This window comes from Martes martes (assembly GCF_963455335.1).
Source record: "Martes martes genome assembly, chromosome: 9".
In the NCBI taxonomy this organism is placed as follows: Eukaryota; Metazoa; Chordata; class Mammalia; order Carnivora; family Mustelidae; genus Martes; species Martes martes.
Window position 1 is genome coordinate 128,855,131 of NC_137896.1, and position 72,089 is coordinate 128,927,219.

Below are 72,089 nucleotides of genomic sequence, written 5' to 3' on the forward strand. Positions count from 1 at the left end.
AAGGACCTTCTGGGTCTTAGGACAGGTTCATATTTGTGTTTCCTGGTAGCCGTTCCATAAATTTTTATTAGTGACTGCAAGTTTCCCCAAAAAGGGAAAGGGGCAAATGAAAACATTCACTTTATTGGGTGCTATTTTTGACGAAAGGCCAGGATCCGTCTTTTTATTCAGTAACACACGGAAGGATCTTTCAAGAAAATGCAGCGCTGACATACATTAGCTCGCTCTGCCGTTAAACGTGCTAGAATGTATTTTAAAAAACAGTTTAGAACTAAATTTATATCCATTTGTGTCTTCTAGTCTTTTCGAGGCCTTTTAGTGATAGACAAGTGCGGACTGCATTTATTCACGTGGGAGCAGAATTATCTTTGATTACCAAGTGCTCTCTGCTTGCAAGGAGGCTATAATAAGCTGCTGCTGGGACCAGTGGGGCAGGTGTGCTCTTGTGAAATCAAAAATGGGAAAGGCCTGGGTGAAAGGAACTTTTTTACAAACACTATAAAAATTGGGTTGGCTTCCATCTCCATGGGTAGCCATGGCTTTAAATTTGAGCTTCAAAGCTGTAGAGAGAAAAAGGTTTAGGTTACTTTTATGGACACTCCTAGCTTGGCATGCCTCAAGGGACAGCTCCACACTTACCTGGATGTCTTCCATCAACCCCCCTGCCCCCACGTGAGGGATTTTTAAATCTTTAGCCCTGCCCGTGGCAATGGCACAGACAAACACGGGAGAGTGTTCTGATCTGGCTTATCAGCCTTTTTATCCGTATCTTGGCTTTCTTCCTCCCATATAGACAGAAATGCAACACTGAGACTTTGGTAGGTTGTGCCTGTTTTGTTTTTAAATTCCTTTTTCTTTTTCACGGAGTAATACATCTTCACTATAGATACGTTTTTAAACACACATATATTCAATTTTTTGAGTTTTATAGTTTTGTTTTATTTTTGCAAAAAAAAGTTTCAGTTGTTTATTCATTCAGTGTTCATTTAGGTCCCACTCTGTGCCGTGTTCTGAATACATACAGGGGGTACAGTACAGAATGGGATGGGTGTGGTCCCTGCTTTTTTGGTCCTTTTATTCTTTTTTTTAATTGTGTTATGTTAGTCACCATACAGTACATCATTAGTTTTTGATGCAGTGTTCCATGATTCATTGTTTGTGTACAATACCCAGTGCTCCATGCAATCCGTGCCCTCCTTAATAGCCATCACCAGACTCACCCATCCCCCACCTCCCTCCCTTCTAAAACCTTCAGTTTGTTTCCTGGAGCCTATAGTTTTTCATGGTTCATCTCCTACTCTGATTTCTCCCCCTCCATTTTTCCCTTGTCCTAATGTCCTCCATGCTATTCCTTATGTTCCGCATATAAGTGAAACCATAAGATAATTGACTTTCTCTGTTTGAGTTACTTCACTGAGCATAATCTCCTCCAGTCCCATCCATGCTGATGCAAAAGTTGGGTATTCATCCTTTCTGATGGCTGTGTAATATTCCATTGTGCATATGGACCACATCATCTTTATCCAGTCATCTGTTGAAGGGCATCTTGGCTCTTTCCACATTTTGGCTTTTGAGGGCATTGCTGTTATGAGCACAGGGGCGTATATGGTCCTTTTTTTCACTACTTCTATATCTTTGTGGTAAATATCCAGTAGTGCAAATGCTGGGTCATAGGGAAGCTCTGTTTTTAATTTTTTGAGGAACCTCCACACTGTTTTCCAAAGTGGCTGTACTAATTTGCATTCCTACCAACAGTGTAAGAGGGTTCCCCTTTCTCCACATCTTCTCCAACAATTATTGTTTCTTGCCTTGTTGATTTTTGCCATTCTAACTGGTATTAGGTGGTATCTCAGTGTGGTTTTGATTCCAATTTCCCTGATGGCTAATGATGATGTACATTTTTTCATGCAAACACACATATATTCAAAAAGTAGAAGTTAAAAGCTACTGGTAATACCTTAGACCTAGAATAACTACCGTTAACATTTTAGAGTATCTCCTTATATCCTTCTATATTTTTTCTTACATATACATATTACAATGTTTATTTAAGAAATGAGATCATGCTACACAAATTTTTACACCCAATTTTCTCATTCTAAATACATAAGATACAAAAATAACTGAAGTAAATTAATACAGTTTATAATATAATACAACTTTTACATGAATGCGTGTTATTTCATTATAAGGATGGACCTCAATTTATTTTAACGAACTCCTATTTTTGGATATTTGGTTTCCAGTCTTGCCCTATTGTGAATGGTGCTAGGAGATATCCTAGTAGCTAAATTTTGCCCTCATTTATACTTGTCTCCTTAAAATAATCTACTCAAGTGGAATTTCTGGGTCAAAGGCTCAATGGTGTTGGCGTGCTTTGTAAAACTGTCTTTAAGAATGAAGGTTTTTGTTTTTGTTTTAAGAATGAAGGTTACTCTTACTTATACTCCAAATATGAGTGTATGAGGGCACTTATTTCCAATTGACATTACCAGCTCTAGTCAATGTTGCTTTGGTCAGTTTAGTGTCATTTAAAATCCCTGGGGCTCGATATCCACCCCAGCATGTTGGGTAGAATAGAGCATCCACCAAAGGGATGTGATGGATTCAAGGAAATAGGAGAGACAGACACGAGCTGCATAGGAGAAACTCAGGAATGTGTTCACAGTGGCTTGAAATTCATGATGAGACCCCACATCATAGAAGTAGCTTTTCATTAGAACTGTGGAAGTTGCAGGATAAGGATGAGCTTATTTATAAACCAAAACCATTCTCTGCATCCTTGGGGACGTCCCTCATCTGGTGGGGAGAAAGTTCCCTCTAATAATTCTTTTTTAAAAAAGATTTAGGGCACGTATTGCATGGAGCACTGGGTGTGATGCAAAAACAATGAATTCTGTTATGCTGAAAAGAAATTAAAAAAAAAAAAGATTTATTTACTTATTTGAGAGAGAGTGAGCATGCACATGTGGGTGATCATGCAGTGGAGGGGCAGAGAGGGAGAGAGAAAATCTTAAGCAGACTCTTTACTCAGTGTGGAGTCTGGCATGGGGGTTCCATCTCATGACCCCCGAGATCATGACCTGAGGCAACACTAGGAGTCAGATGCTTAAGCAACAGCCACCGCCCCATGGAGTGCCTCAAGAACTCCTAAAATCAACTGAACGTAGGTAGTGCGAGCCAGGGGGGCTTGAGGGCTGTGCAGGGAATCCAAATGGGTGCATAATGCAAAAGTCAACATCATCATTGGCCAAAGCTCGGGAATACTAAAAAGTAGAAAGAAAAAAAAGATGTCCCCCAGAGCTCTTTTCTCTGAACTGCATCCTGGCCTTGGGCCACTGACCTGTGTGGAGCATTGTTTCTTCCCCGGGCTTGGCGAGCCGTGGAACTGACTGATGAAACGTGGCAGCCACGTGGAGAGAGACCGGGGCCCCGCCATTTGCTGGCTAACCGAATTTGAGCTGTTCTCTCAGCTGATTTCCAGGATACCTTGTCGGGGTGTGTGAGGATCAGATGAGACAATGTGACCACCACTGAGCGCGGAGTCTGGGTCTAGGAACCATCCTTACCTGGCGGCTCTTGCTCTTTCTTGTTCTCTGCCCCCCCCCCCCCATCCTCAGCTTACACAGAGGCTACTGGGAGCGTCTACAGGTGACTCACTGGGTCACAGGGGGCAACACACATTGCCCCGCCCTCATCACCTTCCACACTGTCCCCTGGAGCAGAGAACCACGGGAGAACGTTCTTTCCTGTTTTCTTAAACAGAAGCATTTTGCTTTATTTTCTTGCTCATGCTTTGTCTTGTGCTCATGGGTCACATGGTCTCCTACATCTTTTTTTCTCTCTCTCTCTCTGCATGTTGGTGTCCAGAAAGCTTAGGGATGAATTTGTGGTCAGTCTCTACCGAATGTGTGAGGACTCACGGAATGCCTTCTACCCACCAGCCACCCCGCTGGCTACGTCTTATCTTTCTCATATTTATTCCTCACTTGCTTATGTTTTTTCCAAATTTAATTTTATCTTGTATGTGTGTTGTAAACAACTTTAAATTGTTCTTAGAACAAGGCAGGGTAAAACTAAAGAAATAAAAATGAAGGAGAAAATAAAGTGTAAGCATGGTACAGTCACTCAGAGGTAAATCTTATTTATATATTGCTATAATGTTCCCCCTTCTCACTGTCTGTCTCCAACTCTCCACCTGTCCATCCGTCTGTCTACCTTACCTGCAGGCATACCGTGTGCAGTTCTCATGTAGTAGTAATCACATTTCCTTTCATCTTAAAAACTTTTTCATAAAATGACTTCTAGTGGCCATCCAGCCTTCTATCGTATAGATAAGCCATTATTTATTTAACTATTTTTCTATGGTTAAAAATTCAGGTTTTGTTTTCCTTTGCTGCATAAAATTTATCTCTGTGACCATGATCACGGTCATTCCTTATCCATCCGTGGAACGCTTTCCTTTTGTTTGTCACAGAGCACTTTCATATACATTATTGGCAAGAATCTTCCCCCTATTAAATGAAATTAAAGCCTGTAATCATTCGCGCTCCCCCAGCAGTGCGGGCAGGCAGGAGAATGGTATTCCCTGCGTCAGCTTTCCACGAGTCAAACACGTCTATAAAACATGGAAAGAAAATCTCTTCTCCCTTCGGGCCAGTGAAAAGCTTCACTAGAGAAGTCTGTGAGGAATAAAGTGAGGTTGGGGATGAGTCCCTGCCGCCCCCTTCCCTTTCCCCAAACTCCCCAAGGCTGTCTCTGACCCACCCTCCAGGGAGGGGAGAGAATCCTCATTGGGCACCGCTCCTGGGAGCCTGGCCCTCATACACGTCAGCAAACCTTCCTGAGAGACCTGGTTCCTCGTTACTTGGTTTTCAGCAAAAATACTAGATTCTGACATCCCCAGATATTTCCAAGGTTTTGAGTTGGATTTTTTTTTTTTTTTTCCACTCAGTTGGGCAAAACCTGAAGGGCATTTTTAAATAGAGCTTCGAGCTTTCACCAGAGACTAGGAGCAGCATTTTAAATTCCTCTGCCTGCGAACTCCGGGCCTGTAGCTTCCATGCTTGGCGGCCAAGGCTGAAGCCTTCTGTCCGGGTCTGCGGGGATGGCAGCCTGTTCTATGTCCAGCTCTGAGCATTTTGTTTCCCACTGCTGTTGGAGTCCAGCTTGGACCACCTTCAAAAACCACTGCTTCGTCTTCCCAGATCCTCTTGGTTTAGGTGATATCTGTGTTAGCAACCACAGCCCCTACTTGTGATATTTTGCTAGAAGCAGGTCTGGGTCGACCCCAGACTGGAACACTGACCAGCTGGGTCATCTTGGACGCCCACGGTGACTCTGGTTTTCCTCTCTCTAATAAGGAAAATGCTCCTTCCTCGCCGTGTTGTTGTACAGACTGAAGCGTGTGTGATTAAATGAGATACAGCTTGTGATCGTGCTTCGCACTTGACCAACCCCCATCCCATGACGATTACTGGATTTCCATTCAAGTGTTTGACCTGGGTGGGCGCCCCTGGATGGAGTCATGAGCACAAGCAGTTACCAAATGCTCAGCACGTGGCCGTTACCATCCTCAGGTCCTTCTCGACACGCTGGCCAGCAAGGTGGGTGCTGTGATTGTGCCCAAGTCTCTTGAGAAGTTAAGTGACCTGTCTAGGTCTAGAGTCAAAAGAAACAAGGCCTAAAGCCTAACAGATGGTTAAAGGCGTGTTTCTCTTTAAAGATTAACTGAAGATGAGAGTGCAGCTGTCACGGTAGCCCTGGCCTCCTGGTGCATCCCACTGCCAACACCCCCCACCCTTTCCCTCCCTGCCAGGCACAGTCCCACCCTGGATCTCATTCCTACATCCCCAGCTTTGTTGACTCCTGAGCTGGTGGGAACAGGGCATCTGTGATCACACTGTGCGACCAGGAGGTTGACTCCTCAGTAAAACCAGAGGAGTCATCCCTCATGTTCCAAGGAAGGGAGACTGTGACCAAGGCGGTGGGCCGTCTGATCTGGGTCATATTCCATACAGGAAAATCCCATGTGGATCCTTCCAGAAGGGACTGTCAGATTTTTTACTGAACTTCAAACTGTGGCGTTGCGGGGCTAACTCTTCTGCTATGGAGCCCTTCACCTTAGGTCGCAGCACGTGGTCATGGAGCATTTTCACTGCCTTGTCCCTGGAGGTCAGCGTGGTTAGTTTACGAGGGAGGCCTTTCCCACCATCTGTGGCTCTCTCTTCCTTTCTCTTCGCTTGGCTGAGCTCCTGCACTGGGCTAAGGTTTGAAAATCAAAACTCAAAAGACAAGTCTCCTCCATTTCCCTGTTGCGTAGGAAATGGGATTGTGCGTTAGAATCTGGGTCTCCTGCCGGCCAGCCAGGATGTGTTCCCCATGCAACCTGCTCTTCCCAAACGGTCGCCAGGGCGAAGTTCAGCACTGAGTCCCAGCACTGCTCATGCAGGATGGGCCTGGGAGAGCCTCTCGCAGGGCCAGTGGGCTGCAGGGCCGGACCTTCCGCCTCCCTAGGGAATGGCCAGATCAAAGCACTGGCATCTGATCAAACGCTTCTGAGCTCGTAGCTAAGGCGGTCAGCAGCTAGTAGTACTAAAGTTACTTCTTGCAGAAAGAGGAGTGGCTAAAGGCCACTGTGTCTGGATAGTGCCTTTAAAGCAGGACAAATCTCCTATAAACATAATTAATCCATTCATCCATTAATTAATTTGTTCGTTCTGTAACAGGTATGTCCCCTACATGGTAATGGAGCACACCTGCTGGGCCCACTCTATTTCTAGAATTACAAATGTTCACCTTCTTCCCCTCTCCATACTCACGCTCCCATCAACAGTGAGTAAAAGCCTGACCATCAGTAGTCCTCCCATATAGTGTCTTTTAGTAGGTCTTGGGCGGGGGGTGGGGGTGGGGGAGGGGAAGCTGGGGATCCATCTCCTCTTGGCAAATAACCACTGGTGGCTGCGAAGGAAGTGACCTTGGTGAGTTGTATCCAAGCGCAGTAACTGCTCCAGGTCCGCTCCTGTAATGGTCACAGACCTAGGACATCACCGTGTTCTGCTACAACGAGTCTTCAGTTCACAGCGACCCCACTCCCCAGTGTTGCGCTTAGGGGAGAAGTGGCGGCCATACTGGCAAGGACCTTTGATTTAAAGGTCACTCAGCAGATTTGGGTTGAGACAGGCCGGTGGTGACGCTGCTGCTTATTCCCATGGGGGTTAGGGTTGCTGGAAGATGGGAAGGGGTGGTGAGCAGGGGTCTCCAGCGGAAGGTGCGTGCTACCAGGAGGAAGGTGCCGAAGGCTGAGCCAGGTCAGGGTGCTGGTGCACACTGGTCTGTCGTGCCATCAAGTCAGAATACAAACATTTCTAGCACTACAAGTTAACTTGTAGTTTCCAAACATAGCTGCCTTCCCAATGTTGGAGCTAAGACATGTTCAGGCATCTATACTTCAGGAACCCTGGTCTTTCCCCTAGTTCCCCTTCCTGGGGAAGGGCTTTTTTTTTTTTTTTTCCTTTCTAAAATGTTAAAGCACAAAGGGTCCCATCAGATATTCTTTCTCAAGAGGATGAGTACAATGATCACCCTCCTGAGTGGGTCACCCCGCGGGTTCCACAGTGACTCTCGTTCCTGCCAATATTGTGACATGCTTTGTCATGACCTCATACAAAGGAAAAAAAAAAAAAGGAACACTATTCTCACAGATGATCTGCCATCATCCATCTCTCCATTCATTTGTGTGGTGAATCCCAAAGACCAGGAGGTTGTAAGTAAACCATGCATCTCCTAGTCCTAGGCCCAGTGATGAACTTGATTTTCTCGCACTTTTCACATTCCTGAGGATCTACTTGGTTTTCAGCCTTTGGACTTTGTCTATATCTGTTACTGGCTGGAGCGCAGCCCTCACACACACACAGTTCATGGCTGAAGTGAGTCTCTCTGGCTTGATGCTGGGCACCAGGGGACACAGGTCCTGCTTGATTCCTTTACACTTTGCATTCCTAATCTCTCTGGGCAGCTCCTCTGCACAGCCTGGGTCTGGAACTTCACTCTGGGGCCAGCCAGGCATCGCTTAGCATTCCAGAAGGGGCATTCCTTACTGTGACTTGTCCTGTTACAAATTGTTCAGAGCCCAGTAAACCCTGGGCAGCACAATTTTGACTTAATTTCTTTCTTAAGCGTGCCTTTATATCATCTGTTCACCAGGGGTGGGGTTGGGATTTAGTGTAACTTGTTGATAGACTGTGAGATATAAGTAAATTACATTTGAGTAAATCTGAAAAACAAGGGATCTCCCTCTTTCTCGTCCTTACCCTCAATGGCCCTGTGTCAAAAATGCCCTTGATCCCAAATGGCTCGATAAACTAGGAATGTTAAAATAGAAATAATTTCTCTCAATACAAATGAATCCTTTCAGTGACTAATTTGAAAGAACACTAATCTACCATGAGAGCTTTTTCGAGACCCGTCTTTGTCACCAACTAGCCTGTGAGATCTGCTGCAGTCATTAACCTCTGGGGCCCTCTTGTCCACTCTTTGTAAACAGAGGGCACTTAATGAATATTGTGTAATCCTAAAAGGATGGCACGTCATTAACGATATAACATGAACAAACAGTGAGGCCTTCGATTACACATAATATTGTTTTTACTATATGAATAAACCTTGATATTTAGAAAGGAACAGAATTATGTTACTCTCTGTATAGCCATTTGAAGTTAATTAGTCAGTGAATCTTAATTACCTACATTAGTTGAGCCTGGTAAAGTAAAACGAAACAGTTTCCGCACATTGTCTTCCAATCTGCCATTAACAGCAGAAACCGAGAATGAAATATTCATACCCTTGGTCAGCGACCACTGACTCCTGTTTTAATTCACGACCACGTTTTCATCCCAGCCTAACACAGTTCCCAGCTCTGCGAGAAGCCTCCATATTCTCTCCTGAAAAAGTGAGAGAAGCAGAGAACCGTGTACTCCCCGGCTCCCACACAGCAAGTGAAATGGTAATTCTTCAAAGCCTTTGCTCAGGCTGTAGGCTAGCTGATCCCATGACAGTCCTCTCCCTTAACGATTAAGTTGCTCATCAGCCAATATCTCAAACTGAAGTTGTGGTCAGAGTAGTGAAGTATCTTGGAGTAAGTCCTTCCTCGCTATGAGAGCATGTCTCTGGGGGTCTGGACGTGGGTGTGACGATTCAGAGCCCCCTCCTCCTCCACCTAGAGCAAAGGGACTTAGAGAGGCGCCTACTTGTCTCGTCACATGGCCCATTTTGCTGCTAGGAAAACAGTCTCACAGGGGTCAGATGTTTTACCAAAGTCATGCAGCAGCTGATAGCAAACCTAGCAGGAGAATCTGGGCTTCTGACTCCCAGTCCATTACCAAAAAGTGGACACTCGGTTTGATGAAGTAGAATTTAAAATAGCTGAGAGTGGGAAGGAAAGAATTTCAAAAGATGAACTAAAAAAAAAAAAAACACAAAAAACACAAAAACAACTCCCCCATGGGCTGTAAACCCTTTGATGCAGGCAAAGCACTGGAAATGGGTCTTGGTTAAGCTTCCTTTTGCGGCTGTGAAGACTTTGGCTTCTCCTTTGTACCTGGGAACATGGTGCATTATTCATGCAAACAGAATCTATTTGTTCTGAGAGTTTGCAGAGAAGAAAAAAAAAAGTTAATGGCAAAATTAAGGGAACAAGTGATCTTGGCTGAGCTTTGGCACAGAAACCTTCAACAACCATGTAGAGTTAGATGTGGAAACCCTGGGCAAGGAGCCTGAATGAAGACGTTAATGAGAGCACATCTATCGATGCATCTGGAATGTTCCGGACTGTTCCTTATGTGCAGTGCTACGGTGGTGCTGGTGTCCCTGCCTTTCAAGTTTTCAGGTATTTAAGTACTAGACACCTCAGTCAAAATGATGTGGAACCTATTTGTTCTTAAGGTGTGTTTTAAATGTGCAAAATGGGGGAGCCTGGGTGGCTCAGTCAGTCAAGCATTGGCCTTCGGGCTCAGGTCCTGATCCCCAGCTCCTGGGATGGGACCCTGCGTCGGGCTCCATGCTCAGCAGGGAGTCTGCTTCTGCATTTCCCTCTGCTGCTCCCCCTGCTTGTGCGCTCTATCAAATCAATAAATAAAATCTTAGATAAATAAATGTGCAAAATAAATACGATTTGCATGCTGTGAGATGTTAGAATGGTTTGATGAGGGAGGTTAGAGGAGTTTATAAAGTGGAACTATCTGAGAATGGAAACTATCGTGGTAGCACCACTCAGGAGTTAATAGGCACTTGCTTAAACTCCGTGCCGGGCAGCATCCGCTCTGCAACACGCGGAGCAGAATTTCTCAGGGAGTAGCTGGTTGCCCGAGGCTCCGGACAAATGCAGATGTACAGGCCCGGTTCCAGGGCTGTTGGAGCCAATTCTCTGGGGATGTGGCTGAACATTTGCATGGCTAACCTGCTTCCTGGGGGCTCCTGATCCCGGAGATGGCTATATGGGAGGGAAATTCTTTCTTCGTTGCTTTATCTGAAGCTACTCCTTTTGGTGTAGAGAACGTAATAGGAGCTTTTGAAAAATTAGGCTGGAAAGGTGGTTTGGGGCCAGTTTGTGACTGGCCTGATTTTCCAAGCCAGGCAGTTTAGGCTTTACCCCCCAGGAATTAGGTAATGGGCCGCCATCTTGGAGCAGGGTAGACCAGTAGACTTTTTGTTAGAAAAATAACTCCTGTCCCAGTGAGGAGTTCAGACAGCAGTGAGAAGACCAGTTAAGTCATTCAGAATTAGTCCTTAGTGACTATTTCTCATCAGTTTGTGTTGCTGCAAAATCATCTAAGAGGAAAGGGAATTTACGATATTCTGTGTGCAGTATAAGCTTCCCCTCTTCATGAAGAGAAAGGCTTGGAGGCGGCTCCTTTCTCTCTCTGCTGGTCGGCTCCTTTCCCCCAGTGCAGAAGCGGCAGCCTGATTCGTGCAGTTATGACCTTGTTTAGTCCAGGGCTTCTCAAAATTTGGTGTGCAGCAGACCCACCTAGAGGGCATGTGAAACTGAAGACTGTTGCCCCCCTCCGTCCCCACCCCCTGCTGGAATTTCTGATTCAGTGGGTCTGGGTTGGAGCCAATAAGCTTGAACTTCTAGCAGGTTCCCAGGTGATGCCGATGTTGTTCCACCAGGAACCCTTGTTGGAGAGCCACTCCTCTGTCTGGCAGGCTCAGGAAACAGTAAGTTTTGTTTTTCTGCTGAGTTTTTAAATAAAATAAACTCCTACAGTAGAAAAGGGGAGTGGTAGGGGTTGGGGTGGTTGGGTTTTGCTCAGGGCTGGAGGGCTCCGTGGGCTGTGGGGGCAGAAGCTCTGCCCCAGAACCAGCTCATGGTCTTTGAACTGGGCTCCCCAGGCTTGGGGCTGTGCTTGAGGACGGGGAGCACTGCACACCCTGTGGCTCTTCTTCGTTCCCGGGGCCTAAGGGACGATTCTCCGTGAAGTCCAGCTTGTCTGAGGAGGAGCTGGCTCTTCCCGGCTTGGGCTGGGGAAAGGAACAGGGGGCTCGGATCGTCCTGTTGGCTCCTACCGTGACCCCTGGGCTCTGCATTCTGTTGCTGTCCCGATGTCTCCCAGGTTGAGAAGTCAGTGAGTTGTTCTTTCCTTTTTTTTTTTTTTTTTTTTGAATGAATTCAAGTCATTTGCACTGGCTTTATTCTCAGCGTGGGGAGGCCCCTGGTCTAGCTGTTCAGTCTCAGACCACCTGTGTAAGCCAAGGTGCAGCTGCCTGGGCTGCCTCACTTAGGTGGGGATAGACCAGGGGCATGTCTGTGGCAGATCAGCGAGTAGGAACCTCTAGTTTCTATTTCTCTCTTGATACTTCTATTCACGGGCTTGCAAGAGGGGCTGGTGTAGGATTTAGGCATCAAACATCTCATGCTCTGCGCCATTTACAAAGAAGGCTGCCTTCTGGAGCACCGGAGTGCTCGCTCGCGCGGGTTCGCAGGCCGAGCTTTGACCTAGACGGTGACAGTGCGTGATATTGAAATGACAGGCTGACGTGGTATTTCTGGGACTTCAAGTTACCAAATGCAGCGGAATCATGCATTCAGGACATTAATGTTCGCTCTTCGGTCTTTAGATTGTCAGCACTGGGGCTTTGACAGAGCGTGCTAGATCTCCTGTCCCCAATTCTGTCTTGGTTTCATTTTGGATTTCATTCAGGGAAAGCGTTGGATTCATTCAGTTTGCAGAGTCATTCCTCTCCACAGGGTCTCAGGTTAGTTCTAGACTGTTCCCTTTGTAAGCCCTGAGCGCGGGTGTGGGTTTTAGAGACCAAGGCTGAGATCGATTACGGAGAAATGGTGCATTTTTAAATCAATGAACGGATAAAAAGGAGTACGATTTCCTCCTTTATCAGCAGCAACGTGTCATCTTGGTGGATGGAGACAGAAAAGTCTGTGGCATGGAGAGAGCATTAAAACCTCCCTTGTCCAGAACAGACTGTTTTTAGGAATGGAGTTTGGTTACTTATGTTGGAATAGCATTAGTTCTTAAAAAAACCAAGTTTTTATTGTCATCAGGGAGGAGCAGGAGAAAAGTGAAGGAGAAACTGCAGGAAGATGTGCCCATTGAAATGGAAGGGCAGGAAAAGCACTTCCTTAACCCAGAGTCCGAGGACTCCGGGAACACAGCTGTGAATGGGAGAAGGACGTGCGCCCAGGTTTAACCACTTCTAAAGGAGGAACTGGAAAGGAAGGGGTGATTTGTCAGTCACTACATCAGAGACTGGATTTCTCCCCTAAACGTTTAGCCATGTGAAACCGAATATTCTGCACAGACCAGATTGTTTCCCAGAGCAGGACTGCAGCATTATGGAGAGACTTCCTAGCAGGGTGCCAATGGGGTGGGTCAGTCCTAAGAGTAAATGGGGGCCACCCTAAAACCTGGGATGGCACAGGAGGGGCTTATCTGGTCTCTGTTCAGATTGCTAAGGGAGTAACAACACAGCATATTTATTTAGTTTTCAAGATAACACAGAAGCTCATGCAAACAGATATGACCTGTGCTGTGAGGGGAGCCTGGCGAGGACGTGGACGGAGACAGGGACTGAGGACACATAACAGAGTTTCAGCTGCAGAGGGCACCATGACTGACATTAGGCCTGGAGTCGCTGCAGACCGCTGGGGAGCGATCTTCTGGGTGGCGGGCACATTCGTTTTCCTCAGGCCTAGAACTGACTAGTCAGGCAGGTGACAGTGCCAGATAAAATCTAGAAGGGAGTGTGCTTGGCCCGAGAGCAAAGCTAAACGAAGGAGAACACAGTGATCCAGCAAACAAGGCTACCTCCACAGTTTAGAAGAAAGAGAATCAACTTAGAAAGTAGGTTATCGTTTCTTTAAACTTCACTTGGCCCGCTGAGAAGGAGGGGGAGAAAAACAGAGGAGCCAGAGCACTCAGAGACTTACCCTTATGTGATGGACAAGCGAGGAAAGAAAGAAATTTTGCTGCTAGGAAAACAGAACAGGTGAGTCAAAGCCTGGAAAATTCAAAAGCGGTGGGGGTGGGGGGTGCGAAGATGCGCAGGGAGAACATTGGCTCTAAGGGCATATCGATTCTTTCCGGCCCCCAGACGTGCCTGTGCACTGGGAAGTTCATGAATTTGCTGAGGGTGATGTTAAGCTGAGACAAGTGTAGAGAAGCAGCAGACTTCCCCTAAGAGATCAGCTTCCCAAGCCCCTTGAAACTCAAGAGCAAGAGGTGGAGGGAGTAGCCACCAATGCACGGGAATAAAATATTCTTTAGCCTCTGGCTGGGGGAGCACAGCAGTGCAGAGCAAGCCAGGCCCCGAAGGGGCTTTGGGGAGCTGCCGGTTACAAACATCACCAGTGCCGGTGAAACGTCACAAGAGACGGTTGTCAACAGAGTCTACACAGTTCGGTGTTGAGGCCAGGCACCTACAGTTTGAAAGAGATGGAATTTCACAGGGCCAGAGCCTAAGAGCGAGTGTCTAACCGTGATTGTGTAAGTCTTAAGAAGTTGGGTTAGTTCCAGAAAGGGGAAGTTATGTGATGGCATTTTTTTCCCTCCAAGAAATCAGAGGGTCACAGTGAACCTGTCCATCCACAGAAGATCTCTCCTTACTGAGTTTAGATCGGGACCCTTGGGACGAAGAGCAGCATCGGGGCAGAACCGAAACCCCAGATCTTTCCTCCCTTTTCCCAGCACGAGGCCTCTGTTGGCGTTTGTGGCTGGAGATAGCCCGTGAGGCTGGGCTGCTCTCTGAACCGGCTGCTGGAATCTGGCCCCTGGTTGTGTGTGTGCCAGCTGCTCTAAGGCTGGGGGGTTTGTCGTGTGCTCTCTAAATTTTGTTGGTGTGAGTGTGGTGCTGTGGTATTCTTGTGTGTCCTTCTGATGGGCTAGACAAATCGCCCTCACGAGAACCTTGGAGCTGCACTACGTCCGTTTGGGAGGCGCTCGAAGTCATACCCATTCCAGCAGTGGGTGGGTCTGGATGCAGCTTCTTCCCAAGAACCTGAACTGCCTCTGAGTGACATGCATCCGGCTGAGGGAGAATAGACAAGGGAAGTGGGGGACCTATTAATCTCTGCAGTATTGTAAGAAATTACAAATGCAAGGCTTTAAAACAACACGGATTTATTATCTCACAGTTCTGTCCATGAAAAATGAATTCTAAAGTAATGCATTAACTTCACTGGGCTGAAATGGAGGTCTTGGCAGGTGTGTGTTTCTTTCTTGAAGTTCTAGGACAAAGTCTGTTCCCTTACCTGTTGCAGCTTCAAGAGGCTTCCCCCATTCCTTGGCTCATGGCCCCTTTCTTCCACCATCAAAACCAGGTACGGGACACGGAGTCCTTGCCACACGCTGTGCCCTCTCTGGTTCTGACCTCCTCTTCTGCCTCCCTCTTCCCCTTTTAGGGACCCATATTATTATACTGGACCCACCCAGATAATCCAGGATAATTTCCCCCATTTTTTTTTAAAGATTTTATTTATTTGACAGAGATCACAAGTAGGCAGAGAGGCAGGCAGAGAGAGAGAGGAAGGGAAGCAGGCTCCCCGCGGAGCAGAGAGCCCGATGCGGGGCTCGATCCCAGGACCCTGGATCATGACCTGAGCCGAAGGCAGAGGCTTTAGCCCACTGAGCCACCCAGGTGCCCCTATTTCCCCCATTTTAAAGTAAACTGATCACCATCCTTAATTTTATCCATGACTTGAGTACTTCTTTGCCATGTAAGGTAAAGTAGTCACAAATTCCAGGGATTAGGATGTGGACATGTTAGTAGTATGTGTGGGATATTTTGCCCAACACAGGGAGCAAGGAACTTTGGAGTTAGTCCTCTAAAGTTTAATTGACAAGGCAGAGATTATTTTCTTATTTTGCTTCCTCTCTTGGAATGCCATAACCAGAAGCTTCCATATTCAAGGTTGGGCATTTCTGTGCAACTGTTCATTGTGTATCTTGTTAGGTAATGTTTGGATGATATTGCTGGGCACCCAAGGAGATGAGGCATAGGATAGGTAATGTTTTTGTGGCCTAGGATGCAGCATGTCTGTGACACTAATTTCATGAATGTCCTATTTTGACTCTTTTCAGGGGCTTCTAGGGCCAAGACATAGCCTGCCCAGGTCATTGAAAGAGTTGTAAGTCTACACTCATAGGCAGAAGGAGGACCTCTCAGTGTACTGATGATCTTCTCCCCATTAGCATGAAGTGTGTGTGGGTGTTGGGGGGGTATCCTCTTTGTCCTTAGGCTTGAGTAGTAGTAGTTTCCAAATTAACTTTATTAAGAAACCCTACATGGGTGGTTCTTACCAACTTTTAAGATGAACAAAGCTGATACATTGATTCCCATTGACTATCAGTTCTTTGAAATTACTTTCAAAGGTTAAACCCAGTGGGACAGAGGGAGAGTCCTTGGTCCCCAAATCTCCAGCATATCTAGGAGGGGAAAAGAAATCTTTACAGGCAGAAGCATAACGATGATGTTACAACACTTCTCTCATCCGACCAAAGCTGTGACCTAAATTAATATCCACAGCTTTGTAAACACATATGCATTTTTATGGAGTCTTAACCCACAATGCTGTGATCTTCATCATTATCATCTTCATTAGAAGCAGATGGCAGCAAAGTGTTGCCTACACATTTAGATAATATTTAAATAATTCCTGGAAAAACAGCCAGGCAGCCTAATCAATTCTTAGAGGAGCTAGGATGGGAGCTGGAGGGGCAGGGGATATGTTTAGTAAACAGTTGCTCTGAGAAATTAATTGTGGGCAAAAGAGATGGGAAGCCTTTGAAATTGAAAAATGGAGCCCTTTATGCTACAGTCTCATCAATATCATTGGGATACATTTTTGAAATCTCATTTATTTGCCATTTTTCTATTACAAAAACTTAGGGCTGATTATAGATCTGGAAAATACAGAAAAGCAAACACACACACAAATGTATTCCAATTCCTAGCGACTCGGGAAAAATACGCTGTTGAGAATTGCAGCGAACATGCTTTTATTAGATACAGTCCAACCAACCCTTGCACTCAGATGCCTGTCCTGGAACCTTTCCTCCATGGACCTTCTGGGCCCTGGGGAATTAGCTCACAGGAATTCCTGCATCAGTGTTTTTCCCAGAGACAGGCTGCACACACTAGCCAAGCTTTGTTTCCTGCTGCCCCCCTTTCAAAATTTGCGAATCTCAGTATCCTGAAACATTAGTTATAATTTTGTTGCATTCCTTGGGACAGGCAGCCTTGAAGGTAGAAGCATTGTGTGCTCTGAAGATACACTATGGAGGAAAGCTCAACTCTGTTGATCTGCTGAGTATTTCTATCATTTTTCTGAATTCGTATTTTTCAAGGTTTTTTTTTTTATAAAATAGATGTTTTGAACTCTTTCCATGAGTTATTTATTTACGTGTGTGTGTGTGTGTGTGTGTGTGTGTGTGTGTGTATTTGTGTGTATTTTAATTTGACAGAGATCACAAGTAGGTGGAGAGGTAGGCAGAGCGAGAGGGGGAAACAGGCTCCCGGCTGACCAAAGAGCCTGATGCGGGGCTCGATCCCAGGATGCTGCGATCATGACCTGAGCCGAAGGTAGAGGCTTTAACCCCCTGAACCACCCAGGCGCCTCGACAACTCAATTTTGAAAGATATTTCAAAGAAAGTATTCTGAAATGAAATATATTTTAAAACCTTTTTGTCCATTTAATAGCCAGTTTTTTTTTTCCAGTTTGCTTTTTTACTGGTTGTCTAGGTATTTTAATCTCTGTTCAACAGTTTTAAAAATTCACCACAGCAAACTGTGCCTATTACTAGAATTATTTTCCTAGACAAATAAAAATATTTTGTCTAGTGATCATTTTCAAGTGCTGTTTGATTTTTTTTTTCTTTCTTTTTTTTAAAAAAATTTTGTGGTATAGAGGAATCAAGGTTTATATCCTATTTACTAGGTAGGAAACCTACCAGGATGTTTCCTAATTTTATTTCCCTTTCTTGTTGAATTTATTTCTGACTTTTAACACATGTAAGCCCCTGAGTTACACTGGTAGGTGGTGACTATGGGGACTCAAAGCCACGCAGCTAGTGACTGGCAGACCGGAGCCAAACATCCTGTCTCTGAGTCTTTTGCTCTTGGCAGTCACGTTGCTTTCAATCCAAAAGGACTAAAATCGTTTCCATTAGGGTGACTAAGGAAACATAAGAGATTCTTGACTGGAGAGCTTTTACTGCAAAGGAAATTCTTTTGCATGTTTGAAAAGCTTTAAGCTGCAATGTTGGCTTTTCCTCTACAACCATGACCAAACTCATCAGTTCCTCTGCAGAGAGCATGCTGGGAGGATGGAAGAGAAAATGGACACCATAATGTTTTCCCGGGGCTGAAGGGTCCTCCATTGAAATGTAATTCCTAGAGCTCGTTATTAATTAATTCAACCAATATTTGTTAAGCACTTGTTCGTGTCAGAGACTGTTCGAATTCAGGAGGTAAAACAGTGAACAAAACAGACAACATCCCTCCCTCCTGGAGCTCACATTTTAACCATTGTCTCGGTGTTTTTTATTTTTGTTAATATTCCTGTTTAAGGCTGCCCATCACTCCACTTATCTGAATGCTATTATTGTAATTGGTATATTTGGTGGCAGAGCAATCATTACGATTTGCTGGCTGCCTACAACATGTCAGGCACCGCACTAAGCCAGTCACCCCGAATCTCATTTGATCCTCGTAACCGCCCATGTTACAAGGCTGGCATTCTAATTTTCATTCTGTATCATTCGTACGTAGTGGATCCAGGATTTTAACAGAATAGGTCTGTCCTCAGGCTATGGTCTTCACCAACTGTCCACGTTGGTTTGTCTTAAAAAATTGTTGTCTTAGATTGCAGGTCCAAGAAACTAGTTCAAAGTGAAAATGAAAATTGCTTCAGTTGTGTACCCAGTAAATTCAAAATGTATTAGCTTTCAAATCCAAAGGATGCATTTGTCCTTTAGGACCTATCGTGAGGTGCTGACTTAGAAGGGCAGACTCCAGGACAGAGCATGAGGTACAGTTGACTTTTCTTGTTTATCATGTAGTTCTCTGTTACTGTTGAAAACTACACAGACAACAGTTATCAGCAGTTGTCTTCAGTCCCTTGTGGTTGATCGAGAGCAAGAGTTGAAAGCGGCACCCAGTCCTCATGATTCTGACCACGTTTTTACACAGCTTTGGAAATAACAGGGGGCTCCAGATGGCGGAGGAGGTTAAGATCACCACAGATGTGCAAACAGGTGGGATGAGTGGGAAATTAGTAAAGCATGTCAGGGGATATTAATGGCTGCTAATTATTGAGAGATCCTCCTATGGTAGGCACTCCCACTCAGGGGATGACATACATTATCTCATTTAATCCTCCTGGCAGCCCAGTCTAAGATGTGATTGATGCTGAGAGCAAAGACCTTGCTTGTAGTTGTGCCGCTTGTGGGAATCCAGCAAGATTGGACTCCAGGTGATTTTAATTCTTCTCCACTCTGTGACACTGTCCTGAGGATTCAGAAGGGGACAGATTAAGCCAGGCTGGGGAGATGGGGAGGAAGGCTGCTTAGAGGTAATCCCTTTAAAGCCGAGTAAAAATTCCTTCTAACATTTTATCCCACTCTCATCCCTTGAACATTTCAGGTGTGATTTGGCAGTTTTGACCATGGACTTCCTTATATTGGGCAGAGCTAACCCATACCGCACTAATACTTGTAATTAGCTACTTAATCGGTTGTAGTGATCCCACTTCTCTCTCTACTGCATGTCTTTGCCCCATTCATATCTATGCACACTTTATCATTCTCTTCATTTTCCTTGCTGTAGCCACAGAATGCCAAGGCTTGCTTTCAAAGTTGTCTTGTGCTTCTTGTATTTTTTCTCAGATTCTAATATTGAACCAAAAAGAAATCATATAAGGCAAGATCTCATGATATTCTCAATTAGGAAAAAAAAAAAAAGAACATTGGAATCAGAATGCACAGGTATTCAGAAGAAGACATTAGGTACCTTGGCCTTTGTCATGAAAGCTTTTATTATGAAGTCAATTAAAAACCGTAATCTATTTGGCCCTACAATGGACCAACCTATGCCCAGAGATATGGCTAATCTTTACTGCTCTGTTATATGAATCAGAAAAAAAGTGCCCCCTCTATATGTGTACACTTCCAGGCAGAGGGAGGTGCCTTGCTGAGGACAAGCAGGTGGATAGCTCTGAGCCAGGACACAAACTTGGTAAGTGGGAAGAGGGGTTGATTGAGGCTGATGTACCAGGAACCTTTGTGAAACGCATGAATGGTATAGCCATGTACTGTGGTCTTGCCTCTGGCTGTCACCACTGTGGCTATGTAGGCTTATGCCTTCTGTTCTCCTGTAGAAGAAATAACAGGTAGAATGCTGAGAATTTTGCATTCAGACCTCATAGGCTTAAAATCACCTGTGAAGGAGGTAATAAGGAAACAGACCAGAAGTTAAGAGCACATAGCTATCAAGTGTGGGAGCCAGGATTCAGCCTGAGTTCTGATTAATTCTAAAGTCTGGTTCATTCCTACTGATAAACTACCACCTTATTTGTGCACTGCAAAAATTTTTCAAACTTATTGGATGGCACAATTAACATGTCTGAAAAAAAGTAGCAAACAGAATCCTGTTACTTGAACATACCAGACATTTCCCCGTCTCTTTGCCTTTGTTCAATCTCTTTGTACTATGAAGAGTTCCCTTTTCTTCTCATTTCTAGGTGTTCAAATCCTAGCTATTCTTCTAGATTTTGATCTCATGTCACTCTCTCTATATAGCTTTTCTTGATTCACTTCAATATGGAAATAATCTCACTTTTCTAAATAACCAAAGCACATTCTTTTCCTACACTTATGGGTCTGATCTTGTTCAAAATTCCATTATGGCTGTATACCCATATGCCTTTCTCCCCCTCATGTTGGGCTATAAATTCCTAGATGCTGGAACTACGTATAATTTGTCTTTTTATTACCACTGACTGGCATAATGTAGGACTTTTGGTTGACTAAGTAAATGATTGAATTAATTAATTATTGCTCAACACTACTCAAGTCTTATTTCGTAAAGGATGGTATTCAAACCACCCATACGCTTGGAAATAATGACAAGATCTGGTTAAGATATTTTAAAGGAAAACTGGAAATACCAAAGAGCTGACATGGCATATATTATGGGTTAAATTGTACCTGCACCAGATTCAAATGTTGAAGTCATAGTCACTAGTAACTCAGAATGTGACTTTATTTGAAGATAGGATCACTGCAGTTAGCTGTGAAGAGGCTAGAGAGAAACAGTGAGTTACCTCGAGGGGAACAATGGTTTAAACAGGAGCAGATTTCTCATCTGAAACCATGGAAGCCAGAGAAAGTGGCACAAAATACTTCAAGTGCTGAAAAGAAAGAACTTTCAATTGTGGATTTTATATGCAGCAAAAATATCCTTCAGGAATGAAGGAAAATACAGATGTTTTCAGAGGCAAGAAAACTAAGAGAATTTGTTGCTGGCAGAACTCCCTTGGAGAATAACTAAAAGGAGTTTTCCAAAGAGAAAAATGACAAAAGAAGGCGGCTGGTCTATAGAAGGAAGAACAATGAAATGTGTAAACCTAGGGATAATATAATAGGCTAACCTTTGGTACATGAATTTAAAAAAAATTACATTTGGTTGAAGCAAATATTCCAACATCTGCTCTGGGGCTTAGTATATATAGAGGAAATAAGTCATGTATATATTTTAAAAGACTTTATATATTTATTCATTTGAGAGAGAAAAAGAGAGAGCAAGCATGAGCCCTGAGGGACTGGGTGGGGAGGGTCAGAGGGAGAGGGAGAAGGAGAAGCAGACTCCCTGCTGAGCGGGGACCCTAATACGGAATCCCAGGACCCTGGGATCATGATCCGAGCTGAAGGCAGATGCTTAACTGACTGAGTCACCCAGCTGCCCCAGTCATTAGTATTTTAAAGGCAGAATGAGGAAAGGGACCTATATAGAACAAAGATTTCTATGTTTTTCTTAAGTGTGAAAATGTCCATATAGAGACGTATAGACACTCTAATATGTTATATACATATATTGTAATTCCTAGATTAACCATGAAAAATACTATTCAAAGTAATATTTAAGATAATAAATGAAAATAAGATTGACAAAATATTCCAGTAACCCACTGGAAGGCAAAAAAAAAGGCGACATGGAAATGAAAAGCAAAACAGCAGAAAGCAAATAAAAGGGCAGATTTAAGCCTTAATGAATCAATATTTAATATAAACATTAGTGGTCTAAATACATATTAAAAGACAGATTGGTAGAGTGGATAAAAAACAGGACCCAACTTTAGATATCTGCAAGAAATTCACTTAAAACATAGCCATATAGGGGTGACTGGGTGGCTCAGTGGGGTAAACATTTGCCTTCACCTCAGATCATGATCCCAGGGTCCTGGGATGGAGCCCTGAGTAGGCTCCCTGCTCAGTGGGGAGTCTGCTTCTCCCTCTCTCTCTGCCCCTCCCCCACTTGTGCACGCGTGCGCGCGCGCTCTCTCTCTCTCTTTCTCTCTCATGTATGTGTTCTCCTCTTCTCTCTCAAATAAATAAATAAAAATCCTTAAAAAAAAAAACAAAAACCACATCACCGTGTACGTAGGTTTAAAGTAAAAGGATGGAAAAAGATGTCCCGCAAACATAAGTAAAAAGATATTCAGCAACACTCTGTAAGGCATCCCTTTCATGGCAGCCAGGGCAGGAGGGTTCTTGGATCTCTGAGAAGATGGTACGTGTAGTGATTAATTTTACACTTTGGTAATTTAGGTACGCAAATTGTAATTTTTAGGAAAGTGACTAAACTAATTATAATGCAGTATGTAACCTCCAAACCAGCAGAAGAAAAAAAATGCAATGAAATAAACAGCCAACTTAAAGGAAGTGAGAAGGGGAACAAACTTAACATAGGACAGGTGGAATAAATAGAGAGGTGGGGGAGGAGATGGACAGTGAGGGGTGAGGGGAGGCTGTAGTGGATGGTTTCTAAGGGACTGACAATGTGATGGTGCCACAAGAGCTCCTTTTAATGTTTGTTTTATGTGCACTTCACACGAAAAATTTTAAAGGGGCTGAAGGGTTCAAGTCCAAATTTTTGATGAGTAATCCCTGGGAAAGTTTCTTCCATTCATCTAAGATGTATGGATTCAGCCAATTTTCAATCTGTCCTTGTCTCTGTCTCTTACATCCTTAAAGCTCTGCTCTGGGCTCCCCTCTCTGGTTAGTGTTTTCTCATGACCTCATTCCTAGGGAGGGGTCTAACCCACGAACATTTCTCTTTGCCAGAACCTTCTCCTCAACTCTGAAACATCCTCAAGTCTTTCTGTCCTCAATTCACCTTCTAATCTGGCTGCCACCAGTGTTTCTCCTCCTTCTCCGGTCACATGTCTTAGCAGAATTTTCTAGAGTCCCTCTCCTTCACTTTCCCACCCATGCCTGAATGAAGACCTCAGACTAACAGAAGCTATTCTTGCCCAAGTCGTCAGTCATCTTCTTGGAATAAAATGCACGAGTGTATTCCTCATACCTTTCGCCATTTGATCTCCCAACAGCATTTGGCAGAGAAGACCATTTTCTTGTTTTGGAAACTCTTTGGTTCCTTTGCTTTGAATTTACATTCTTGTTTTCTTCTTTTCCTTTGATCCCCTTTAATCAATTTCTTATTCAGGCTGCTCTTTCTATGTTTCTGTTTGTTTTTTTCTTCAAGACCCTTTCCCCTTTATATTCTACATACTTTTTTGAGTTAATCTTATATAGTTCTTTGGCTTATTTTTGTTTGGTTTTGTTTGTTTTGTGTTTTTGTGTTTTGTGTGTTTCTTCTTGTTTTAGCTTCTAACTGGTGATAGTCTCAGATCTTCATTCTCAATACCATCCTTTCTTCTGAACCCTGCTTTATATATCCAACTAGCCACTTGGTAGATATCTCAGTTGAATATCTTATAGGCATCAGAACCCAACAGGTTTAGAATGCTTCCTAAATATTAGGCTTCATCCTGGAGGCTGCTTCTGTTTCTATTTTCTTCCAAAGAACCTAAACACAAGTCCATAACTGACATTTACTGAGGCTGGGGTGGGTGGTAGTTAGAGGTTGCCACATAGTACTTGGAATACATTGAAATTGCTCATTAGGTTTGCTGTCATAAAAGTTACTTGGCCTCACTCCCCACTTCTCTGTCTCATTCTCTAGTAGAAGACTCTCCTCACCTCTTGCTATCTTAATCTGTGTTTTAATTGTCCTCCTCATGCTTTTATCTGGGCTGTCCAGGGATACAGGAAGTTGCATCTTTTATGGAGGGCAATTTGTCTCTCTTTGCTCCCTCTCTCTTGCCACATGAGGTTACAACCAAGGTTCCTCTCCTTTCTCAAGCAATAGATCCATCATGTTTCTAAAAACAAAACAAAACAAAACAACAACCCAATTGCCCAAGGGGTGAATTGTGTTATTCCCCTAGAATAAAGAAGAGTAACCATAGAGATGTCTTGTTGATTAAACAGCATTCACCATTCCTGCTGCACATGGCCACTGCTATGTGGCCCAGACCCCTCTCTCATCTCTGCTGTGGGTATTTTGTGTGGCACTTAGCACTTGCATGACCAGACTCCTTTCTGCCTTAGCATTGCCGTCTTCTCTGCTTCTGGGAATACCCTACCACCAATCTCTTATAGCTAAACTTTCTAAAAGTCATCTTTTAGGTTAAGTCCCTCTGGGAGGGTCACTTGATGCTCTGGATTAGGTTAGATACTCCTGACATGTGCCTTTAACCCGAGCTGTTCCCTTCCCATGGGAAGTGTCACATTTCACTGTAAGGATCTGCCTGCTCTCCAAGGGAAGGGGCTGTCGTCCTCTTTGCCACCATGAACTGTGTCAAGTACAGTCTCTGATACATTATAAAAGTCCAAACACATCTGCCATATAAATGAAAAACAAGTTAATGACTCTCTTCTGAGAAGCTCAGAGGAATCTTCATTGTCCTTCTCTACCAATTTGGGACCAGGACTGCCAGTCATTCAGATAGACCATACTTGCCTCCCAAACTGGACAATTTCTAAGATTCTTACCCATCTCTGCTGTATTCTGGGATCTTAGGTCATTTTTTTCTTTTTACAAAAATAAAACAAAAAACACTGTTATTTCTTACAATTTCCAAGAAGAGTCAAAACAAACTTAGTCTTCCCAGTTAGATTGTATCCTTTTTCTAGGACATCTTAATTTAAGGTAGGCACCAAGAAATAACTAAATTTCTAGAATGGTTATTTAGTAAATCCATGTCGCATGAATCCTCTATCACATTTGCCTACTATCAGGTTCATTTATATCCTATTTTACTTTGACTCATTTGATTTAATTATACTTGAAATATTCTCTTATCAACTTGATCTTCAGAGTATTCCTCTCATGCAACAAAGTTATTTTTTACCAGCTTAAGGATGAAAGAACTACAACTCCATTTGTCCTTCCGAAAACCTTTGATGAGTTATTTTAAAATTGACTCGGTTGATATTTATAAAGTATTATAATATCATAGTGACATACATTCTCTTCAACAAATGATATCAAAGTTACTTACGATTTTAAGCATTTTTATATAATGAAGATAATTTAAAACTCTTTAGATCACAGAATTATTTCAGATGGCTATCTCATGTGAACCTCACAGTCACCTCTAGCAATAGGGGAGGATAGTACTTTTTTTCCCTGTTTTACAGAGAACAGCATGGGAATATGGACCTTTAATGCAAGGCAAACATTTATAATTTTCTCTTTTTGACTTTGAGGAAATACGTGACATTTCACAGTTTGAAATATATGATATTTCCATATAGATATCACATGAAAAATTAAAAAAAACCTTAAAAAAATCTAAAATAAGTAAACTTAAGAGAGTATAATTGTGTTAAACACATTTTCATAAGAACAAAAACTTTTGGACATAATAACCAAGCACATGCAGTGCAAATGTACTGAAGACTTTTAAGTTGCTTTATCGAGTTAATCATTTAACTAAAGTGGTAATGGGGCGCCTGGGTGGCTCAGTGGGTTAAGCCTCTACTTTCAGCTCAGGTCATGATCTCAGGGTCCTGGGATGGAGCCCTGCGGGGAGCCTGCTTTCCTCCCTCCTCTGCCTGCTCTTCTGCCTACTTGTGATCTCTCTCTCTGTCTGTCAAATAAATAAATAAAATCTTTAGAAAAAAATAAGGTGGTAAAATTATGAAGTGACATTCCTATTTAAAGCTGATGTTATCAACCTTTTGTAAACAGAACATTCAGTTAAGGAAATCCATTTTAAAACACTACCAAAAAATATGGATTTGCAGCACCTCAAACTCTAAAATTCCACAGGATTTTAGAGCAAAAAGGGATCTTTCAGATTTGCTAGTACTATGAAATGTCACAGAACTGAAGTATTCGAATGGCACTTAAGGATGCTCTAGCCTCGGAGTCATGTTTAGGTCCTGATGCATGAGGAAATTTTCATCAATCCTTAAAACACGGAAAAAAAAATCTAGTAATTTTTTCATAAACTCAATTATATGATATTAAATTTTTTCTGTAATATTTTGATGGTTCTGTGTTTTAAAAATTGATATTTTTGGTTTTTATTTAGAGAACTAAAGATTGGCAACCCTTTCTCTGCTTCCCCCTTCTCCCTTTGGGTGTGTGTTAGGGAATTTCATGAGTCTGTGGTATCAAGTGTAGGGGATATTTGCTGCTTCTCGTGTCTCCTGAATACAGACAGGTGAGCTGCGAGCCAGAGCTGGTAGATGACTTGCTCTCGGTCATTATTTGGAACCACATACACCGACGTCCCGACCAGGTCTGCCCCAGTTGCCTGTGCCACCTCGGAAAGCATGGGATAGCTGCCTTTCTTCTGTGCCAACTCCAACAGCCCATCAAAATTCTACTCACTAATTCATAGGCATTAAAGAATTAAAAATCTATCCCTTTTATCAAGTACTTTTCCTTCTCTTAATTATCGAATCACAGCAGACTCAATTGATTAATAACCCTTGTTACATGTATTGCCAGCTTCTTGATAAGGTCCATCCAGGTACTACAGTGCACATGAAGGAAAGTTTATTTAAAAATTATTAGAGCATTTAAAATGAAGGTAAGTAAAACGGAGCCAGTCGCAACAGGAGAATTGTGGGAAATTCATGAGGGGGAAATTACTTTCACTGGTAATTTTAAGTAGATTCACTCTCCAGCATTGAGCCTACAGAAGACAGCATCTTAAATACAAATTTTATCCTTGGATGGCAGAAAAACTGTTAAGCAGCTGGAGTCCAGGCAGGAGAATGGCCTTGAGTCGGGTGGAATTCCAAAGCACACTATAAAAACAGGCGACTGATATTTTTATTTATGTCATTTATCTTGAAAGGGAGGCAAGCAAATATTTAAAAAAGAAAGTCAATAATTTTCTTTTTATTTGTTCAGACAAATGAAAAGGTCAGTAACCAAACTCCTGATGTGATGTGCTCCTGGGAGACAGGACCACTCCAGTGATTTTTTTTTTTTTTAGCTTTGCAATTACTGCCGGTCTGCAAAGAGCACACACATTTACATAATATGGAGCAGTGTGTTACCAATACAACAAAATGCAGGATGCTACAGCTGGACCTGGCAAAATTAGCTGGACCTATGGGGGAATGAACTCTTATAGCCTGTACTAAGTGTTCCCAGGAAGCCAGAAAGTAGACATTTTGGAGGTTGATGGTAGGAACAGAGTTTTCCTGTGATGCCTACCATTTCTGCAGATGGTACGTACAAGGTGCAACAAACAAGCAGCAAGAAATTAGAAGCAAGCCCTTATCTTGAATTGACATGCTCATATTTGACAAATCATTTCCAGTGAGGATCTCTGAGCATCTCTGGGATAAAGCGCTTGTTGCACAGGTCGGGCGCATGAGGCTGTCAAGGAGCATGCTTAGAGAAAGCCACTCGGGTCGGAAGTGGCTCAGTGGAATGGAAACTGATGTCATGTGACTCCAGGTTCATCCTCTCTTGCCGCACTCCAAATCAGACACACCTGTTTATTACTCAGTGTCTTAGGAAGTGTTTGCCTCTCGAAGTGTACCGTGCAAGCGTATTCAGTTTATCTGAGAGATGATCGTTACCTTCTTCTGAATTCCGTCATGACTGTGTGCTCTTACACATTGAGTCTTGGAGCAGGCATCCTGCAGAGGAGGGTGTGAAGTTAAGTAATGGCCCCGAATCCAGCCCAGATCCAACCCCATGATTTGGCAATTGTGCCTCTAGGCTTCTAGCTGAGTTTCCCAGCACATCCTGTTCCTTCTCAAAGCTGTTTTTACAAGAGAGGATAGTCACAGTGGCCTTGTCTAACCCCCCAGAGGGCTGAACAGACAAGTGAGTGCCAAGAACGAAACTAACATACCCAATATTAGAGTCCTCGTGTGTCTCCATGAATAAATCCAATGGCTTACCCCTGTGGCCGGCTCAGCTTCAGGTAGGCTGGAGTTTCTCTAGTGTGGAGGGTTTGCCCTTTGTCTTCTTCTGGCCCAGCTTGAGCAGTGTCTGCAAATTTCTTGAGTTCTGTTCCCTTGTGAGCTTGCCTGTTACTTTTTGGTGTCTTATCAACTTCTGGGGAGATCTCTTTCACTCTCTTGTTTGACTAATGATACTGTGACCTTGGAAGCTGACTTTTATTATATTTCATTCCAATTTTAAAACATGTGAGTGAAGTTCAGCATTTATCTCCCCAATCTCTCAAGACATGTGCCTCCTCGTTCTGCTTTGTGATTGTCCCAAGTCCCGGAGCAAGTCTTGACATGGGTAAAGATCTTGAGAGAGACAAAGAGCTCAGCCACAGACACTCGATTTAAGATCTATTCAGTTATGAGTGCCTTGATTTCAGAGAGTCCATCTCTGAGTGGTAGCAGAGTGGAGCAAGAAGAATATGGGGCCTGGAAGGGGAGCTTGGAGCTGCCTCCCAGCTTCTTGGCTGACTCTGTTCTGTAACTCTGGGCAACACGCTTCTCTGTGAGCCTGGTAAGTAAGATGATGTCTAAATGACCATCTCAGGCTGCAGCCATCTGGGGCTCTCCATTATCCTGAAGTCTAGGGTAGCAGAAGTGTTCCGTCTGAATTCTTGACAGGTGACTATTGTTTCTTGGTGTCTATGGGCAGCAGGCTACATACACATACAAGCAAAGTACTCTCTATTATGTTTTTGGAAAAGACTAGGTTCTTGGAGCATTTTGGCAAATCTTAGAGAGAGGTACCTAATCCTGACCCTAAAGGTTTAGAAAGACTCATCATCTATGTTCTCATGTATTTTCTGGCTATTGGCTAGTTATGGAGTAGCAGGCATCTTAATTTTACATTAATGAGTCATTAATTACAATTAACTGTTTCCATAGCAGCTAGTGATTATTAGCTTAAAAAAAAAGATTTTAGTTATCAGAGAGAGAGAGAGAGAGAGAGAGAAAGCATGAGTAGGGAAGAGAGGGAGAAGCAGACTGGGAGGCTGACACAGGGCTAGATCCCAGGATCCTGGGATCAGGACCTGAGTCAAAGGCAGCCACTTAATCCACTGAGCCACACACGTACCTCGATTATTAGCTTTTAAAGAAAGACTATTTTAGGGGTGCCTGGGTGGCTCAGTGGGTTAAAGCCTCTACCTTCGGCTCAGGTCATGATCTTGGCGTCCTGGGATCGAGCCCCACATCGGGCTCTCTGCTTGGCGGGGAGCCTGCTTCCCCCTCTCTCTCTGCCTGCCTCTCTGCCTACTTGTGATCTCTTTCTCTGTCAAATGAATAAATAAAATTAAAAAAAAAAGAAAGACTATTTTAGTTTATGTAGTTCCCCCAGCTTTTCAGGCTAAAAAACAATGGACTATAAGAGACCTTTAGAGCAAAGCTCTCCATGTCTCCAAAGCATCCTGTTTTTTTGAACTTTAGGACAGAACACATCCTTTAGATCAGGTCACTCATACAACTTAGCCTTTTCTAAGAAGGCATCACAAAGATCAGGGAGTCAGGGCGCCTGGGTGGCTCAGTGGGTTAAAGCCTCTGCCTTCAGCTCGGGTCATGATCCTAGGGTCCTGGGATCGAGCCCCACATCGGGCTCTCTGCTCGGCGGGGGGCCTGCTTCCTCCTCTCTCTCTGCCTGCCTCTCTTCCTACTTGTGATCTCTGTCAAATAAATAAATAAAATCTTTAAAAAAAAAAAAAAAAAAAAAAAGATCAGGGAGTCAGATTTGGGGTCAGGCTTCCTAGTCTTATTAGCTCTTGGATCTTGGATAAGTTCCATGTTTGGGTTGTTGGAAAATGTAGATGAGATAGAAGACACAAAAGAGCTTAGAAACTGTGAGTAGGTGTTCACCGCTATCTCTACTGATTGTGCAAAGTCATCTCTCTCTGTCCTCTTGGGGACATTTAAGCAAAGACAACTTCTAAACTACCGCCAGTGTGACCTGGCGTGGAGGTCATTCAATGACAGACATGAGGTGCATGGAGTGGGGTTATGGGTCACACACTGAAATTGCAGAGGAAAAGAAGAAATGACTCACACTGACTCCTGAGGAGACATGGAGGAGGTGAGACCTCTCTTCTGGCACAGTTGAGGGGTAGACAGGCTTTGGTTTTCTCCCCCTCTGAGATTCTAGGTGAAGGAACCCTGCTCCAAGGTATGTTAGAAACTTTCCTTCCATCTTCCTGTCTTTTCTGACTCCTTTAGGGGAAGACAGGACTCTGGTCATGTTAACAGCCCAGATGGCTAGAGGAGGTGGAGGTGGGCTGATGGTGTACTTCCAGGCTGGACGACTAAACTCTCTCTGCTCTGGGTCCAGTTCAGCAGACCAGCTTCAAGTCATTCTTGTCTGTCCTTAGGCTAAGGCAAGAGATGATTTCTGCTCCAAAGAGCAGACATTGAGATGATGAAGAAACAAGACCATTTAAAAGTCCCAGCTCCATCAGTCACCATGCACCCTGTTGATGGCAAGGAATCCATCCCAGACCCCCCTGTTGTGTTTCCGATGTTGTTTATTGGCCTGTCTCTCTGTCTACATCTTGCACTCAGGTTCCAGCCATCTTTAGGAACCAGTGGCATCTCCATTGCTGTTTCTTTCATTTTTTTAATTCTCTTCCCTCTTCTTCATTTTTTACTTCTTCATAACAGTAGTAAGGATTATTAGAAGAGTCATTTGTTACTGTGATCATTAAGACACATTAAGACCCATATGGACAGAACTCACGGATCAATGCCGATATAGAGAAACAATACCACCCATGCTGTGGTGGGCTGAAGAAGAGCTTCAGCGCCAGCCTGAGCCATCAGGGCAGAAAAGCCTTCAGTGTGGGGCAGCTGTGGTGGAAGTTAACCAGGCAGACTGATGGAGATGAAGGGGAATGTGTTGACAAAGATTTTCTGATAGAGAAAAGCACATATGCAGTCAGTGGCAGTAAAGTTGGGGGAAGTATTTGCTTTGTAATGGCTTCCCCTTTGTAGACTCTGTGCCTTTACTGGATGGGAGCTGATTCAGGCTATGGCTGGAGACTGAGAAGAGCCAGGTTGCCCTGAGGATGAAGCAAGGAGAAGCAATGGCTGAAAATTGTTTCCTTGAGACAGTGAATGTCTCCTTAACAAACCTAGACCCCAAGTTCTGAGACCGAGTTCTCACCAGCTGGGCCTGTGCCACTATGACCAAATCATGAGTGAGAGATGAAGACCCAGGATACAAACCACATACCAATTTAGCAAAAGGGCCCCCTTAGGATTGCCTCTAAGATCCTGAATGCAGAGAAATGACCCCATTTCCTGGCTTAATAATGCAAGTTTGGAAGTGTTGCCAGTGACCTATTGCATTTGTATTGATTGACTTAGCTGTGCAGGGGAATTGCTTCAGTGGGGATGGCGTGTTTTTAGGGAGCCGTGGAAGGCTTCATACTTTTGTCCCTCAGTTTTCCCACTCTGGGATACAAAGCCTTGCCTTTCAGAGGATGAGATGACCTTTAGGAAACCGAGCCCCAGAAAGACTCAACACAGTAGCTTCCATGGTGGGCTGTGCTAGGCGGTCAAGAGCCTTGCCTCTCTCTCACCAGCTGGGCTCTCGGGAGCATAGGAAAATGAGAATATTATACCATATGATCTCTAAAACTCTTTTGAGATTGTGCATTGTGCTTTACTTTGAGGTATAATAGGGTAGCACGGGGCATCTGAGGGCACCATGGTGTGCCCAGAGGGGAATAATAGACAAAAACAGGAGAACTACCATGACAGGCTGCTTCTCTTTGGATGCTTAGTGTTCAGCTCAACCCGTCTAAGTAGTTTAGGGTCAGGTGTAGATGCCTGTGTCATCACAAACTCCCCTACACACCTACACCCTTTCGAGTCTGCCAGTTCCCTGCCTGGGTATGCTTGTAGACTTCAACTCTGCAGTAAGTTACTTTCTCCAGTGTATGTCCCACCCAAGTGGGCAGCTTCCGTGACAAGCTTTGACTTTCTTACTTTTCCTTTCTCTTAAAAAATTCACATGCGTGGTCCTGCCCAGAACAGGCCAACTTCCGAGGGCGCCAGATCAGAAAACAGGGGACACAGAGTTTGAAAGGAAAACCCCTCTTTTATATATGGCAGAAGCAGTTTCCTGGTGGAAGGTGTATTTTTACTGTCTACAAATAGCCATTTCAAACCTCAAAATGAGACCATGTAAAGAGAAGAACTCAAGCAAAGTCAACACCCTGAAACTTACCTGGAATGTGTAATCTTAGGAATAGTCATCTTCTGGGTTAATTGTGAAATTATTATTCATATGTAACCAATGAAATGACCTTACAATGTTTTGATGCTATTCCCCCTTCTCAAAGCAGAGACTAAAGTACAAAATGAATATTTATTCCAGGAAAGCTTCCTACTTTTAAAAAACAGTCTTGCTGTCTGGGTATACTTCCCAGGTGGATGCTCAGGCTTTCTCTGACATGCTTGAACATTATGCATGAGCGATTTGGGTTGTAAAATCAGTTTGCAAATAAATGAATTTCAGAGATCTGTTTGACAAGAAGGCAAAATAGTGATCAAAGTGTTCAGTTGATTAGAAGGGGAATAGAAAAAATCAGGAGATAAGAAGGAACAGGAATGAAGGGAAGGATGTCCGATGTGTGTCTACATGATCAAACCTGCAACCAGACAGTGCTGAGGACTCCGGAGGACAGACCTACTCCCTCTTTGTCTTTTGGGAGCCTGCGGGACTAACGAGGGCTGACGGAGGCTGTGTGGTGCTCCTCTCCTACAAAGTTCCTTCACTTCTCTTTCCTCCTTTCATCTCCTCAGCCATCTGCTAGGGAAGCAGGAACAAGATTGCAATTCCCACTTTCCAGACGAGACAGAAGGGGAGGGACTTGCACAAGGAAATGCGACCGCTCCCCTTACTGTTCTCATCCGGGCTTTACCTTTCCCATAAGTGAAGTCCCTGTTCCAATGCCATCAGATCACTGGAGAAGTATCTCACTCATGGATGTGTGGCCTTTAGTGGTCCCTGTTCTAGACAAGACTTCCTCGGAAATCTCTCGCTAGAAACTCAATTCTGCCTCTCTGATGTTTTCTTGGTAATGGAAATACTGCTTGGAAGGTTGATTTCTTACAGGAAAGAAGGTGGGATAGTGGACAGGACAGATGGGAGCAATGGACACAGGTTACCTGGAATATCACTGAGCACCAGATGTACAATTATGTTGCCATGTGTCAGCTTGGCACTGGATGGCCTTCACTCTACCATCTTTGTGCTTGAACTTCAGCGATGGCCTCATCAAGCCACATGTGTCATCTGCTGCTTCTCAAATACACCCCTCACTTTTCTCACCATTTCTCCATAGTCAGCGGGTGTCAACTTAGTTGTCTCTTTGCTCTCTTCTTCCTTCTTTTTGGAACTTTATCCTCGACTCATTGTGATAACAGCCAACATTAATTGCAGTGTATATACTAGTTTTCTATTGCTGCTATAATACAGTTCCATAAACCTCGTGACTTAAAACGATGCAAATTTATTATCTTCCAATTTTGTAGGTCAGAGGCATGAAATGGGTCTATGCTGGACTCAAAGGTTTGGCTAGGACTGTGTTCCTTTGGAGGCTCTAGGGAAGAATCTGATTTCTTATCCCTTCTAGCTTTTGGAGGCCATCACATTCCTCGACCTGTGGTCTTCCTCCATATTCAAAGCCAGCCGTATGGGACCAAGCTTCTTCTCCTGCTACCTAAGTTTCTTGTCGTCACTCTTTTCACTCTCTCCTGTCATGCTGAGTCTTCCACATTGGAAGCAAGGCCTTCACCAGCTTGTTCCAATATAACCTCAAGGACTAAACATAATGAGCAGATGCTTAGAGCACATGCCTCCTCCCCATGCCACTTCTTTGCCTATCTCGTCCTGGAGTTCCTCGCCATACTCTTGGCTAGGTTATCAGCTCCTCGAGGACTGTCTTGGGGTCTCACCCCCTTAAGGTGTGCCTCTCAGCAGCCACAGCCCAGTGTGCACCTCAACCATGTGTGGTACCATGAGAGGCCTCCCAACCTCTAGCACACTGTGAGTTACTTTTCCTACTTCCTTGCAGGGTACAGATCCAAACACACACACTTTAGGATGCCCTTTCTGGCTCTCTTCTCCATGTCTGAGTGGTGTTTCTAAATGAGAGAATTCTCAACAGCATTTCTAATTCTTTTCATCATTCCCCTCATCTCTCATCAAAAAAGACTCCTGAACTCAGAGTTGAGGGATGCCAAATGCAGCGGGCCACTGATATGTCATGGAAATGCCCAGACGATTCCTCCCTAAAATTCACAAGCTCATATATCCTGCTTGGCAACTGCCGCACTTGGGAGTCCCAGGCTGAACGCAAATTTTCTTCTGGAAAACTTTGAAGACAAACCCTAAGGAAAAGCAACTGTAAAAAATTCCCCCACCCCCTAACTTCCTTTCTGCTATTTTTAAGATGAACTTTTCATATCTCAGGGAAGATCTCATACAGGGGCTTTAGAATCAGAAAGTCTTGGGTTCAGACAGCAGGACAGCTGTTCCCCAGGTGTATTCTCGACAGCAGGTCACTTCCTCGCTTGTGCGGGGCCCGTGGGTGCAACTCCTCTGGCTGTTCAGTGCCTCACCTCAGCAGATGCTGTAGACAGAGAACACAATGAGAATATCACCCCCTAGAGTTGTGCACTGCAGCGGCCCCATCTGTGCTGCCCTACACTCCGAGATGTGGGTTTGACCCAGTGCCACCGGCATGGGTAATGGAGACGGATTGACAGTGTTGTGTACTTCAAGGGCTCGGCATATATCGTGGTCACAGTCAACATCAGTTCATGTCCTGGTCGGAAGCTGGCTCCTGGGATGTTCTCCTGCACGCTGGGCTGCACAACCACTTGTGAGAGGGTGTTTTAGGCCCTTTCAGTGCACACAAACATGTAATTTGGCTCCTGATGGATGGGGGCTGATTATTGTTTACGATTGAGTGTTGTGCCTTCATCCGAGTGAACTCATTAGGCACAGAGAATGAGACAGGTGCTGCTCTCTGGAGCGTCAGCACCACACACAGCTTCTCTGCCCTGTCACTCTGGCTTGGGCACAGGGAAAGAGTGTTCCAGCGCACATACCACTGCCTGGGGGATCTCCCTGAATCTGGACTCGGAGCACATTGCCTACCCATTACATTCATGGACTGTAGCAAAAAACAAGAGTCTGGCTCCATTTTTGCTATATATCCACTGAGAGCTTTCAAGCTCTACTCCCCACACCTTGCCCCAAAGCTGGACAAACTGAAAAGAAAGCCTGCCAAACTGTCCATCTGTACTGGCGGGATATTCAGACCATGTGGCCCCTGGGCCTTATGCACAGGGGCCTTCACCCTGACCCCAGCCCCTAACTATGATATAAACCACTTTCCCCTCCTTTCACTTGAGCTATTCCTCAGCAGCGTGGGTGCCAGTCCTGCATGCCCTAGAAAGTTCCATTATGTGAGTAATAAATCTTTTCTTGCTATCTTGGTACAAGTATAACACCATCCATCTCAATATCAGAACCAATTTTGAGTGGAAGGTTGGTTACATCTTCCATTGGACAACCACAAAACATTTACTTTGCCTTTAATACTTGAATTTGGAGACAGCGAGAGTAGAAAGAAAAGAATGTTGGACAGAGGTTGGAAGAACTGACGGTCTTGTTTCAGCCAGTCATCAGCCATATGGTTTTTGTGAAATGGCTCACATGCTTTCACTTTTTTGAAATGGACATTAAGGTTAATTAACGGATAAATTTTGTTTAAGTTAATGTGTTTAAGTGCTTAACACGTTAGGGCACCAGGGTGGCACAGGTGGTTAAACAAGTAACTCTTGATTTCAGCTCAGGTCATGATCTCAGGGTTCTGAGATTGAGCCCCACGTCAGCTCTCCACACTGGGCGTGGAGCCTACTTAAGATTCTCTCTCTCCCCCTCTGTCTGCCCTTCCTTCTCCTTCTCTCTCTCTTCCTCTCTAGAAAAATAAATAGATAAAATAAAACGCTTAACCCTGTGTTCATATGTAGTAGATGCTAGGTTCTTATGCTGATTCAGTGGGTCCTGACTTTCACGTGCTTACTTAACACAGTGCCTGGCACAGAGTAGGTATCTTCTTTCCTTTTTACCTTCTCCTGCTGTTCCTTCGTCACTACTAAGAAATTCAGCTATAGAGCTTTACTTCTTGCTCAGCCCCTCTCTCAGTGTCCTGTGCAAACCTGGCCCTGGGTCACCTGCCTGAGAGTTAAACGCAGGCCCAGAGAAGGCGCTGGATTCCATGACACCAAACAGGAGAGTGGACCTGGGTTTGGAGAGCAGGGAGGGAGTCTGAGAACTCTCCTGAGTTGTTAGCACCTGGGCTGGACAAGAAGGCCTTGGAACAATTATCAGCAAAGGCCATGTGAAAAGAGGAAACCCGATTTTTGGCTTTGAGGGAAAAATAGTGCTCCTCTTACCGCAGAGTAGAAGTGTATTGGTGAACTGACAAAATGCTTTTATGAAACAGCATTTTGGAAAGAGGGGGATGAGCAGCAAAGAGAGGAGAAATCACACTTTGGGGTGGACATGGGTGGGGAAGCGAGAGTCTTAAGTGAAAAGGCAGTGGTCAAGAAAGGACCCTGCGGTGTGTGTGTGGGACGGTGGATATGAAGCTCTCTGCCGTTGAGGGTCTTGCCTGGAAGGCCGCATTACGAGTAACAATGGCTAACATGATCTGCTTTTGCTATGAAGCCACAAATGGGGATCTTTTTCTCTTTAGCTGAGTTTTGTCCTACATGTATGTCCAAGTCATTGTTGTGGTTTTCAGAGAAAAGATTTGATAATCCTTGTGGTTGCCTGAAATCTAGACTGAACTTTCTTCGACATCCCAGAAAACTCTTTTCTTTCAGAGGAATGGTTCTATTTTCTGGCCAACTCCCCTTCATGAATAATAGAATTCTAGATCATCCGAGCTAGAGGAAACTTTCATAGGATCCTGAAGTGTCCGACCACACTTACTGCCGGTGAGGGGACCAACATCTAATTAGGTTAACTCCCCAAAATCATACCAGCTGTTAAGGATGGGCCCTCCTGCATTTTTCCTGTGTTGGACCACCAGTGACCATCTCTCAGTATCATGAGGAACATTATTATTCCACTCCTACATTTAAAGTGAACTTGAGTTTTTTCCCCAAACTTTATCTGAGTCTCTGATAACATGTTTTGAAATTGATCCCACCTGACTCTGTAGCCTTCCATCCAATCTTTAAATTACAGGACAAGAAAATGGTGATAAGCCTTCACATCCTGTGCAGTGCAGACATTCTCTTTCCAACATTTTAGATCAGGAAACATCTAGTTTTCTTTAGCAATTCCAGCAACAAGAGCCAATACGGACTCTGAGTCACTCTTCTTTCTCTTACTCATTTTCTAGCACAGTACCCTCTGCCCAAGCCAGCTTATCCATCCTTTATTTTTATCTTCTTCCAAAACTTAAATCCCTTATTCTTTGGCCAGAAATATTTTTCTCAAAAAACAAAACCAAAACAAACAACAACAACAACACAGAAAGAAAAGAAAAGAAAAAAAAAAACATTTTCTCAGTTCCTCATCTTTCTTGACCCTGTTCTGTTGGTTTGTCATCCATTGTTCATGTCTTTTTTTTTTTTTTTTAAAGATTTTATTTATTTGAGAGAGAGATAGTGAGAGAGAGCATGAGAGGGGAGAAGGCCAGAGGGAGAAGCAGACTCCCCGGGGAGCTGGGAGGCCGATGCAGGACTCGATCCTAGGACTCCGGGATCATGACCTGAGCCAAAGGCAGTTGCTTAACCAACTGAGCCACCCAGGCGCCCTGTTTGTGTCTTTTTAAAATCGAGGTTCATTGCAGAGCTTGGTGAATGCCTTTTAAGAACGAACAGCCTCACCTACCTTTTCAGATTCATCGGGATGTTGAGTGACTGTATGTTATGTCTTCCGTGTCACAGCACCTCGTGGAAGGGACGCAGTGCAGGTGGTATGGCTTTGGATGATGAAACTGTTGACTGAGTGAGACCCCTTCATTCCCAGGCACCCATGCAACTGGCAAGGGAGAGATTTGGGCCTGGCACATTGATCTATATTGTTCGAGCTCGGTTTTGTTTTTGACAACACGTTGTGTGTTCTTTCCATTAAGGAAGTGTCTTGGTGACGAGAGGGATGCTAGGGCATTTGGGGGAATGTGGGATAGTTCTCTGTGTCCCTAAAATCAGCCCTATGCTCTCATCTCTTTCCCCATACCTTGTTTCTGATAGCCTCCTTGTATCATATGTGATTTTATTTTTTACCTTTTGTCCAGTTTGGGCGCTCATTCCCTTTCTCTCGCCCTGACTTCGTATCTGGCCTAGATCTCTTGGGAAGGAAGCACGGTTTTTCCCAGATTGTGCATAGCTTCCCAAATTCACGACAGCCATTCGCCTTTGATTTCCACACTGGAATCACGCCTGTGAAATGTGTCCAAATGTTCCTAGGTAATTTCTCAGTTTCAGACTAATTCCAATCATGTTGAAACAAAACAGACTTGTGAGATATAAGCTCAGTTTTTAGATTCTGACAACTGGCATTTTTCCATCTTGTTCTAGAGTTAGCAGTGATTTGAGGGAGGGATGGGAAAGAGTAGGCAGCTCTTGGCAGCCGGCACATTAGGGGGCAGTGAATGGGTAGAAAGACCAGGGACCTCGCTCTCTGACCCGCAGCATCATCGCCGGTGAGCCAGGCACACCCCCATTGATCTGCCATTCTGCCATGCATTGATCAGAGCACCTGTGAAGTGCCCTTCACGGTTCCAGAAACACTGGAGGTCAGCAACAAATGGCGATTTCTTCTTTTACAACAAATGAGATCAGGCATGAAAAATGCTGTGTAAACTTCAAAGATCTCATTATTACTGTTAGTAACTTCTTTCTTGGGTGCCTAGAGTTTCACTCCTTAATTAGGGGCCACTCCCTTAGCCTTTTTGGAATAACATTCAATCACAAAGGTGGCCTTTGATCTCCCTGAATGGGTCACACCCAGTATCTTAAATACAGTTATAATCTCCGACTAATCATAGTATAAATGCTGACAGCTTGCAGCCTAGAAGGGGTGGGTATAAGCCGGTCTCCTGACCCACCACTTCAGTGTCTTCATTCCTGGATGAGCCAGAGAAGTGTGAGACAGAGCTCTGACTTTCCCCTTTTGGGAGTCTTCTTGCAAAACCAGCCATTCTGGTCTAAGGAGCTATGCTGTCCTACCTAATCCCCAGGGTGTAGGCAAAGCGCAGACAATAGACGTCAGCATAGTGTTCAAAAGCGCGAACCCTGGAATCAGACAGGTGGGCTGGTTCAAGTCCAAGATCAGCCATTCTACTGCTGTATGTAATCGGCACGTTACTTCATCACTACGTATCCCGCTTCCTTCGTTTACAAAAGGGAGGCCGTACTGCCTGCTCATTAGGTTGTGGGAGATGGAAAGAGATAATGTGTGTGATGCACTTGTCACAGAGTGTGTGTTGCTAAAGGAATGTTCCTTTCCTTTCCAGGCTTTCTGCTGATGCGCTGACGTCGGCTTTATCGTGAGGACCCTTTACCTTCCCAGAGCAGGGAATTTCTGCCTCCCCAATTCCAAACAGTGAGTATTTCCACTCAGTTGGTTTCACAGCCTGCCTTAAAGGCCAAAAAGGACATATTCTTCCTATGCTTATTCATTCATTTGTGATACAGTGAGAAAGCTTCTGTAATGGTCTAGCAAATGTAAAATGAGAAATCATCGCGGTTCAACTGTGTTCCCTCTTGTTTGCCCATTTAATCCACGTTCCTCCTTATGAGTTTCTGCTCTAGCTCGGAGATTTCTTTCTGTTTATAGATGTATCTTGTTGAGTCTCCAAAATGAGAAGAAAAAAAAAAAAAACCCTGAAAACAAAGAAGAAAACCATTTACATGTTATGATTTATTGTCAAAATGGTTATGGTGGTGAGTGGAGATTCACTCTAGTTTATGAATAATATATTTACACTATTATGTCTCCTGGTGAATTTATAAGATTGATGTTCAGAAGAGAGACTCTAAGTGTGATGGATTGTTACCCCATCAAGGTAGTCAATCTTCATCAGTCCCCATTCAGCACGAGCTGGAAGGGGAGCCCGGATGCTCCGAGAGGTTTCCAGCCGGAGCTTTCTGCTACGTTCTCACAATTCCTTTGGAAAAAAAGACATTGAGTGCCAGACTCAGCTCTGATAACTTGGGTGGGCAGAGCAGAAGGGGGTGCCGGGGCTTAGTAATACAGGAACTAGGCAATATCTACGATTCGGTTGGAATCAGGGCTCTTGGAGCGGCCGAAGAGTTGAAATGTCAGCCTAGAACACGTTTTATCTTCGGACAGGCAGTGAATTTCACGGAGATTCAAGCTGGTGTTGGAGAAGCATACGTAGATGGAGTCAGACAGTAACTTTTCGTAGCTAGACGTAGTACAGCTTCTGTTTATTCAGTGCTCGCTGTGACCTAAGCCTTTGGATACGTCAGAGGACAAAGGAGAGGAGTCCTTGCCCTCTGGAAACTTACATGCTAGTGAGCCAGAGACAGAAATAAATTGCTAAACCAGTCAATCCGCAGGAGCTGGGTAATGAAAATGACTACGTTGAAAAATAAAGCAGGGTTAGTGGGATGGAGAGAGAATTAGGGTGGATACAGGGAAATTTACCTTTTCATTTTAATGATTAAGGATATTTGGGGACCACAATAAGGGAAGGGAAGGAGCAGGCCATGAGGATAGCTGGTGGGAGCATTGTAGGTAATAAAGGCTTCGGGGTGTAAGTGGGCTTGGCGGGTATGAGATGATGGGGGGATGGGGAAAGCATCGGAAATGGATGCAGAGTTGGACAGCAGCTCGTGTGTCTGTTGGGAGCACCAGTGGACAGTGAAGGGAAGGGCGGTAGGAAGAAGCCGGGGCCATCCAGGCTCTGAATGTGCTGTAGCAGATACTGAAGCCTTCCTATGTGCTGGGCTTGTGGGCGTTCAGAATGTCTAGACCTTTACGTAACCCAGAAAGATCTGTCCTGCTCCAACTCTGAGCTACATACCTGAGAAACTACATCAAAGAAATGCCACCACACACCCATTTTCTATGGGTTTCGATCTGGGCCCCCTGGCCCCACCAGCCACACAGCTCAGCCCAGCCTTGTCTGCTTAGGACCGCCCCCTGCCCCGAGTGGTTATGCCTCTGAGCCTCCCTGCAGCTGACAGATCTGCTCTCTGTCAACTTTCCCCTGGCTCCAACTTTTTTTTTTATTTTTAAGATTTGTTTATTTCAGAGAGGGAACGAGAAAGAGATCAAGTGAGCGAGTTGGGAGAGGGGCAGAGAGGGAAAAACAGACTTCCTGCTGAGCACAGAGCCTCTGGGGTTTGATCCAGGACCCAGAGATCATGACCTGAGCCGAAACCCAAAGTCAGACGCTCAACTGCCTGAGCCACCCAGGGGGCCCCCCACGTAGCTCCAACTTTTATCTTCTTTCTTCGGCTTGGTTAGGTGGCCAAGGATTTTGTTAGCAGTGCCTTTCCTGCTCCGCCACATCTTCAGATCCTTCTCCTAACCACTGTCTCCAGGGTCATCTCTTGTCCTCTGTCCTCCTGGCCTAGGAGGTGATCACAGGGCATGAGTAAGACAGAATGTCTGCCCTCAAGAATCCTTTGGGGAGAGAACATCTGCCCAACCCACTGATCCAGCTGAGTTGGACTGAGATGCCTGCTCTGTTGGAGGAGGGAAAAAGTGACATATGAGTTCGCAGGAGGAGGAGAACTTCTTTCTGCCAAAGGAAGGAAACGGAGGCTCACAAGGAGAGTGACCTTTGGCTTAGCCCTTGGAGGGTGGATGCTGTAGCAACAGGCAGAAGGGGTGTGGGCCAGGAAAACGCATTCCATGCACAAGGAACCTCTTGTACAAACAGGCATGTATAGGTGTGCATGGTGTGTTTCAAGAGTTCGAGCCCACCTGTGTGTAGGAAGCAAAGCAGTAGGCCCTGAGACAGCCAGGGTGAGTGGCCTTTATCCCAAAGGACATGAAGAGCCACTGAAAGATTTTTAACATGACCAGAGGGTGGTAATGTATAGACTAATAATGATTCGTCTCAAGGGCATCGTTCTTCCTAACACGCTCTAAACTGGTGGAAATGCACACTTTGGGAATGATGAGCCTGTGGGCTGTGCCGCATAGAGGGCATCAGGGGAAGTGAAAAACCGACAGATTTATCATTTACTGTCGTCTGAAACAATGCAGACTGAACATCTCTGGGTGCTTGCTGGGTGCCAGGAACTTATCGAAGCCCTTTTTATAGAGATTTTCTTATTTAATAGGAAGCTATGAGCTATGTACAGTTATCATTTTCATATCACAAATAAGGGAAATTTCCCAAATAAGGAAAGGGTGAGGAAGAGCTGGAATCATTTAGGTAGACCTTCAAGGCTGTTTGAGGCCAGACACAACTTTCTCACTAAGCCAGGAGAAAAACGGAAGCCCAGCAAGGGAAAGTACTTGGTACACAGTCACCCAGCCGTCAGCTGTGCAGCAGGGACTGGGGTCTGGGTTTCCAGGCTCCAGGATCTGAACTAATCTCCCACCAGGAATCACTGTGCTGCGCACAAATCCCCCCCTCCCAGTGCCTCCCCCCATCCTCTGTCAGGTCGTTCACAGATGAAGGCACAGGGCTCCTCCTGTCTGTGACGGGAGAGGCCCACTCCCTCTTCGATGACTGACGTGCCACCATTCTTGATAAATTCATCTGGGTTAATCCTACCCCCCCTCCCCTTGGGGTCTTTGAAAATTGGAAAGGGCCCTCAGGGGAGAGCTTTGGAAGTCAGCACTCCCTCAGCCCCACAGGAAGACAATTCTGGGTTGCGTGGGTGCAGGAACTCACGGGGTAAAGGGGCTCTGAGGGCTGGATGTGTGCGCGCGCCAGAGGACTTTGGGTGTCATTTTAAATCTGGAGCTGGCCCTGGCTTCCTTCTATTTTGACGCATTCTCATTTCTGCCCCTCTGTGCAGTGGCCAAACGCACCTGTGGGTCTAGCCCTGCACAGATACATTAGCGAGGATTTTCTGTGAGAACCTAAACACATGCCATCCTCCACTTTTGTGGTTTTCTTTTCTTTCTTTTTCCTTCTTTGGTTTGCTTGCCTTTGAGCTTGCTAATTCCAGACATCCTTCCAGAATCTCCCGCAGTCAGCTCTGAGCACACCTTTGTACTCTGATCGCTTCTGTTGGGTACCAGGTGATGGGTTTGCCGTCGCTCCCTGCAGACCCTCTCATCCGCGTGTGCTGCTGAGGAAAGCAAGGTGAGGTGACCCAAAAAACGTGGATTCTGGTTCCGGCTCCCTGACTCTCTGACCTATGACCAATCCCAGGTTCCTCCTCGGTAAAGTAGCTCACGTGCCAAGACGTGAGAGATTGTCTCAAATGTCCTTTCTGAATCTAAAAAGCCTATAATTGGGGCGTTTGGGTGGCTCAGTCATTGTTAAGTGGCTGCCTTAGGCTTAGGTCATGGTCCTGGGGTCCTGGGATCAAGCCCTGTATCAGGCTGCCTGCTCGGCGGGAAGCCTGTCACCCTCCCCCCTTCCCCTGCTTGTGTTCCCTCTATCACTGTCTCTCTCTCTGTGTCAAATAAATAAAATCTTTTAAAAATAAAAAGGCTATAGTTTCCATCCATAGATGGCGGCCATCTTGGAGTGGGAGCACAAGTTCACCATTTCCGGAGGGATCTTGCTCTAACACCTGAATTAGGAGCTCATGGTGCCTAGGAGAGAACAGTGACCCACAACGTTTCTGGTACGCGTCTCCGCTCTGCCCTTAACTTTCTGCCTGGCCTTGAAGTCCGTTCAACGCAGACTTAGCCTTAGGTTCCTCCTCTGCAAATTAGTGACCAGACTGTCCACCTCATTTACTTGTGGGGATGATTAAATGAGATAAAATATCAAGGTGCACCGCATGTGATAACCTTAAAAAAATGTTTGAGCTACAACCACAGGAAGGAGATGCTCAGCCCATGTTACAACCGAGGCTTGATCTGGTTGAATTTGCATTTGACCTCATTGTAACCATCAGCCCTCTCTCCATTGTCTGAAAGGAGGAGTTCTCTGTCACAGAGATAGATCATAACACATTCGAACTCCACAGTTGCTAGTGAGCTTGTGATCAAGGACATTCTGGAGAATCCATCATTAACTCAGTGTTTAGTAGACTCTCATTCATACTTTGGAATATTTAGCACAAAGACATGTATAGCTAGACATGCAGTTCCAAGATTAAAAAAAAATCAATGATTTCACAGGCCTATATATAATCATTAAGAAGATGTTTTCAATAAACCATAATGAAATCTATTATTTCACCTATAAGACTAAATGGATTTGCAGATGGGTAAGGATCAGGTCAGCTCAAATCCTCCCGTGAAATTGCCCATTCAGATCTGCCCACTGCAATAGATTTTAGCAGTGATTTGCAGCAAATTAGCTCAAGTGATTTCACATTACAACCTTCTGCTAAAGACACCTTCATAATGGGTCCTGCTTCTTGCTGGATCTTCAAAGCCTGATTTTGTTTTTGTTCTTGAATTTCAGAAGAGCTTAGGACAGTTTGGAGTAGTCCAATAAAATGTAATAAAATCGATGAAGGAATGTAAAGAAAATGAGCTTCAAGGCCAGAAAATTAAACCTCGAGTATGCTTATAGGCAGGTAGGAAAGTGAAGAGCGTGGGGAAAGGCATAGTCATTCAACTTACATTAACCTGCCTTTATTCCCCGAGCATGTGCAGAGTGCTAGAGACCAGAAGAGGAGTGAAACCTGGCACTTGGCTTTAAGCTGTTCTTCGTCCAGCCCACAGAACAGGAATTAGCCTTGTGCCGGAGTGGGGAGGTGGGGGTGGAATTTGGAGCTGGGGAGGCGTATCCAATTTCTCTGGCTGCTGTGACAAATTACCACTGTCTTCCTTACTTAAGACCATGAAAATTTATTATCCTGAAAGTCCGTAGGTCAGAAGTCCAACACCAGTCTCCTGGGCTAAAAGCTTGGTGTCGGCAGGGGTGAGTTCCTTTTGGAGGCTCTAGGGAAGAATGATCTTTTCCTTTTCCGGCTTCTAGAGACTGTCCCTATTCCTTGGCTCATGGCCCTTTCTCCATCTCCCGTCCTCTTCTGCCTCCCTCGTTCACTTTCAACAACATGTATGAATTTGCTAGGGATGCAGGAACAAAGTACAAAGCCACAAATTAGGTGGCTCAAATCACAGATATTTATTTAATTGTTGTTTTTGCAGTTCTGGAGGCTGGAAGTCCTCGCTCAAGGTGTTGGCAGGGTCGGTCCCTTCTGAAGGCCATTCTGACCTCCTGCCTGGCTTCTGGTTATTTGTTGGCAATCTTCTGTGCTCCTTGGCTTATAGAAGTGTCCCTCTGACTTCTCACATGACCTCTGACCTTCATCTCACATGACAGTCTCCCTGTGTATGCTCGTTCATGTCCAAATTTCCCCCTTTTTAATAGGGGCCCAGGTCATATTGGATTAAGAGGTCACCATACTTCAGTATGACCTTATCTTCACTGACTGTATCCACAGTCACCCTAGTTCCAGGGAAGGTCTTATTCTGAGGTACTTGAGTTAGGATTTTCATGCATGAATTCTGAGAGATGCCATTCAGCCCATGACAGGACTCTGATGATTACTAAGGCCCATCCAGGATATTCAGGATAATTTCCCTATCCCAAGACCGTAACTCGGGCATATCTGCAAGGTAACAAGGCACACATTTGCAGGTGACAGGGACGAGCATGTGGACATCTTTGGAGCTCTGTTACTCTGTCTCCCACAGAAGGTTCTGGGCTCAGGTAGTATTGGAAACCTAGAGCTTTCCAAGGGAGGGACGTTGTCAGAAGGAGACTTTTGGTGGAGGACCCTGGAGAAGTGTAGGAAACAACACTTTCCTACACTCCCCAGGAGAGTGTAGGAAACAACCATGCATTCAGTAAACCACATAGTCCTGTAGAGTTGGAAGACTTACGCTCAGGCTTCTTTGCAGGCTGCTAGACATGATCTACTGATCTACTGTCGTTTCAGTCTTCGGGCACCTTCTTTGGGTTTCTGTGACACCTGGGATCTATTTCCTTGCTTTCAACCACCAGCATAACTCCTTCCTGTCTATCTGTTCCAGTGGTGGCAAATCACAGCTCCTGGCCAAAGTCTGCTTGCTGCCTCCTTTGTAAATAAAGTTTTCTTGGAACACAGCCATGCCCACTTGTTTCCATACTGTCTGTGGCTGCCTTCAGGATATAGTGACAGAGCTGAGTATCAGTAGCCACAGGTGGGGTGTGGTGTAACCTTCAGAGGTGAAAATGGCTATTGCCTGGCCTTTTATAGGAAAGGTTTCCTCGTCTCTCTTCTTCTTCCTTTTCTCCTCCTCTTAGCTTTAGAGGGCTCCAGAATCCAATCTTTTATTCATCTTCTCTTCTCCATCCACTTTCTTTAAGTGATCATAGCCAATCTCCCATCTTTAGCCACCACTTCCTTACTGATGACAAGCAAATGGAGTTGACCAATTCTGACCCATCCCCTGTGAGTTTCAGGTACAGATATCAAAACAGCCTCACAACATCTTCCCCTGAGTAATTAATCTGAATCCCAAAGTTAGTTTCCAGGAAAGAACTCTTGAATTCCCCCACGTACCCTGATCTGTTCCTCCCCCCATCAGTGACATCATCATTCACTCAGTTGTTCAAGCCAAGACCTGAGTGGAAAGCCTTGACTCCCCTCTTTCCTGCACCCCCACATCCCATCAGGAACCCAGGGAGTACGACTTCTAAAATGACCCTCGAATCTGAAGCCTTCTCACTGCCTCATCGTGTCCACGGCTGCTAGTGCGATGACGCCAGCGTCTGTTGCTGCTGCTACTATGATGGCGCTTGCTGTTCCTGCTTGTTCTCTGCCCACCAGTCAGTTCACTCACCAGCAGCCTAGTAATCTATCTTTAAAGTAGATTTGATGTTTCTTCCTCTGTGATGGATTCCCATCTCACTTAAAAAAAAAAAAAATTCAAATTTCCGTGCCACTCCTGACAAGACATCCATGGGTCCGTGTTGTTTGGTCTCCGTTGGCTCCTTCTACCAGCTCTCCCTGGCTCATGGCGTCCCCACCTCCCTAGCCCTCCTTCTGTGGCTTGAACACACCAACCCCGTCTTCATCTCTGGAACTTCATATCATTGTTCTTCTCCCTGCGTGAACTCTCTGCTCCATATTTTCACATATCTGGCTGTTTCTTATCACGGTAACCTCTGTTAACTGTCACCTCCTCAGAGAGTTCTACCCTGACTGTTCTCACTAAATAGTCCTCCCTCTCCTATCTCATTCTTGTAAATTTTATTCACGGAACGTTTCATTTTCTGAATTGATCATTTTATTCTTGCTTACCAATGCCACAAAACTCACCCCTCTCTTTCCCCTCTCCACCACACTGGAATGCAAGCTATGTGATGGCAAGAACTTGGTCTGGATTAGCAAAGACTTCAAGGAAGAGGTGACCCGGGAGCCTCCCAGGTGATATTTCTTTCCTTATGCACACAGGCATATGTGCATGAGTACTTTTAAATTTTGATACTTTTATTCTCCATGTTGTCAAGTAATCTTTTTTATTCAGGATTATATCACAGATACTTTTGCCTATTTAATAAGTAAATATTTCCAAATCATGTGTTACAGCCACAGACTATCATACTTTCTGAATATCCTTGATTTAGTTAACTGGTGCCCGAAAGTTGAACACTTATTCTTCTGGCATTGTAAACACACTGGGATAATGTCTATTGCATGCATGTTCAATACTTGTATTTTCATAGGGCCAGCTTTCGGTCTGTATTCATGGTAGGTCAGACTAATTGTTGAGATATAGAACATCTGGGGGCACCTGGGTGGCTCAGTGGGTTAAGGCTCTGCCTTCGGCTTGGGTCATGATCTCGGGGTCCTGGGATCGAGCCCTGCATCGGGCGCTCTGCTCAGTGGGGAACCTGCTTCCCTCTCTCTCTCTCTCTCTGCCTGCTGCTCTGGCTACTTGTGATCTCTCTCTCTCTCTCTCTGTCAAATAAATAAATAAAATCTTTTAAAAAATTAAAAAAAATAAATTTTAAAAAGAAATATAGAACATCTGTACCACATTGCACACAACTGACCAGCTTGTGCTATACAGTAAGGACCACTTACTGTCTCAAATCTCAGCCCCCTGACTGTCCAGGTCTCTGTCCCAGGACCCTGCAGGACTTCCTCACAGCCTGGAACCCAAGCTCGAAGCCTGACCCAGCAGGGTCCCTCCAGGACGCTGTGGCAGGCCACTTCACATCATGCACTGCAGGAACAGATTGGAATGTTTGTTTATAAATCTTGTGCTACTGTGGCCTTAAAGTTAGATAAAAGTTATGCATATCACACATTTTGATATATACTGCAAACATTGTTTCTAGAAAATTCATTTCAGCTAAGCATATGCAAGTCTTGAGGTTGGAGAGGTTATTTAATTATAACTTCACCAACACTGGGTATTGCCAGTCTTTAATTTTTATGAATCTTACTGGGGGAAGATAGATCTCATTTTTGTTTTGTTTGCATTAGTTCGATAATTGATAAACTGAGCATCCTTTTATATGGTTATCGGTCATTTGTATTCCTTTTTAAAAGAGACTTTCTGCTTAGTGTTTTGCCCTTTTCTCTTTGGACTGTGGAAGTTTAAAATTTTCTTTTTCTTTTGAGTGAGACTTGGGATTATTTTAAGAGCTTTATTGATATAAAATTCACCTACCATGCAACTCACCATTTAGTGTACAATTGAATAAATTTCAGTACATTCATAGATTTGCGCAGTCACCACCACAAGCTAATTTGAGGACACTTTCATCACTTAAAGGAAACTCTGTCCCTGTTGGCAGTCTCCCCTTATTACCTCCTTTACCCCAGTCCCTGGTGAGCATTAATCTACTTTCTGTTGCTATAAATCTGTCAACTATGAATGTTTCAATAGAATCAATAGAATCATACAATCTGTGATCTTTTGTGACCGATTACTCTAACAAAACATGGTGTTGTCAAGATTTATCCATGTTGTAGCATATGTCAATACTTCCTTCTTTTTTAGTGTGGGGTACTATTCCATTGTATGGATATACCACATTTTATCCATTTTTCAGAGATAGACAATTAGATTATTTCCACTTTTGTCTCACATACATAACACTGCTATAAATGTTCATTTATATGATCGAGCAATTCCATTTCTGTATATATATCCCCAAAGAATGAAAAGCAGAGTCCTAAAGAGATAATTGTATACTCGTGTTTATAGTAACATTATTCACAATAACCAAAATGTGGGGGCAACACAGGTGCCCACTGAGGGATGGGTGGATAAGCAATGGTATATATGTACAATGGAATATTCATTCTTAAAAAGGAAAGAATTTCTGACATATGCTACACCACGAATAAACTAAGGACATTGTGCTAAACGAAGTAAGTTGGTCACAAAAAGACAAATACTGTATGATTCCACTTATATGAGATATCCAGAGTAGTCAGAATCAAAGAGATACAAAGTAGGACATGGTTGCCAGGGGCTGGGGAGAGGGGGAAATGGTACTGTTTAATAGGCATAGAGTTCCAATTGTATAAGGTTAAAAAGAGTTCTGGAGATGAATGACGGTGATGGTCACACAACATTATGAATGTATTTTAGACCCTGGAAGAGGGCACTTAAAAATGATTAAGATGGTAAATTTTATATTATATGTTTTTTTGCCTCAATAAGAAACTAGAAAAAAATTTGTATGCAAGGTTTTATGTGTATGTATATTTCTACTCCTCTTGGGCATAACCCAGAAGGGGAATTGGTGAGTCATATGGAAACTCTGTGTTTAAATTTTAAGAATTGAGAAACTGCTTTTCAAAGTATTGGCTATATCATTTTATGTTAACACCAGCAGTGTATGAAGGTTACAGTTTCTCCACATTCTTGTCAAAACCAGTTGTTCTCTCTCTCTTTTTTAAATATAGACATATGAGTGGGTATAAGTACTATCTCAATGGCTTGACATCTTGATTATCTTTTTACTACATTATGAACACTTTTTATCTTATTAGCCATTCGTGTGTCTTTGTAGAAGTGTCTAATCATGTACTTTCTCCATTTATTAATTGTTTTGTATTATTGAGTAACTTCTGCTCTTTGTATATTCAGGATACAGTCCAATATCAGATTATTTTCAAGTGTTTTCTTTCATTCTTTGGGTGTGTCTTCCATTTTCTGAATGGTGTTTTTTGTAGCACAGAAGTTTATAATTTTAATGAAATCAACATTATATATCTTCTATAAACAAAACAATCTGATAGGTATAATTTATATGCAGTAAAATTCACCTTTTTTAGTGTAAACTTAAGTTTTGACAAATATCTTCATGTATCTACTACATAATCAAGATATAGAACATTTCCATTACTCCAACAAATTCCCTTGAGCTACCACTGATCTGTTTTCTGCTACTTTTTTTTCAATTGTCCAAGAATATTATAAATGAAATCATAGGCAGTAACATATAGGATGTGTTTCTGTTTAATGAATGGAATCCTATCAAGCAGTTTTTTATATTCAAACTTAAACTTTTTTTTTTTTTTTTAAACCTCTGCTCCTGGTTTTCATTTCAAGATTTCCTGCCCATTTCATTTCAGGCATGACTCTTTTACACTACTTATATAGCAAATCAAAATTTTAGTGTTCTAATCAGATATGCAAACTTTCTGGCTTTAAAGTTCCAAGTCAAGTTTGTAAAAAGGTGAGATAAAATTTAAGGACGTTCTCATCTGAAGTCTCAACCAGAGAAGACTCATTTTCCAAGTTCATTCAGATTGTTGGCAGAATTAATTTCCCTGTGGCGGTTGAGGGAAGGCCTAAGCTTCTTATAGGCTGAAGGTTGCCACCTTCAATCTTTGGGGCTACCCATGGTTCCTTGCCATTTGAGTTTTCTCACCATGGTCACTCACATCATTAAGCCAGCAAAGCTAGGCTCTCACCTCAAAGAGGACCCAGTCCTCTTTTTTTTTTTTTTTTCTCTTTCTTTAAGGATTTAAGGAGCCCCAAGATATACTCATGGTTGATTAAGTCAAAATTTATCCATTTAGGACTTTGATTACATCTGCAAAAAGCTTTCACCTTTGCCCTATTCTATTGGCTAGAAGCCAATCAGAGATACCTCCCACACTCAGGGAGGGATTTATACAGGATGTGAACACTAGGGGGTGGCGATCTTTAGGGACCAGACACTACAGGTGTAAACAAAATTACATTGTAGGGAGCAAGAGAAGAATCTCAAATTGTGACAGTTGGGATACGAGTCAAGGGCTTTATGGTTTCATAGAAGTGGAGTTCTAAGAAAGCCAATGTCCAGTCTGGGGAAGTTGCCAGATGAAGACTGCTGAACTGAAAAAACCAGAAAAGCAGGAACTGAATTCTTAAAAAATCACCAGTGGGAAAGGTTAAAGTATATTCAAGCCATCAGCAAGGGCACAGTGGGCTAACCTCAAAAGTGCTCAAGCTACAGCCACTTTTTTTATGCTGCCCTTGAACATGATTTTTTGGGCATATCAGCTGCTTTGAAAGGGTTCCCATCTGGTGAAAATGGATCAAGCACTGTCCCAGTCATTCAAATGCATTCTGTCACTTCATGGTGTTTCTGTGAGGATAAAATGAGAGAATGTAGTACTTTGCAAATGGAAAAGCTCTGAAAAATGACAGAGGTGACCTTCTGTTGCCATGCCATTAGTGGCTTTTTTGGACTCCTCTTATGCTACTCCTGTCTTTTCTCTAAACTCTCCCCTGTCTGATCTCCTACTCGATGCCTAGGTCTCAGATGAAAGATGTGTGGCATCTGTCACTATATCCCCACCCCATAGAGGATTGCTTGCAGGACAGTGAGGGAGTATGTGCACTTGGGGCCTTGTGGATTTGGGCCTACAATACCTGAGTGGGTGCACTCTATTGTAGGGAAACCCTAATGTCTACAACTCAACCGGTAAGTGTCAGAGTGACGTTTGATAGGGGATTGGCCCTGAAGGGATTTGAAGACTATGAAATGGTAGTAGGATGTTGTTTAATGATTAAATGATGCCATGAGGGCCCTCTGCTAGGGAAGCATGTAGGGTTAACCAAAAGAAGTAGGAGAAAGTTGGTCAGAAAACCAGAGTTAGGGACACCTGGGCAGCTCATCGATTAAGCATCTGCTCTTGGCTCAGGTCATGATCCCAGAGTCCTGGGATTGAGTTCCACATGAGGCTCCTTGCTCAGTGGGGAGTTTGCTTCTCCCTCTGCCTCTGCCTGCCACTCTCCCTACTTGTGCTCTCTCTCTCTCTGACAAATGAATAAATAAAATCTTTAAAAAAGAAAAGAAAAGAAAACCAGAGTTAAGTGTCTGGAGAGCCTACAGGGTGGCCAGTTATCAGTTCCCAAGAATATTTGGCATGGGTGTGGGGGTATGAGAGACCTCAAAAACCAACAACCCCAAAACAAACAAACCAAAACCCCCCCCAAAACAAGAGAAAACAGCATTTTTGAGTGCTCATGGTGAGTTAGGCACTCTTCCAAATGCTTTATACAAATTAATTCATTTGTTCCTCACAACTCTCTTATAAATTACATTTTATACCCATTATAGAGATGATAACTCTGAGCCATAGTGTGGTGTCTAACTTGGCAGCACATGAGCTATTGCGTACTTGTACTTGAACAACACTGCATCCTGCTCAGCCCAGAGTCTCGCAGCTGAAATCTCCACACCTCCCACCTCCCTCGGGCGGGACAGCATCATCTGGCAGCAGAATGGGCAGAGGCGGAGGCCACCAGATGACTGGTTTCCAGAAGACCCGTCAGTGGAGAACCCTGGGGTGCTTACTTTCAGGGACCGAATGCCATCGCTGGGAGAACTGGAAAGATCAGTCTCAAGGGCCCCTTTCCCTCAGCTGGAAGCTCCAAAGCAGGGAGACGAGTCACCGGACGCAGAGAATGGGCTGTGCATCTAGGCTGACTTGATGCTGAGCTGCAGAATTTCTGTCTTAGGGTTGCTTCCCAGGACCCTACACTCAGAGGCAGGGCTGAGCCTGTGGGAACATTCCAGGTGAGCCCCGAAAGGCAGCATGCCAAGCAAGACATGGCAGCGGACTTAACAAGCACTCACCTGCCCTGTGTTAGGACCTGTTTGGGTGTGAGGAATTCATAGAGGAACAAGATCGTTCCTGCCCCGGAAAGGCTCCCAATTAATGCTTACTACTTTGTCTACACATGGACTAGTGCCACACCTCATACTGCCTCTTTTCATCACCGGGATGGTAACAATTGATATTACCATTTTCTGAGACAGACTTTTTCATGGTAATTTCTACAGCAATTTTAATAAAACTCAAATGGAAATTCAGTCTATTAAAAACACATCCTTTGTTCATTCCTTCATTTTTTAATTTAATTGGAACATTCATACGAGCTTAAGAATAGAAAAAAAATTAGATGAACTAGTTAAATCACTTAAATGTCACTGTACGAGGTGTTGCGTGCTCTGTCCTTCCCATCCTTGGGCCATGGGGGGCTGATTCTGGAAGCCCAGGACACTTCTGGGGAACCACCTAGAATGGTAAGGAGCCAAGTTTCCACCTGGTCCGAACTGAACTCCAGTGGGTGTGGATCCTTTTCGAGGTAAATATTTTCACAGACCCTGCAATATGGAATTAGACTATTTTATCCTCCCACTACTTAACTATGCGTGCACATAAAACTAGCTCCACACTCCTTATGCTGTTAATTCATACCATTCTGAAGTCAAAACAAATTAACAAGCTAAAACCAGATACATTACAAAAGCAAAAATAATTTCAATTGTCAAGAGTAATGAATTTTGCCGAAACTAAATGCCACCTGCGTGACGGCAGTGTACCGACTGTTCCCTTCCTTTTAACATGCCATGCCTACTCTGTTGGCCTGAAGACCATTTTTCCACCACTTTTTGTGCTGCTTCAGAACCCTCATGCCTGCGGTTCACAGTGATGCCATTTGGAGTTCACGCAGCAGGAATTCATCATTTACCCACTAAATCTGCCTTTGTTCTGTTCTCATTAGCCTGGGACAATTAACGTGGCACCATTTGACTGGTGAAAACTCATTTGTAAATATAATTACAAACTTGAACGCTGGAACTGTGAGAAAGGATTTGGACACAAAGCAGTCATTCTGATCATTCAGAATAGGCTATTTTTAATTTTTAAATGTTTGTCAGTGATGTTAAAAATTTAAAAGTCTTGTAGTGAAGCTCAGAGACCTCTGAGAATTTGTCCTTGGGCTTCTGTTTGTAAAAACAATCCAAAAATAACTGGGGTAGTGAGCCATTTCTCACCCTACGTACTTCCAGTTTGCCTTTGGAGGAAGCCCGTGCATATAGTCTGGAGGCTGGACATTGGGCAGTCCCATGAGTGGTTAGATCAGGATACCAGGGTTGGACACGTCCCATGAAGTCTTGACATCTGGGTAGTCAACAGAATCAAGGGGAATGAAACCTTGAGCAAAATTACACGTAAAGTCTAGTTTCTTATGATGGCCCGTGCTTTCCTGGGAGTTGGTCTTTTGGATGCAATGCAAACACCAATGTTCTCCTACAGGATATACAAGATAACATCTGGCATCGTTAAAAAGTTCAAGATACTCAGGTGCTTGATGGAGGAGTCACACATTAAGGTCAGCTATCTAGATCTATAGTGAACTTTCCTCAGGACGTGGGTAGAGATTAAGAAATAGTCACTGGGCAAACCCTCACAACTCCTACATCAGCCACAGAAGGCCTGCCTGTTCACTGTGTCTCTGTCAGATTAGAGATGTTGTCTAGTCCACAAGGGCTCTGGGGTCTACGATGGACCTTGACACTTTAGAGTCAAGGGGTAGGCATCAGGTTGCTCTGTTGTTAAATGGGGATAACAGTAGCATTGACTTTGTAAGGCTGCAGTGGGGAGTTCATTGGAAAAAATCATGGAGAGGGCTTGACACAGTACCTAGGGCAGAGCAAGTGTTCCATAAACCAAGCTGTTATCATTTACATGAATATATAATCTTATACTGTCATTTACACACAGGAAAGATGACTCTAGAACAATAGGCCTCACATTCGTCTGCTGAGCGGCTGTAAGAAGTGGTAATGCCGGGTCCCACCCCCGGAGATGACAATTTACTTGGTCTGTAGAGTAGCTGGGGTATTGGGATTTTTAGAAATTTCCCAGGTGGTTCTAATATGCAGTTGAAGTTGACGATCCGTCCCTGCTCCAGAAAAGCTCACAGCAGGTGTATCTGGTGCCATGAATACTAGTGATTTGGATCCTAGCCCTGATCTGATAGACAATGATTTGTGTCCTTGGACGTGTCACCTCCCACCTAATTTTCCATTTATACAGAACAATGGCCAGATTTCACATAACCTCACGGATTGCCAATGCTGTGCTCCTATAAACTCAGATGTAAGGGAAAAACGAACAGTCTCCAGGTTATATTTCTGTCTCTGAACTATTTTAAAAAAATCAAATCAATGAAGCAGGTTTTAAACTGTTGACTTAGGGGCACCTGGGTGGCTCAGTGAGTTAAAGCCTCTGCCTTCGGCTCAGATCATGATTCCAGGGTCCTGGGATCAAGCCCCACATCGGGCTCTCTGTTCTGTGGGGAGCCTGCTTCCCCTCTCTCTCTGTCTCCCTCTCTCTCTGCCTCCCTCTCTGCCTACTTATGATCTCTGTCAAATAAATAAATAAGATCTTTAAAAAATAAATAAATAAAAATAAACTGTTGACTTAGAGTGAAACAAACATAAAAAAATGCGTTCCTCCTTTTTACTTTTTTACTGGTACATATTTGGAGGCACAAAACCTAGAATTTGAACTGTGTAGCATCCAAAAGGTGGTGGACATCTGTATTTTACTACAATGTAGCATCAGCTACTTTCCTTCTACACTTCAGAAAACCAAGGATTTGAGCATATCTCCTACAGCATCCCTGGTTTCTAAGGCCCCCATGGCAGGAGGGTCTCTGTGTATGGGCAGGAAGGTTTGGGCCAGCGCAGTTGAAGGTAATCCCGGTGCCAGTCCCAAATTTGTGAAGATTCATCCCAGATTCTTGGCTGTCCATTTATAACCACGTCTTGGTAGCTGCGCTTTAGAAGAGAGTACACTGAGAGAAGACATCAGTGGACACTACATGATCTGTAAGGAGCGCCATTATGGCGTGTGTGTAACAACTTATGGTCTACAAAATGCTTTCATGTACACTACTTCTTCGTGTTCACAGTAAGACTCTGAATGCAGCATTTTCCTTAGAATTTTACAGAAGAGAAGCTGATGCACAGAGAGAAAAGGTGACTCATTCGGTGGTATCCATGTAGTAAGTGGCGGAACAAGGGCTCCATTTCTTGGGACAAATTCGATACATCTCCACTGCCTGAGGCTCACACCTGGAGTAGAAGCTGTGAGTCCCATAGAGCCAGGCAGTCTCATAATCCTTCAGTGTCTGCTCGGGGAGCATTGGGATTTCCAAGATCCCTGCTTTCCTTTCTTTCCCAGGCCTCACATCTCCTCTCCCATCTTCCTCCGCTGTCTTGTATTCCTTCTTTAATATATCCCGCTCTCTTTTTCCCTCTTTCTGTAACAAAACTGGTGACTTCACAAAAGGAGGGAGAGCTTCTTTTTCTTTCTTTTTTTCCCCCCTCTCCAGTGCATCTGTAATTCTCGAGCACCACCTGATTTTTCCTGAGGGAAACGTTTCCTTGTCCCAGTTGAAATGAGAGTTCTGCTCTGGTCCCTGTGTAGCTTGACTGGAGCCCAAACACCCTTCTGGGTTCATGCGGACTTCTCCCAAGCCACTGGGACCGGATCTCCAACTGCCCCCGGACTGGTGGGAATTGAGAAACGATACATAACCTTGACCCACTTATGTTCTTGTGCTCAGAGGCACTGCCTATTAGAACACTGACCTTGATCATCATTTGAACTTAGGCTTCAAATTTTCATGTACTTTGCATAGTCTGCTTTGGTCTTTCTGCCAAGCAAGGAGGCTTCCCTTTAATCTGGCTCCATCGTCCCATCCATCTCGGCTCATTGAATCACAGACCCTGCTAAGGTAGGATACATTCTCTCTTTCCTTCAGGAGATCTGGATCCTAATCAAGGAAGCTTTCATGACCAATGGAAAATACCCAACTTCTTTCAGGACTAGCCCTAGAATCTGGGGTATTTTAACCCATGTAATGAGTTTAAGATTGAGGTTCTGTTTGTTTGTTTGTTGTTGTTGTTTTTGCTTGTTTGTTTGTTTTTGGCAAAATGTTATGAAATTATGCTATCAATATCAGCTTTTAGATTAAAAAAGTAATACTATATTTTCTACAGAACTCTCAATTTCATGTTAAAATTTCTTTTAGAGAACATGAGTTTCCAGAGAGTAAGATTGTGATAAAAATCATTTGAATCAGACCAGAATTTAATTCTGATATTTTTCTGAGGTATTTTTTCAGAGGATTATTTTAGCTTCTGGATACTTTAAAACAATTTTGGTTTACTGTATTCAGTAAAGAAAAGCAGTTGAGTTTAGATCCAGTATTCTTTGTAGATCATGATTTTTTCATTTAAACCAGTGAATTAAGTATTTAAGATGTATTTCATAGGAAATGCCTATCTTACATGGATATTGAGTTACAGTTTTATAGTTTGAGCTTGATAATATCAGACCTGGATTTGAAATCATGGATAGTTCATGTTCTTCAGTTCTGGTGTATTTTCTGTCAGCACTGCTTCATGGCTTCAAGACAGTCACTTCCTTTATCTGACCTGATTTTTCTCAACTGTAAAAAACTGAATTTGAATTAATGGCCAATGGACTTCGCAGGTCTAACTTTCTTTTTTATGTTAGTCTCAAATTGCCAATCTAAAACCTTCTTGCATAAAACAAGCAAAACACAATGATTTTGTATAAATTTCTTATTATCTCTTATGTTTTTGTGATCACCATACAGGATCACAATATAAAGCTATTTCCCTTATAAGTAAATAATCGTTTCTGTAATCTAGACAAGGTCATAGTTTTCCATTTTAATATTTTGTTTAACAATGTTATTTGATTAGCATGAATAAAATGTAATATGATATAAAATATAAAATAAAAACAAGATATATATTATATATTATATATATACATGATATATTACATATATATGTTACACATATATGTAATATATATATATATATATATATATATATAGGCGCAAGTCTCCTGAGATTTTAGATCAATTAATTCCTTTTAAAGTTAAGTTGTATTTTTAAGGCAGACCCTTTTTGTTTCAATATATAAGGATGTTGCCCTTCTGAATATAAGTCGAAGAAACTCAAACATGATTCAGACCCATCCATATTTGAAAGCTTCTCCAGACATCATTAGTTTATTTCTACCCAATTGCTCTATGGTTCTTCAAAGCCTGTGATTGCACTAAGTGGAGGGTGGCTCATTGGGCAATTTTGCTGCCTGCCCTTCATTCAAGCATTCAGCCATGCCTTTATATATTCCTTGTGGTTTAATGTTCAGGGGGTTAGAGGTCTGTTCACTCAGGGAGAGCATACAGTCTTGTGAGTCATGGGGGTTTCTTGGAACTCTTAATTCTCAAAAGCCCTTAATTTGAAGAGACAGTTCACTAATGGTTTAAACAAGTTCCCATGACCCTGCCATCTGCTTGCATTAAAACAAGGTGAATCACTCACTCTGCTTCTACTTTCTCAAAATGAAAGGGGACATGACTTCTGTGTCCATCACCCAGAAGACACATGAACTTGCCCATCTCTGCCTCTTCTTCCAGAATCCACCGCACGCCACCTTCAAGGAATGGCATAAGCAGAGGAGAGCACGCCGATGTGTTATCCCAAGTGAAAAGAGCCTTTCATACACGGTCGCGCGTCTCCTACTGCCAGTGTTCACCCTATGGCAGGTGAACTCAGACTTTCCATGTTTATCCAAACATTCTTACTGGTGGGTGTGTATATTTGGTTTAGTATGAAGATAAATATTTTTGCTGAAAATCTCTGGCAGGCCATTTTGTACTCCCAGAGCCTGGTATCTCCAAGACTCAAAGATATGATTGTTAGTTGAATTATCTGTCTCTCCTGGGAGATTCTGATCTCTTTGAGGACAGTAGATTTGTCATAGTCATTTTTATTTCCTGCAGTTCCTAGTATAGTTCCTGGTGTCGGCTGATTCACTGACTGGCTGATCTGGTTTGATGAGACTCAGTGAAGGATATTACTTAGTCCTATTTTTTTTTTCATAAGTATGCCCAAGTGTTTCGACAAAGGACTCTAAACTTATAAATTGCCCCAATGGAATTAACCCCAGATATCCTGGCATTTATTACACATCATTTTTTATACTATAAAATCCATAAAAGATACAAGGGAGGAAATAAAATTGAAGCTGGGACTTAAATTAGTAAAACGAATAGCGTTTCCATCAGTATGGAAAGAGGGAGAAAATCCCAGATAAAAATCTCAGTAAAAACTGAGGGGTGGGAAGAAGGGGAAGAAATTAGATATGGGCTTGGTTCATGGGGGAGAGAATAATTCCATCTCACTTAGTTGGAGTTAGAGCCTAAGTTGGGAGAGAATGGAAATTAAAATAGGTGGGTGGATTTAGAGGGTCTTGAATGCTTTGTAGTGGTGCCTAAAACTGGTATAGGGCAAGTTTAAATGATAATCTTCTGGGTCAGTTTTTTATATTTGGATTGTATTTGTTGACATTTAAAATGCTATTATAAATACAGTATATCCTCTTCTTTTTAATTACCTTATGAGGTGGAAACTGCTAGATAGTCTTACCAATCTGAAGGTGGAGCCTTAATGTAGCATCAAATCGCACCATCCTGCAGAGTGCTTCTCCTTTACCTGCTTGTAGAAGAAACTAGAATCTCCTGGAACAGATTGTATCGTTCTGAATGTTTGCTCCCTAAAATTTTATGTACCCTTTCCAGATGTCCATAGCAGGAAAAAAGTCTACCATAAGGGATAGACATTCAGAAAATACAATATTGTGTTTGCATTTACCTTCTACTCCTAAAGCTAATTGTTGAACAAGGCTTTGCCTGTTATGACTCATCGGTACTCATGGCTAGATTTTGTGATCTTTGTCCTTTGGGTGTCAAGTGGGGCATTCATGCTTATTTGATTGGTAAACATAGAGGATTTCTCAGGTTATACTGAAGCATCAGATGTAATTCTTATACCTAAGAAACTATTTATGAGAGGAGACATTTTAATGTAATTTCTGTAATGCCAAGTCTTAGACAGACAGATGGTAAACAGACAATATGTGAGGGTGTTAGTTTAGTTTTTTTGCTCAAATACGTGCGCTGTGTGTTTTAACATGTTTCTTTGAATTCAGAATTACACATAAATACACATACTCACATATACCACACTATACAAATCTGTGCTTCAAAACAGAACAGCTGTGCAAAAATTCTTGAACTCAAAGAACTTTACTCTTGCCAAAGGGGGGAAAAATTGTTGTGACAATTAATACACACACACACACACACATTAATAGCTGGGCTATAGAAAATCCCACCTTAAATACTAAAAGAAATTACTGAAATTCTTAAGACCTTTATCAACTGGGTTGATATTAGAAATGTACTTTAAAAAATTCTTCTTTTAGAAAAGTCAGAGGAAAAAGATCACCGGATACTTCTTCTGAATAGCTCCTAAACTACTTTGATTAAAATTGGCATTTTTCTTGGCCTGACTTGAATTTGTTTGAGAGGAATAATATATACGCAATTCTTGCTAATCACTAAGGTCAATAAAGCATCCATCTTCTGCTTTACCTTCTCTCTTGGAAGAACAACTGACTGATAGCTGAGGATTAGGTGTGGGAAGTACGTTGGTTCAAATATTTAGTTCCAGCCAGTGTTACTGTAACTCAGCAATTGTTAATTCAGCATTTAAAAAATATGTACTGAGCTCAAGTCTCAAGTCTCAAGTCTCAAGACACCTGGATGTCTCAGTGGGTTAAGCATCTGCCTTCAGCTCAGGTCATGATCCCGGGGTCCTGGGATCAAGCCCTGCATTGGACTCCCCACTCAGTGGGGAGCCTGCTTCTCCTTCTCCCTCTGCCCCCTCCCCTCTTATGCTCTCTCACTGTCTATCTCAAATAAAACCTTTTTAAAAATTATGCATAAAAAAGTTTGCATGTTCTAAATGACCACTAAAATATTTCCTGCCCCGCATTCCCTTTCCCCTATCATGAAGTAGAGTGTATATCATCCTTCCTTGAACATAAGCCTTTGTGACTGAATTGACTAATAGAATACAATAACTGTGATGCCTAAAACTAGGACATAAAAGCAGTGCAGCTTCTGGCTCTCTTAGGACACTTGCCTTGGAACACTGACCTGCCACTGAAGACATCTGACGCTGCCATCTTATGAGGAAGCCCAAACCAGCTCATGTGCAGAAAACACATGGAGAGGTACTCAGGGTGCATGAGGAGAAGAGATCCCAGTCAGCCCTCAGCTGCCTTAGTCCTCCATTGTTCCAGCTCTAGCCACTGTTTGCCTGTGTCTACATGAGAAACTCCAAATGAGCAATTTGCAAAACCCTGACCCCCAAAACTATGAGAGAGAAATGATTGTTGTTTTAAGCAATTTCGGGGATTATCTGTTATGCAATAATAGATACCCAGAAGCAGATAGCATAGATATCCAGAACACATAGAATACTGTCCTTAGTAAGTTCTAATTTAGTGAAAAACATCAGTCTTAATAATTTACATGAATGACCTAATATATCACATAAATAATTATAATGAAAGGGAGATAGTCGTGAGTGCCACAAGGCAAAAGCAACAAAGCTGTGTACAAACCCAAAGAAAGCTGAGATGGGGTCCTCCTGAAGCTAACACCAAAAACCTTGCAGAATTGCCGGTGGGTGACCTGGCCATAGACTCACAGATGAAATGTGACACTTAGAGGTGGGGCAATTCCAGATGGGAGAACCAAGTCACCCATTAATGTGTAACTACTTCAATATGTTAATAGCTTATATGTTTCTCTACTACCATGACCAGCTCAAACCCCAGAAGGCAAGATCACCATTTCTATTGAAGCTTTTGTCATTTTGTCTTATGGCGATATCAGCCGTATGTGTTCACATCCCATGTGGGATTCACATCTGCTTTTATTGATATGCATTTTGTGAGATTTTCTGAGATTGGTGGCATCCCCTCTCTCCATCAAAACTGTATTGTCAGAGGGCCCCTGGGTGGCTCAGGGGGTTAAAGCCTCTGCCTTCATCTCAGGTCATGATCCCAGGGTCCTGGGATCGAGCCCCGCATCGGGCTCTCTGCTCAGCGGGGAGCCTGCTTCCCCCCTTCTCTCTCTGCCTGCCTCTCTGCCTACTTGTGATCTCTGTCTGTCAAATAAATAAATAAAATCTTAAAAAAAACAAAACAAAACTGCATTGTCAGAGCCCCTACCCAGTTCCTGTCCCTCGGGCAGACTGGAGAGAAAAGAGAAAAGGAGACAATGTCCTTATCCTGAAAGAGCTCGTGGCCTCCTCATGGAGACAGGTAAGAACCTTGCAGTGGTGGTACAGGGTACCAGGCATTAGAAGAAAAGTGGGCTGAGACAACTGGTGGCAAGAGGAGGGGGGCGAGCTGCCATGACCGAGAGCTTCCGGAAAGCTCTGGGGGCAGGGGGGTGCAGTATTCTGACACTCATTATGGGTTCAGTTCTGCCAGGCAGAAAGGGAAAGAAGGAATTCCGGGCACGGGGGATGGGAAGAAAAAGTGTTCCCCAATGTAAAACGTGGTGTGTTTTGGGAACTGCAGATAGTTCTGTATAACCCAGGGTGCAGAATTTAAGTGGCGAGACTGAGAGATGAGGCTGGAGAAGGGAGCAGGAGGCAGCTTACTGAGGGGCCAACTGTTCCCATTAAGCTGAGGAGTTCGGATTCCATCCAAAGGTGACGGGAGAATCTTTGAAAGGTCAGGAGTTACTGAGTCTACACATTCAAATTGTAATTATTTCTCACGTAGCCATTTTCTCTATGTATGGTTTCTGGGGCTAGGATGTACTTTTTGATAAAAAGCCATCTCACTTTTGCCTTCCTTAAAATTCCATCATCCTTTTCTCCAACGGATCCTATTCACCCTAATGACTGGACCTAATGTAGCTGAAAGAAATGCCACCTTACAGGAATCAGAGGCAATCTATTCCAAATGGTTTCCACTCACTGTTCTTTCTGGAAATGTGGTTTCTCATGACATGAAACTTGCATGGTGCCATAAAGATGCTAATTGTGGTAATTTACGGGCTGTGGCTCTGTAAGATCCATTCAGTCTCTTCAAGATGGATTAATTACAATTTGAGGATTCCCACCCCCATACAAAAACCACAATATTGGCCTGTTCCCACTGTCAGGAAATCTGGTGGTAAATAATTCAAGATAAATACTGTCCCAGTGGGAGATCGCAAGTGCCCATGTTTCATGACCTGTGACATCCCCGGTTGCCAGTGGGACCATGGGCTCGTTAATGAACCTTCACGTATTGGTTCAGGTTATCTGATCTGCCTGAAGCCTTCCCACTCATCATCCTTGGCAGTGAAGGGCAATTCCTCCAGAAAACCCATTCCCATATTCTTCCCTTGCACGAGGCTGATGGTGCTCTCAATGCTTTATGATTTTTTTTTTTTAAGAGTGCCAGGAAGAGGCTTTAAATTCAGCCACCAGTGTCCATGGAAGATGTTTGATTTTTAGTTTTATTCAATTAAAAAAATACTTCCTGCATAGCTAATAATTCTAGCTATTTCATGGCGAACAACACAGACATGGCTCTGGGTCTCAAGGCATTTACAATAGAGCCCTGCATTGTTGGGAAAAGAGCAATGCTAAAACTGATAGTATTTTGGGGCCGGCCAGTGCTTTCACCCGTGACGTCCTCTGAGTGCTTTTGGATGTTTGTGTTACCTCGGCCTCCCAGCTGGCTTGGGGTGTACTCTGTTCTGAGGTTGGGTAATATGATTTTCCCAAATCTCTGTACCAGACTTTGTCCTACTGCCCTTCTCTGGGGTGAATACCTTCCATATATCTGGTTCTAAAGTAAGTAACTTACAGTCTTATGTAACTTAACACTCACACAGTAAATCCACAAGGAAGTCCTGGTAACCTAATTTTACCAAGGACCAAGTTGAAGTTTACAGAAGCTCAGTAACTTGCCCCAATTCCTCAGCTCCCAGTCCTCCTGGGGCATCAGACTTCGAAGGTGTTCTTTATTTACGGCTCTCAGTGAGCGGCCTTAGATACCTGCCTATGTATATTAATTTCTGGAAGTTTCCTTCTGTTTCGGATTTTTGAGAATATGACAGAGGACCTGCTTGGTGCTTATGAAATTTTAATTTATCTATTTTAGTGTAATTAGTATTAGGAGGACAGATCTTAGTGTGGTCATCTGTCCTTTGGGGAAACTGATGCACGTTTCTGCTCACACCAAAGTTCCATGCCCCGTGTTCATTCTGTCCCCACCCATCCAGGAATAGGGATGCAACTTGTGCTCTGTGATTTCTCTTAAGAGACCTTTGTGTCTATAAAACAGACCTTATTAAAGCTCTGGGGGCAGTGATTGGGTTTTAATTTGTAGCAGTGCAATCTACATAAAATTAAATATTAGGCATGCCATAAAATTAAATATATAAATTTAATTATAGGAAAACTATAGTAGCTAAAGTTCATCATAAACATAGAGAAGTGGAATGACATCAAAGTTGTCTTTCACTCTATAGTGTGTATTTTATCTGTAATGCATCCTATGTGTAATTCTGGCTTCCCAGCATCTCACTACCTGAAAGCCCCTCCCCTTGCTGCCTTTCCCAGAGCACCAGGGCCCAGCCATGCTCAGGCCCACCACACCTCCTTGAAGCTCAGTCCCCTCTTTTTTTTTTTTTTTTTCCCCAGTTTTCCATCTTCCCTAAATGGCTTATGAATGTGCTCTGCAAAGCCAAGGGCCATTTAGCTCTTCATTCATCTTTTCGCAGCCTGACAAACCTGCACATACTTGAGACCTTTCGTCTCTACCTCCCTCCCCGTAAATCTTCGTCAGCGTAAAGATGGGAAAATGACCCTTCCCTCGCCTTATTTGCCGTACACTGACCCCCAAAATATTCAAGGGGGAAAGCTTCCATAATCAGATCTGGTTTCATATATCTGTTTTTAAAAATGGATCCTGTGACTTTTCACATACGACCCAGATACCCACGATCAGTTATGAAGTAACATTCTGTCATCGGTTTCCCGACAGCTCCTCGCTAAGGAATGGAAGAAAATTCTAATGAGTTCTCTCCCCTCATTTTTGTGATTGCCCAGTTCTCCTGATTTTCTTGCATGTTGTTTTGATCCCACATTGGTCTGTAGATACTTACTTCCACTTTTGGGGCTCATTTAAGAAAATATTGAGACTTTTTATGTTAGTTGAGGGTCTGGCTAAGGTTTTGCAATACAGAGTATGGTTAGCAACGGGCTCTAGAGTTGAACTGTCAAGCACCAAGTTGACTGTGTTAGCATACTGACTGTGCACCATCTGACAATCATGCAGCCTCCCTGAGCATCAGTTTTCTAACCTGCAAGATGGGCAAACAAATGAGAAAGTACTGTGAAGATTAAAAATGAAACCATTCTGGGGCGCCTGGGTGGCTCAGTGGGTTGGAGCCTCTGCCTTCGGCTCGGGTCGTGGTCCTGGGATCCTGGGATCGGGCCCTGCGTCAGGCTCTCTGCTAGGCGGGGAGCCTGCTTCCCTTCCTCTCTCTCTGACTGCCTCTCTGCCTACTTGTGATCTCTGTCTGTCAAATAAGTAAAATCTTAAAAAAAAACATGAAACCATTCTAAGAAGAGCATTTAGCATGGTGCCTGGCATATGGAAAGCTTCTTGACTTAGGCAAGTTGCTAGTCACATTATTATTATTATTATTATTTTAAGATTTTATTTGTTTACTTGTCAGAGAGAGAGAGCGCACAAGCAGGCAGAGTGGCAGGCAGAGGAGGAGAGAGAAGCAGGCTCTCTGCCAAGCAAGGAGCCTGATCTGGGGCTGGATCCCAGGACCCTGGGATCATGACCTGAGCCGAAGGCAGCGGCTTAAGCCACTGAGCCACCCGGACGTCCTGTTAGTCACGTTGTTATTTCAATGCAAAAAGAACTATAAATGCTTGTCTCTGTCATAGAAATGTAGACAGAAATGAACTCTGGGCAGAAAACTGATGCCAAACCCTTCTTGTACGATAATATTTAAGTCAAACCTTCTCTTCCAGCCTTTACCTGCCTGTCTTCGGGTGCATCACTGCTCGATGGTTTCTGCCTGACATTGTGTTTGATGCACGAGTTCATGTTCTCCCCATTTTATAGAGGAGGAGATAACGACGGGAGAAGTTGAGTCCCATGTGTGGTGTCGCTGTGTTACTGTTAAATACCCCCTTAGAGTTTGATTCACAGAAGGGCCCAGAACATGTTTGTCACTCAGTAGGCCATTCAGCAAATACTAGGTAGCGATTAAATAAATGCGTGTTCAGAGAAATTTTAAAGTGGTAGGTCTGCACCACTGTTTAGCCGAAGGGTGAAGCTTGTCCTTTTGTTTCTGGCAAAATCTTTATCCATTTGTGAAGCACCGTCAAGCCCTTAGCAAGGAAATATGAAAACGTACTTGGGTTGCTCTTTGCACACCTTCCCCGCCCCTTGTCATTACAGGGGAATCGGAGGGTGGTTCTCTCCCTGAACAAACAAATAAAAACCACGGTGTATATTGTATGCACTCCAGTGAAAGAATGAGAACATTGCCCGGAGTGTCTATTGCGGACCTCCCGTAAAAGCTGAAACAACTCTTACTGACTCCAGCTGGAAAATATAATCTTCCTCCAAAAGGCCAAGGGCTTCTGCAAAGGCTGAGACAGTCTCTAAATTATGCCTCTTCAGAGGAGGTTTGGCACTTCAGAGCAATTCAATTTGAGTCTCAGAGAGGGAGGGGACCTCTGAGGTCACCTGAGTGTGCCTCACCGCAGGCACCCAGCTGCTCATAGGACACATAGGACAGGGCAGCCCAGAAGAGCTCAAGAGGAAGCCTTGATTCAGGGCCTGGGATTCAAAATCCCCCCCCCCCGCCCCCGCCCCATGCTTCTATGTTTATGTCCCTTCTCCCCGTCACTACCAACTAATCCTCTCCCAGACTTAACATTTCTTCTCCAGGCACCGGCATCAACCTAATAGGTCCTATCCCCCCTCCAGTGTGGTTGCCCTACATTCTTTTTAACTACAAATGTCAGGTTAATGCTGCTCAGAAACCTTGCCAATTCCAGCATGGCATTCGGAGACCTGAATATTTTGCTTTATCTACCTATCCTATTTCATTTCCTTTCTCACATTTTATATTACATTAATGTAAACATTCCAGTCTCTTGCATGTTCTATGGAAGTTGGTATCTCTGTGTTTCTATGTCTGCTGTCTTCTGTTGGGAACACTTCGTCCTTCCTCCTGGTTGTTCAGACGTTCCCTCTTCCAAACGCATACCTGTCCCCCTTGGCTGGGCTAAGGGTCCTGTTTTTCCCCACGGGAACAGCCTACGTTTACCTTTCCAAAGGAATATCTCCTGCTTCAAAGAAATCAGCATTGAGGCTCGACACAGATTCTGACAGAGCTTAAATACGCTGTTTTAAATTCAAGTTAAAATCCTTTCAAGTTCAGTCTTTGCTAGATACCCTGTGACCCAACATGTCAGAACCAGTTAGTATAATGGTTTTACACATGCATTTTCCAGTCAGGCAAACCGGGTTCAAATGGTAATTCTGCCAGTTACTAGTGTATGTCCTTGGACAACTTACCAAATTATTGAAGTCTTTTTTTTTTTTCTTTCTTTAATATGCAGATAGTTACCAATTTTTTTTTTTTAAGATTTATTTATTTTATCTTAGAGAGTGAGTGTTGTTGCGGGGGAGCAGAGGGAGAGAATCTGAAGCAGACTTGTCTGAGCAGGGAGCCCACTGCGGGGCTCGATCCCATCACCCTGAGATCATGACCTGAGCCAAAATAGAGTCAGGACATTTAACCGATTGAGCCGCCCTGGCGACCTGCCAATTAGAGTTTTGATAAGAATTAACATAGTATTATGCATAAGTAGGATGTATTAGCCCAGGGAAGGGTAAATGTAAGTTGATCAATAAATATTAGAAATAATACATCACATTTAAGAAACACTTTTCAAACTTCTCAGTCACAGACTCTCTGATTTCTGATCTCAGAATGTTCTTTCTCTCTGGAATCTCGAGATTTATATGTAATGCAGTGCAGGTCTACTCTGGTGCTACAGAAGTAGGGACAAGGAGGCAAGAGGGTGCTTTGCCAGCTCACCTAAGGCTGTTGTCCTGAGGTTTGAGTTAACAGATGTGCAGGGACTGACATAGAACTGTAGCCCAATAAACATTTAGATTGCCTTCTCACTGATGGCAAAACTTGGTTCTTCGAGGTTGTTTCTTTTCCCAGAAAAAAGATTTAAAATCAAATTGTGCTTGGCAAATAATGGCTACCCCAAAGATGCCCATGTCCTAATCCTCAGAACCTATGAATGTGCTAGGTTACATAGCAGAGGAAAATTAAAGTAGCAGGTACAAGAAAGGTTGCTCATCAGCTGACTTTAAAATAGAGAGATTATCCTGGAGTATCCGGGTGGACTCAGTGTAAACACAATGGTTCTTAAAAGTGGAAGAGGGAGCAGAAGAGGAAGGTCCGAGAAGGCATATGGCAGCAGAAGTGAGATCAGAGAGATGCAATGTTGCTGGTTTTGAAGCGGGAAGAGGGCCATGAGCCAAGGAATGTGAGTGGCTCCCAGACACTTTAAAAGGCAACAACATGGATTCAGCCCTAGAGCCTCCGGAGGGAGCGCAGACCTACTGACGCCTTGTTTGTAGTTCAGTGAGACCGTGTCAGACTCCTGGCTGACAGAACCCTATGATAAACAATTTGTGTAGTTCTAAGCCACTAAGCCAGTGGTAATTTGTTACAGCAGCAATAGAAAATTAATATACAAATGAAGGGAAAAAATTGAATTTCTAATGGCCATGAATCTGGAGTTTCGGACTTAGGGCATTGTATTATTGGTAGTTAAGACAAAATTGCCTATAAAGGAGGGAACTGGATTTCCTGAGGAAGTCACGAAGTCTCAGGGCACATAAATCCTAACAGCTTATAGGTTTCCCATCCTCTGTCTTATCAGAAGTTGTCAAGGAAAGCCAGAGTGCCTTCAGTGGTCATGGAAATGCTCGGGGCCTGTCCTAGTGCTGTTCTCCTTGTCTGTGAGGGTCGATGATTCCGTGCTGGTAAGGAAGGGATGCTGTAGCAGGGGTCTGCGAGGGCTTTGGATTTCACATTGTCATCGGATAATGACAATAGTGACAGCCATCATGTATTTAGTATATTTCAGGAACCGCACCTTGGTTCTAGTCTTCAAGAAAAGAAAGGAAAAAAAAAATCCATCTCAAGTAAGTATAATTGTAACTATTAAAAAAAAAAATAGAAAACTGAACCACAGAGCTGCTCGGTGACTTACACTTCAATGATGGTGCCTCTGCTGGGGTGCCAGGGTATATAGGTCATTGTCACCCAAGCCAGAACTTTGCACACCGTATGGTATTAGCTCACTAATAAGCTATGCCTGTTTTTCATTTGGGAATAAAAAAGCAGCTGATATTGTGCTAAAATTTGTATCACACCTTAGTTATGAAATCTGTCCCCCTCCTCCCCGCCCCCACCAGGAAACCAGTCCTGTCCCGGAGCTGTTTGATGGATTAGATATTCAACACTCACTATTTCTAATAGATGTTGAACGTCAGTCTGCTGTTTATGGGACCGAAGAGCTATTATTTCACTACAATATCATCATAGAAAATGTCATTGTATTTTCTTAGGCACAGTGCTGTGATACACAGTAACTTTGAAATCAGCGCTATTAGGACATTTTCCCAGAACAAAATGTGTCCCAGAAGAAACAATGTGATGTGGCTTCTCCTCGTGTGTTATTTTCTCCAGAGCACTTGTCTCCTCCCCCTGCAAGCTCACAATATTTTAAGCCTCACAAATAACACTTTCAAGAGGACTGCGGAATGAAAGGCCCACACAGTGGTGGGGAACTCTAGGGGGCATGTGTGTGTGTTTGCTTTCCTTAGGCGGATTCTGAAAAGGTACAGAATGTGGGAGGTGTTATGGTAGGTTTCATGAGGCCTGGGAAGCATGAAAGAAGCCCTTCATCAGCCTTACTTTTGCAGAACTTCAAAGGGAGGCCGGGAAAGAACAGGCTTAGGAGCAGTCAGGCTAGAAATTCACCATCTACTCTGTTTATTTCAATTGTGTTTCAAGTCCATTGCTCAGGTGACCTTAGTGCTATACTGGGAACTGACAAGGGGAGTAAGCACCACAGCTTGTCAAAACTTTACTCAAGTAAATTGTCATCTGGGGTTTTGCCTTCCTTTGGAGGCTCCGTATGCTCCTCCGGAAGGGAAGGTGGCCAGCGGCAAATAACAGATTCTTATCCTCTGAAATTGACCCATACATTTTACCCCCAAGAAACTAGAGGTGAGAAAAGTCATGCATTTATTTCTTCATATAAACCATTTTAATTAAATATAACCGGTATACTCAAAACCCAAGTACGTCCCATTTCAGTGAGTGTACTGTTTTTTGTTTTTTGTTTTTTTTTGTTTTTTTTGGCTTTGCTTTGTTTTGTTTTTGTTTTTTTCCTTTAGACAACACCACTTTGTACATCCTCTGGCTGCTGTTAAACACATTTGGTAACTGGTTTTCTGTCCTTGAGAAACTTGTCATCTAACTGGGGAGAGGAGACTTTCACATGTGGGAAACTCCAGAGCTATTTAAAGCACTTTCCACCGTGGACCAACACAGTAAGGACCTGAAAATTATTTGGCTAAGAAAGAGAATCTGCTGAGTTAATGGCATGGACAGTGCGTGCCATAATGTTTCCAAAGGGGGTGCTGCCACTAAGAGGAAATCCCGGGCGAATGCTAGGCTGAGTCGTAAAGAAACTGGTAAGATTTAAAGGGGTGAGGGAGGCAAAGATATTCTGGATCACAGGGCTGCTGGGTACCCATCCCCTTGGGTTCCTGAGAAGGCTTGGAGGAAGTTGAGGATTTTCATGGGAAGAATGAGCAAGGGATTGGAAAGGCAGGTTAGGCAGGGCCTTGAATGCTCTCATAAACATTTGCACCTGGTCCTACACACATAAACAGCTTTGAGGAATTCTTTTTTTTTTTTTTTTTAATATCAGTGTAATAGCAGCTTCAAAGCATTGAGAGAAGAGCACTAGTCATGGTGCTCTTAGGGGTGATGGGGGGTCAGGGAATACAGTGTCCAGTCAGGAAGGTTATTTTATTGGTCCAGCAGCAAGAACAGAGAGCATGAGAACCAAGGAGTGGACCACTTGGTGCCAAATCCTATTTTATGTTCTGGAGCTCCTGCCCAGACTGTCATTCTTCCTTTAAAGATGAAGAAACTCAAGCTTGGGCCGTAGGATGATGTGTTTCAAGTCAAAAGACTACTATTTTTGTAGAACTTTTCTTGGCTGTAAATCTCCTGTTCTTTCCACTTCATCAGGCTGCTGGGAGATCATGAGCCCCAAGTTACTGCCTGTCCTGATTCAACCCCCACATCACAAGCGCCAATAACAGAGCTCACATCCTCCTCACAGACACACGAACACAGTCGAAGCAACCACCTCCACTCTTCCCAGAAGGCTGGGCCAGGGAATCGCAACATGGAGCGTAATGAACTCTCTCAGTAGGAAGAAGAGGATTCTTGTTTGTTAATCAAGTCATGTCCTTGGTGAATTCCACAGCTGGGGTCCCCATGATCTAGGACACATGGGAGACCTTTTCTCCTGTTC

At 43.6% G+C, this 72,089-nt stretch overlaps 1 long non-coding RNA gene across 1 annotated transcript; it reads left to right on the forward strand.

Annotated features, from left to right (window-relative positions):
• Positions 1–13,291: 13,291 nt before the first annotated feature.
• LOC308349830 lies at positions 13,292–53,532 on the forward strand. The gene is made up of 3 exons (XR_013967489.1): positions 13,292–13,503; positions 39,597–39,685; positions 52,770–53,532. It is a non-coding gene; the product is annotated as an uncharacterized lncRNA (long non-coding RNA).
• Positions 53,533–72,089: the final 18,557 nt, after the last annotated feature.